At 33.4% G+C, this 72,089-nt stretch overlaps 3 protein-coding genes and 1 non-coding gene across 5 annotated transcripts in view; 3 read left to right on the top strand and 1 right to left on the bottom strand.

The window, feature by feature from the left end:
* Positions 1-16,543: 16,543 nt before the first annotated feature.
* LOC132057297 (cytokinin riboside 5'-monophosphate phosphoribohydrolase LOG3) lies at positions 16,544-21,435 on the top strand. Its single transcript, XM_059449835.1, has 7 exons — positions 16,544-16,884; positions 17,939-18,036; positions 18,178-18,208; positions 18,827-18,926; positions 20,227-20,297; positions 20,407-20,550; positions 21,085-21,435. The coding sequence occupies exons 1-7, from the start codon at positions 16,762-16,764 to the stop codon at positions 21,175-21,177; spliced, it is 660 nt and encodes a 219-aa protein (XP_059305818.1). The 5' UTR covers positions 16,544-16,761; the 3' UTR covers positions 21,178-21,435.
* Positions 21,436-33,381: 11,946 nt separating this feature from the next.
* On the bottom strand, positions 33,382-37,618 carry LOC132058526 (BTB/POZ domain-containing protein At5g03250-like). The gene is made up of 4 exons (XM_059450999.1): positions 37,193-37,618; positions 36,669-36,738; positions 34,761-35,972; positions 33,382-34,108 (listed from the first exon to the last, which is right to left on the bottom strand). The coding sequence occupies exons 1-4, from the start codon at positions 37,249-37,251 to the stop codon at positions 33,623-33,625; spliced, it is 1,827 nt and encodes a 608-aa protein (XP_059306982.1). The 5' UTR covers positions 37,252-37,618; the 3' UTR covers positions 33,382-33,622.
* Positions 37,619-61,943: 24,325 nt separating this feature from the next.
* On the top strand, positions 61,944-62,051 carry LOC132058659 (small nucleolar RNA R71). Its single transcript, XR_009415379.1, has one exon. It is a non-coding gene; the product is annotated as a small nucleolar RNA R71 (small nucleolar RNA).
* An 8,822-nt stretch (positions 62,052-70,873) lies between these two features.
* LOC132057296 (auxin response factor 18-like) overlaps positions 70,874-72,089 on the top strand; it is a 4,293-nt gene continuing 3,077 nt past the window's right edge. Inside the window, exons 1-3 of one of the 2 annotated variants that reach the window (XR_009415123.1) lie at positions 70,874-71,383; positions 71,474-71,541; positions 71,674-72,089. The exon at positions 71,674-72,089 is cut by the window's right edge and continues 784 nt beyond it. Coding sequence is in view for 1 of the 2 variants with exons in the window: in XM_059449834.1 (XP_059305817.1) it covers positions 71,773-72,089 (317 nt within the window). In the remaining variant the exon portion in view is untranslated. The remainder of the gene's footprint in view (positions 71,384-71,473; positions 71,542-71,673) is intronic. The other variant, XM_059449834.1, reaches the window with a different exon arrangement.

Below are 72,089 nucleotides of genomic sequence, written 5' to 3'. Positions count from 1 at the left end.
TCATTTGTCATAGACTCGGGTTTCCTGGATTTCCCAAGAAGAGCCTTCTTTAATCCGTTCTGGGTAAGAACGGCTTGCATCTGAACTTTCCATATCTTCGAAGCTTATCTTTGCAAAACTTCTCGATATCAAACTTGGTTACGGAGACATCCTAGATCTTGAACGCTCTGACGCCACTTGTTAAGAATTAAATGAAGCGTCGCAATGGGACCGATTAGGATGCACCAACACAAGAACAATAATGCAAGAAAAGCAATAAACGTAATGAACACAAGATTTACGTGGAAACCCAAGACGGGAAAACCCACGGGGGGCGAAGCGCAGAGAAATCAACTATAAGATGAGGAGTACAAAACGATCTCAACAAGGTGTAGAAGCACAATGGGATCAAAGGAAACGAAAGATTACAATCTCTCAATGAAAAACTCTCTCTAACCTAAGTGTGGAATATAGTCTTATGTGTAGTCTTGATAGTTTTGATAGTTGTTCTCTTTTTCTTGATGTTCTGGCTGAACATCTCCTTTAAATGGGGGTTGAAAACATTCAAAATTCCAGTTGGAATGGGACAAGCCAGTCGAATCCCAGTTGGAATGGGACAATTATTGAATCCCAGCTGGAATGGGACAATTTCGATAAACCCTTTTAGGACATATTCTAACAAATAAATAGACGATTTATTAACCGTCCAAAGGTTATTCAAGCTGAAATATAGGTCAAAATAGGCTAAACAATATGAGTCATATCCAATTTATTTTTTGTTGTTGTTTTCTTATAATTTGTTTAGTCATCTAATAAAACTTTCATTTTCTTTATTATGATAACATATAACATATCAAATAATTAAAAAAAAAATGTCTTGAAAAGGTTTCTCATAGGTTAATTTGGAATACGTATCAGTACAACTTTTAAATAGATTGAATTAGTCTGATCAAACTATGCTAAGTCAATAAATAGATGGGTTAATTTTGAAACAGTTTAAGGGATCATATTTTCATCAGTCAATTTTGCTAATTAACCTAATAAGAGCTCAAACAAACAATTCGTTAATTATTTATTTATTTTTTTATTCTAAAACGGTCAAAAGAACAACCAGTCAGAAAATAGTCAAACTGGGGCCTCTTTGAGCTGACTAATGTAACAAAGCTTAACCACCGAAAGGGCACTTCTCTCTTTGCAACATGAACTCATTCCAAATTTTTTTTCTGTTCTTATTCTACATTTCCAAAATAAAATAAAAGGAAATATTAATATTAAGTAAAAGAAGAAGAAGAAGCAAAATAAAGTTGGTCTGACTAAATAAAGGGGTCCATAATTGTTTGCAACTTCACTAATGTTGTTCCCCTTTTATGTCTCAAAGCTTATGAGCTTGTCCAGTTATTTTCATCATGTTTCTCTTCTCTCTCTTGGATTTTATGAAAAATCTCACCTCCTTTTTCATGGGATTTTGTGCCATACTTAATACTTTATATTATAAAAACATTCAATTTTAAATAGTCTGTTTTGATCAATCAAAGCATGCATAAAGTTTTAAAGCAAGGTGCTTATGATCTCTTTTGCATGGCTGACCATCTCATTTTTCAAAAGCAAAAAGTTCATAACTAACTAATATGCCGCCTTGAGGTATAGATTTGAAGGATTATCTAAATTGTTTACTTTTTTAGAACTTATAAACCGCGCTTCTATGATGCCAAAACAATTTAAGAGACTAGTGAATGCACATGATTTAATAATTATTCACACAAATATTTATGATTTGTTTTAGACTACGGATGTATTTGGTATATATGGAGCAAAAATATTTTCAAATGTTTCCTGATTTTTCCATGTCGGTTGGTCAAAATTATTTTAGAAAATAAATTCCTCAAAATCAAGAAAATTACTTTCCTGGTAGAAGTATATAAGGAAAATAAATTTCATAAGTGACATTTCACACTAATTGTTTCCTCCCATCCCAACATTTCCCTCCCGACAAAACCGAGCACCAACCCCACCCCCATCCCCACCTCCACCTTGGCCCCGGCATCACACACCAATCCCTCTATTATGTTTGTCTAGATTATATATGTATAATATTGCGTTTGAGATAAAATATTTTGTTTACTTATCGAACAAAAAAAATTATTTTCCATGAAAAATATTTTCGTTCATACCAAACACATGCATTTTACATATTTCAATTTTTTTTTTTTTTTTTAATCTGTGCTGGTCAAAAACAGCGGAGGGAAGGAGTACTATGTTTTAAAGAACCTATCTAAACGCCTATGTACAGGCGAACATGCCTAGAACAAAAGAAAAGAATGAAAATGACACCTCAATGAGTATATCTGAAAAAGAAATAGCCATTCTAAAGAAAATTAAGAAAAAAAGGGACTCACATCACACACATCATGTTAGTAGTTAAGCTTTACTTTCACAGGACTATTTAATCCGTGGTTATTACAGCATAAAGCCTATACATATATCCAAAAAAGAAAAAGAAAAAACAGAAAAAAAGATAAAACTAACATTCAAATCAATCTTTTTATGGATGTATAATTAATTTGTCGGTGACAGAATATTCAACATCCCATTTCTTGACCAAACAATCACGCCAGTACTAACCTTCCAATAGGTTTATTAATTAATGTCATTAATTAATACACCTTTCACTGTTAATATGAGTAAGGCAACTCACTGTTTCCCCACTAGTTTGAATAAATATATCAGTCAAAACAAGAAAGTAACTTTAATTCCCAATAAACTAACTAAAAAAGCAGGAATTTTTATCAAGCATGATCATGATTGGTTATCTACCACCTTAAGTCATTACATCTTGCTTAAAATTTACCATATTTCTCCTTTTTTCTCTTCAAGTCAAAGATAATCAAAGGTTAAAAGTTGTAAGAGAAATCATTGTAGTCACATCTTAGACTTCTTTAACATAATTCAAACACTATAAGCTAGTTGAAGCCAAGGCCTTGTAATTAACCAGAAATTAAATAAAAAATTAACGTTAACCTATTTTGAAAGCAAACATGCTAGCCATGCACTCATACAAGTCTTACTGAATAATCATTACCCAATGAAAACACTCTAAATTTTGGGCTTTTTTTCCCTAAAAGTTGAACCTTCTAAAGTCAAAAAACTATTGCCTCACTTTAATTTGCACTTTATGGTCTCCATGACATGTTAAAGAAATGTTTCCACAAGTTTTGGATAATTTGTAGTCCAATCAAATATTCCCCTAACAACAAATAGTTCCAAAACTTTGCTTCTATTTCCAAGAAAATGGAACCACAAGTATCAAGAACCTACTAGTATTGTTCTAACATGCTTACTTATTGCACCAAAGGGTTCGGGGTTATCAATTAATGAAGTGAGTCGCGATCTGATAAGCAAATTTATTTAACACATGTGTTGATGAGAAGTAACAGTTACCAAATGAAAGATTATAAAGGAAATATATGGTTTGTAATATTACGAAAGAAACGTATTTAATGCTAAAAACATTAATTTGCCTCTTTTAAAACAAAGTAGCCAACTGCATGCACCTTATAACCTTCAAGGGGATATATAATTACATTAAACTCATTTTGTTACTGTTTTAAGTTATATTATAACCGTAGAGTAAAGACTTTTTTTTAATTATATCATCAGCTCACCTTTACTTGTTGTAGCAGGTATAACTATTCTGTTTAAGATTACAAATCCTAAATTTTAAAGAGACTTACCTATTAAATATTATTTTGGTGATCTGATAGTATAATTTTTTTTATGCTATCGACGTATATAATTCAAACACTAAAATTTATAAGTATCCACATTTCTTTATGTTCTTCTACTGTTGCTTTGAGACAAAGGAAAACAAAAAGTGGAAAGGTTAAAGGGCTTAAACCCAATATAGGAAACAACTTAACATTTTGGCTTCTCCTTTAATTTCACCATATTCAAATATGGACGATCTAAATTTTGACCTTATAGTACCCTCCTTTCTTGACATGCATGCTGGCAGCTGGTCCCATTCCCATGTTGTATGCCTTGAAAAGGAACAATTTAAGATTCTCCAAGTGACACAAGGAAATTAAGCAAAAGTATATGAGAATATATTAGTCAATTATGTGAATAAAGTAATTAGCCAAGTGAACCAGGCCATCCTAAAATTTACTATTTGGATCGGACCGGATTCAGAATTTAAACATTGTGAGTTTTGAGTTGAGATGGATCCTAAGACGTACTTAATTCTTTCTGACAAAGGATCAAATTAACCTAATGTCGAGTTACCTACGTATCCTACCCATGCATGCAATATGAAAAAGGAAACCAATTTTCTTTTTAAAAAGATAAGTCGAATTACACTTTTATTCTTTTTTTGGTTCTTTCTTCAAGAAACTTCTTAATATGCTTTTGATCATCAGTAATCTCCAAACTGTAAAGAACTTAAACATATGAACCATACTTGCATTTTTAAAAATTCTTTTTTCACTTTCTTCCAAAATCTTTTCATGGTTTCGGTGACCAATAATGGCAAATTACCAAAAGAAGTTTAGTTTAGAAGTGTAGATACTCTTTTCAAACTCTAGTTGTCACTAATTATAACAAACAGCTAAAGAACTTTCTTTTTTCTTTTCCTCGTTACAAATTCCGTTGTCTTTTCTTGTCTTCAAAACATTTTGAATTTCAAGAAATAGTAGTTAATTAGAGATGACTTTTGATGGAAAAATGTGTGTCTCATCATGTTAATTTGGGATCCAAAAAATGCGCAGGCAGTCATGTCAACGTGGAATATTCCAAAAGACTCATAAATGTTGTTTTACTAACTACTAAACAACTAGGGTCAAAATAGCTTTGGCATGTTCCTTCCCCAACCGATCGTCCTCAATCCCCTAAAGTTAGGCTTTAGAAAGAAAAAAGTCCTTTACAACCATCTACAAAGAATATTTGGAAACTCATATAAGTTTCTTTTTTCTCATTCTTTATTCAGTATTCATTTTGCGCTCCAGACTAATTCGAATTCGCGCCACGTAAGGCTCATTAAAGGGGAAACACTTCTTATAGTTTTTTTGTTTTTTCACGAGGCTCGAACCTAAATCATCTAATTAAGAGTGAGAGGATGAAGAAGTAGAGGAGGGAAGAGCCCTTGGTGTGATTGAACCCTGCACCTAAATGATATAGGATGAAGACATAAAGCCCATTTAAGGAAGAAGTGCTCGCTACGAAGTGTTTCTCCATTTCCAAAGACAACTCGATCAGGTTCGAGTCCAGAGAATGAAAAAAAAAAATCCTACTAGGAGTTGCTTCCCCCTTTAATAGGTCTTGCGCAATGCGAAACCGGATAAGAAGAGGTTCCAAGTAGGTATTGGACTAGATAAGAAACTAAAAAAAATTAGGTTACATCTTTTGACCCACAATTTTAAAAAATAAAGCTATTCATTGAGTACATATGCTGCCTTATTTCCCTCTTATTTTTGAAAGGACAAACCGCCTAACAATTTTGTGCAATTGCATGCAATCGTGAATCTTAAAGAAAAAGAATTACTCTCTCCGGATAAAAAAGAGTGTCCACTTAGTTTTTTTTTTTTTTAGTCAAAAAGAGTGTTAATGCTATGTGATCAATTCTAATGCCTATTTAATTAGAGGCAGTTTAATCAAATTACCTATCTTTTTCTAGGAGTTAGTATTTTCTTAAGGGGTGAGCAAATGGCTAAGTGGACACTCTTTTTTATGTGGAGGGGGTAATAATTAGTATCTTTTGAATTTAATTTTCTGTAAAACATATTACCTTGAATCAAGAGCTAGGCTAAAGTTGAAAATGAAACAACCTAGCTGAATCTACGAATAGGGGGAGATAAAACGTGACCTTTTATGTTCAAAATCTATCTGGAAATGCTTTAAATATTAGCCATAAGAATTTTTAACTTCATTTTTGTCACCAGAAATACCGTTTGACCAAAATATATACAGCTCCACTAATTGTGTTTTCGGAATCGGATAAACCAAAATTTTTAAGTATGATTAGACCGCGAGCTAAGTAAGTTAATGTTTTCAAATTGAAATAAGATATCAAGCATTTATACAAATATATTACACGTAACATATCCAATCTCGAAAAGTTGAATAATTCCATTTGATAATATTCTGCGTGAAGTTTGAACTAAAAGTTTATTTGACTCTTGAAAGATGAAATAAACAAATGTTTTTCAATTAGGAGTAAAAGGATAGAAAGAACTTTAAAAGGCAGAAAAAGAGTTTAAAGATGAAAAATGATAAATTTGGTTTGCAAACTAAACAAAACAAATCACGGGAATTTGTTGGTTACTTATCAGGAATAGTTGATAATTTGAAACTTGCCAAAAAGTTTCATGCATTTTAGTCAAGGAAAGTTCGAGTGTCATTATCAAGTATTTATAGGAAAATGGAGTTTGACTTCTAAAGAATACAGTGCAAAAGAATTTATATATTATTAAATTACTAGAAGAAATTAGCTATCAAAAAATAAGGCAGATCATCCGTTACTCTTCTATATTCTTTTTACAGTATCAGTATACATAAATTAAATTCTAGAGATATTAACTCAGCTAATATTTTGGAAAACATGTAAAAGTTGTGATCGAATGGTAATTATCCTCCATCTTTAATTAAAAATCAATCTTAGGTTCTATCTTGAGAATGAAATTGCTTTGAATATGAATTATTTTGTCCTATCGAAGCATAGTATATAGAGAGAAGAAATAGGAAGGATTTCTTTTCCCGGAGAGTGATTTATGATGTGATTTAAGTCACAGGTTAAGATTATAGGTATTATGTTGTCAAGTCTCTCTTCATAGGCACGTTTACTTGTATGGTCTATATGTACTTTACTCACTTCATCTATCACCACTTGTTTTTTGTTTTGGTACCTGATTAATCTAGTTTCGTGGTAGGAAATCTCATTTTAAGAGTAAAACTCTCCCCACTAAAAACAAATTCTATAAGACTATAATCAAATCTCGAACCCGAAATATTTAATTAAGAATAGGTAGTTACCGCCCCATCACACTCACTAGTAATTTTATTACCACTAGAGACATGCTCATGTTTTCGCTCTTCAATTTTATTAACATTGTTATATCCACTTTTGACTAATATTTTCACTCAAAAAACCCCTCGACTATTATATTGTCAAGTCTCTCTTCATAGGCACGTTTACTTGTATGGTCTATATGTACTTTACTCACTTCATCTATCACCACTTGTTTTTTGTTTTGGTACCTGATTAAACTAGTTTCGTGGTAGGAAATCCCATTTTAAGAGTAAAATTCTCCCTACTAAAGACAAAATCTATAAGACTATAATCAAGTCTCGAACCCAAAATCTGTAATTAAGAATAGGTAGTTACTGCCCCATCACAATCACTAGTAATTTTACTACCACTAGAGACATGCTCATGTCTTCGCTCTTCAATTTTATTAACATTGTTATATCCACTTATGACTAATATTTTCACTCAAAACCCTAGACTATATTGCGAATTATGGATGCCAATCTTCATCTTTAATGCTCACGTTAATTTCTTTCCAGGTTTTGATTTGAATATAATTTAAAAGTTATTTAATTAGAAATAACATAAAAAAAAAAGGAAATATCCATCGTCCAGTCAAATTTTGTAAAAATTCAGAACAAACTCATATAGAGGCACATAATGGTGTTTACGTACACTTCATTTTTATTGAAAAATAATTTGAACATATGTTAATTACAGACAAAGAATAAGGACAAAAATGGCAAAGTTTACATTAGTGATTTGGGATGTGATCTGAAAAAATTCTTGCTTTTGTTTTAGAGAGAGTAGGGGACGGTTAACGAGGAGACTAGAGTTAGAAGTAGTCTTCCAAATTTTCCAAATTTGTGAGACAAATTAAAGGGTTATAAAAAGATTAAAACTGAAAAGAATTTAATTTATAATACTGATCGTGTAATAAATGTTTTATATTATCATTGTAATTCAAATTATCGTAGCAAGCTATTTATTTTGGTTTATAGCTAATCAATTCTATTTATTTTAGGCAATTACTTGAAACTTTAAGTGATCTGATAATGTAATATTTTGCTTATATTCATCAATACATAGAAACTAATTAAACTGAAACAAAAAATCTGAAAATAAATGGGGACACCAAGTCAAATCACGTTGGGAGCAAGATTGCATGCAAGTAATATGATGAGTGAATTCATCCCACAAAACATAACATAGCCATGGGGCCAAGTGATTGGAGAGGGTCGTCTCTTCTATTTCTTTCTTTTTAGAGATACTGATTAATAATGATCAAAAACATATCCGAACTATCTAGCTTTTTTTGTGAGAACTTTTCATGACTATCGCCATTTTTTCAAAATGCATCTCAACTATTAGTTGTTTACTTTTCCTACCTGAAAGATATGGATAGAAAAAGTGAACAACTAATAGTTGATAGTATCTTATTTTGAATAATGGTTGATGATAATTTAAATCAAATCTACACTCTCACGAAAAAGTAATAATTCAGGTGTGTTTTTGACCAGTAACTCTTCTTTTTATTCACTCGGTATTTAATGTTTGCTTGGGTCCGATTAATTTGATTTCACACCAAAAAATCTTACTTTAAGAATAAAATGTTCTCCTACTAAATACAATTCAATTTAATATTTGAACTCGAAATTTTCTTATTAAAGCATGAAAAGTACTTATCACTTTATTATAACTTTTGGTGATTGGGTCTCTACTATATGACCTTACAGCCAAAGGCAACTCGACAACTAAAGGCCACAGAGAAAGTTTACTCAAAAGTCTTTTTCTTTCCTTTAAATAAAAAAATATATTTGTGAAGAGAAGACACAACCTTTACCATAATTTAGGTTCAATTTCAATATTTAAGAGAAGACACAACCTTTACCATAATTTAGGTTCAATTTCAATATTTTAGGGAAAACCTCAAACTTACCCGCCCCTATATGTTTGTTTTTAGATTTTGTAATTATGGATCTCCTTGATATAGGGTTAATTAGTTGCTTAATCATGTTACAATACTTTAGTTTGAGATTTAAGTCAATTCATGTCTGTAATAAACCCGCTCATCTTAACTAAGAAGCTCAAAAATTAGTTTAATTATGATTAAGCATCTTTCTGAATGAATGAGGTATATAGGGTCAATTAGTTGCTCAATCATGTACTATACTTTAGTTTGAAATGTAAGTCAATTCATGTATGTAATAAACCTGATTCATCTTATTTAAGAAGCTCACAATTAGTTTAATAAGATTAAGGATCTTTCTGAATGAATGAGAGGTATACAGGTTCATTACTTGCTCTATTTTTGGATCATAATCATTTTGTAATGTGGGCTTTTGTTTTGCAAGGGTTCAAAAGCCACGCTTTCTATATTTCCACTTAATTCACTAACGTTAATAATAGAAATGTATCAATTACTAAGTACTAACGTTAGTGAATTAGTATTTTCAAAGATGAAACAAATGATTCCAACCGTTTAGATACTTCTCCGGTAAATATTCTCTGTTCTTAATTGTCTGTTTTTTTTATAATTAAAAAAACATCTAGATAATTGTCTCTTTTCCTCTAATTTTTTCTTTTATTAATTAATGAATGAGAATTGAATTTATTTATGAAAAGCAAGACAATTGCATTGGGAAATAACGGTAATAAATGAATAGGTCATGGATTGGTCGGAGAAAAAGGGTGAAAACAGATTTAGATCCACATTTATAATTAATTAAATTAATATTTTCACCTCATATATTTTTATTTTTTTTTAATTTTGCAGAGCCAGCAGTCTGAAGCAGAAGTTTATCTATATGACATGATTTGGTTCATTCACTTTGCACCAAAATGGCCTCTATCACACATTTATTCCAATTATCCCAAATCTACTTTCTCCTTTATAATACCAGCTACCTCTTTTAGATGGATTTTAATTGCCTTCAATTTCCTTTTCTGGTTAGAAATAGGACATTTGAAATTTTTAAGATTTAAGAATAAAGAGAGAGATAAAAGAAGAATATGGTAGTAGTCTTCTGCACCTTAACTCGTGTTCATTGCATTACTATCGAGGATTGCGGGAGTTGATTTCTCATATGGTACTCACTGAGCTACTTTTTCCGACTAAAAATAAGTATTCATTTAGCTTTTAACACACTCTTTAAGAAATAACTAATTTATAGAGAAAAATAGGTATTTTCACTAAACTGTCCTTAATTAATAGGTAGTGGGATCCGATCACTTAGCATTTAATAAGAACAAATCTGAAAAAATAAAATTACTTCCTTCTTGATTTTGTAAGTCGACACTTATTTTTCACCAAAACAAAAAGGCTGAGTGTACACTTATTATGAACTGGAGAGAGTAATAGTTATTATTATTTCAGAAAGTCACATTTCTTCTTGATTCAATTTGTTTCAACAAAAAAAAAGTGATTTTATGCGATAATTAGTTAAGTGACCATATGAGAAATCTCCTTGGATTGTGGTGAGATGAATATAATTCTTTCACTCTTAATCTAAAGTTTCGAATTCAAGTCGTGATAATGAAAACATTTTTCCTGCAATGTACCTTACGCGAAACGAATACGGATTAATCGAAACTCAAAACCTTATTTGGGTGTCGGATCCTTAGAATATTAATCATTTTGGCAAACTATCAAAGTATTGGAGTCATTCCCCGATTTATCATAATTGATCTAATTAGTAAAAATTTAATTGAGTGAGATATAAAAGAAAGAGACAAGTAGTTTAGGCAAATATTTTTATGCATTATTAATGTTATTAAGCGTCTCTTTTTATTATTAGGGGCGTACAAATATTTAAAAGACAAATAATATTGATCATGTGGAGTATTAAAAAAGTGTTAGAAGCAATTGGACATTCTTTGATTGAATTTTAAAAAAAGAAATAGTTTTGAAGTTGAAATTGGAAAAAAATACTTAAAATTTATTTTGATTGGAGAAAATATTTTGGATAAGATTGTTACGATAAAAGGAAATATGTACATTTGTGCAGCATGCATAATATAAAAAACTTATAATTAAGGCAAAGCTTAATACCTTTTATAGGCTAAGCAATTTTTCTTATATTCATTAGAAATCTATTACCTACACAAAGAAAAAACACTACCAAATTATACTAAACATTTATATGAATTTACTAATTGGGCTATCAAAATAGTTGTCATTCCATTAATAATGAAACTCTGCCGACTTTCTTTCTTACTTTGTGTTTGCCTCTTTTCTTCTGATCTTTCTAGGAGAGCTAATGATGTAAATATTTTGGGGAATTCTTTAGTCTAAAGATTGTACACCACAAAATTGCAAATTGTGACAGTGCCAATTTATTTATATAAAAAATTAACCCCACATCAATTAAAAGTCATTTTCCAGTCCCACCAATTGACAGTTCGGTTTATTACCATTTTTGTCTTCTTACTTTTGTTTGCAAATGGCCATCCCTTTCCCCCCCAATAACCTCCCGCCACACCAACTAGCTTTTTCAAGATATTTTATTCGGTTTATAATAAGTGAATTTTTAGTCATTAGTAATTGTTTGGAAAAAAATGAAAGATATTAAATTCTTAAAAAAAAACTGTTCTTCTCTAATAAGATAATGGTCAAAAACACATCCGAACTATCGTTTTTTTGCAGATTTCACACCCCAACTATGACATAGGTAATTCTAACACCAAAAGTTGTGATAAAATGATAAATACTCTTTCATCCTTAATTAAAGGTCTCAAGTAGGAACTCCCTTTGGTAAGGAGCGGCTTACCCCCGAGTGGGACTTCCTGGTGCGAATGCGAATTAGGTGGTTCCCAAAGCGAAAATAGACACTGTGTGGAAACAAAAAATGATACTCCTTCCGCCCTAGTTTATGTGACACTTTTCGCTTATCGAGAATCAGTTTAACTAATATGAGAAGCTAAATTGAATTAGATTAACTCAATGTTTTAAAATAAAATACAAATAAACAAAAACTACACGAAATTCTGTAAGTTCTAATTCTTCTAATGTCAATTTAATTAAATAATATATTTTAAAATATTGATCAAATTTACATAGTCTAAATTTCGAAAACGAGAAATATCACACAATTAGAAGGGAAGGAGTAACTTGTTTAATTTAATATGAACTTGATGTGAGTAAATATTCTCTAACTACTATCCGCCTACTAAGGCCAACGTATATTGCACCAATAACAATACAAACACAGCCTACCATAATATACACATACTTGAGTGTAAAAAAACACACAAAAACATGCTAATTATAAACACCGGCGTGCAAGCATGCACTCATTTTTTATGTGTGTATATCCACACCCACTAAACGTAGCAGTAATTATAATTTGATAATCTCTATACTTTTTTTACAGTTTCAAAAGCGTGGGTTGTAAGTAATCAGACAGAAAAACAGAGATGAAAAAGAATTTAAAAAGAGACAGATAGGCCAACCTAGGGATTGAGAATGTATTTATTTTTTTATTTTATCAGTTATATATAAGGTCTTATAGACAGTAGCAGTTTTAACAGGCATGGTCTAAGTTACTCTCTGTTAACCTGCTATCCTGGCACCAACAGAAATAATTAATTTTTTTACATATATAGCTATCTTGTATTCGAAATTGTTAACTATAATATTTACTGGCCACTTTTTGACTATGTTTGATCGGACTTTTTACAAATACTACGCACCCATATCAAATTCTCCAAAAATGCACTAATTTTTTTTTTTTTTTTATGACATAGGAACCCGCAGCATGACTTTCTTGGGTGCGCACAGGGTAAACCCGGCTAAAAAAAAAATGTACTAAATTTTGGCGGATCCTACATGCATTTAGAAGCATTTTTGAGGAGTCTGAGCAGCTTAGCTTTTTGATCACATTTTTGAAAAATGGTCTCTATTATGAAATTCAATCGGTTTCATTTGTGAAATTTGAAACACCATGACAATAATTAATTTTCAATTACAGAGGCTGAAAAATAATTATTTCTAATTTTACCCATAAATTCAATGGCTCGACGTCAATATTCGCCGCTCTTCATTTTTAGAGCTTAAAACATAAAACTCTAATTAACATAAGGGAATCTCATCCATCTTTTCATACTCTTTGGTGGTATTAATATTTTTCCGTTAGATTATGCTATAGCCCATTACAAATTAAGAAATTAAAATATACTCCCTATTGGATTAAATCAATTAGGCATCACACAAGTATAGGAGTATTTGTACCACATAAGTGTATACTGTATCTATTATAATAAATATACAATTGGAATTTGTTTCATTTGAATATTTTCATTTCGTGTAATTAGAAAGTTTATGGTCAAATAACTTAATGATTGGAATGAATGGTTACTGCAATAATTATCTTTTAGAAAGACCTAACTACTTTTAAAAGAACTAATTTAGTTTTAATCTATCATCCAATAGCCATCGATTTAAATAAAAGGAGTTGAAACCAAACAACACCTCTAGTTTTAAGAAATTCTCATTTGCTACATAAGCACAACATTAAGTAGGAAATGGGTTAAAAGATTAGGGTCAAATTTCAGTAGAGACGAAACATGCTAGAAAATTTCTTTTTATCTATCTAAGATTGGAAGGCAAAGTTATCCTGTGCCAATGTTATTTGTATATATTATATGTTGAATCTTTTTAGTTTCTTTAACTGTTTATATTTTCAATCTTATGTGACAATCATGGCTTAATCTAGGTGCGCGCTAGTAGGGAGCGTATCCGGTGAACAATATGAACCCATAGGTTTTGGCTTGGCTATGTGTATGTGTTTCAAAATTCAAATTTCTTAACCGAATAAATTTGATGGGGTCGTAGAATTACCAATCTGAACTCATAAAATTCAAATCCTAGATTCGCCTCTGCGCACGAGCAGGTCGGACAATATATTTATTACTAGGAAAAAGGAGTAAGGGAATGGGGTTGGGAACAACATGGTAAGCCAAGTGACATGGGAGAAGGGAATGGTGTTTGGGAATTAAGAATTGAAATGTTTCCTATGAATATAGCAAGTGTGTCTGGTGAAAGAAGGTGGATGAGGGTACAAGCCTGATACACCAATACCCACCTGTTTTAATTTGTTTATTCAATCATAAATAATAATTTTTTAATTAATTTGCACATTGCTCCATGAGTAGTACTACTCCATCTGAATTTTTCCCATGTATTTGCCCATACAATGTGTTGTGTTAATTTATTTATAAATATAGTAACTTGTGAATTGCAGTGAGCATGCTAGTAATTGAATTTATCATTGTTTAGTCCAAGAGAAAAGAAAAGAAGAGAAAATATTTGTTTTGAAATGTCCATTTAGAACCTTTTTGCAGTTGAAAAGGTGCTAATCTTTTTCAAAGTTGCAGGGGAAAAAGGCAAAAACAAAACCAGATTAAGAAAAGTTTCCCTTATAGTACTGTTTATTTCAGAAAGGTAGAATATTCTATTTGTATATTGCTTATGGAGTTCATTTTGTTTATTTTCTAAGTGAAGTTCTGCTGATGACAAGTTCTTTTACTTTCTTTTTGTTTCTATATTTGAGGATGGAATCTCCAAGAATATAGGAAAATGAGTGGAAAAGAGTATTTAGAATTATTAGAGTTAAAAAAGACCATAATTTGAACCTACAATATCACGAGTTCAAATACTACGGCTTCATGATCACTATTTTTCACATTTCAGTCAGGTTTTCTCTACTTCAGAGCTAATTGTATTAAAAATGGTAAATGAAAGAATATTGGTACTTTGGATTTATGATTATAAAAAAATTGTAAAAGAAAAGGTGAAAGAGAGGAAAGATGAATTATTGATGAGTCAACCTGAGATTTATCACTACGTACTAGAAAATCAGAATATCCGTCGAAAATTCTAAATTTTCTTTTAACAAAACGTCTGTCGAAAATTCTGATTTTTTTAATAGTGTATATCTCTATAAGGAAAATGTAAAACTTATGCATTATCAATCCACTATTAGTCTATTCTGCCAATGGATAGACATTCTTAAAACTTATAGAGGAAAGGGAATGTTCTGATTTTTATAATAGTGTATATTTCCAATTTTATTTTATTTTTTTGTTAGGAAAACCTTATCCTTTGAATGTGTCATAATAGTAACAACTTCAAATATGAACCTTTAACATCATCGCGGCATGCGATGGGATAAATAAGATATGTACATTCTTAATTAGAGATCTCAATTTAAAATTCAAGAATTGAAAAGATTCTGATATCATTTTCTTCTTTAATAAATCTACTCCGATATGAATTCGAATTAATTGAAGTCCCAAAATGAATACTGAATACTAGTTCGGAAAGAAAAGTTGATGTGGAATGAACATCATGGCCGAGGAGAATAGGTATGGACCCTCTGCCCTACTAAAAGGAAGTAAGAAAACATCAAGTTGCAAACAGTTGCTTTCTTACCAATAATTCTACAAATGAAATTACTATTTGGTATTTTTAAATTTTTTCTTTTTACTCTGCCTTGACGTGTTATGCTTTTCATCTTTCTGTTGCCTTTTGGTTCAGAATTAACCTTTTGGTTCAGAATTAACTTTTTTCATTCAGAATTAAACCTTAAATAAAAGTGTCAAGTTCTAGATTTAAGAATGGAAAAAATCTTGATGAGAAGAGCTTCCCTTTTAAAAGGGTTTTACGCGATGCGAATTCGAATTAATCGGGCCAGTGGATACCGATAGTTACAGAGAAAAGATCTGCCTTAACGTTGGGTTGTGTCATCTTACAATTACATTTTTGGTTAAGTATAACTTATTCATTCGGAATTAAACCTTAAAGAAAAGTATCAGGTTCGAGGTTTTAGAATGGAAAGAGTTCTAGATAGAGAACGCTTTCCTTTTCAATGAGGTTGACGCAAATTCAAATTAATCATACCATTGGGTAACAATTACAGAATGGTCATGCGAAAAAACAACTTTGTCTTGACGTGTTTCATCTTATTATTACATTGTTGGTTCACTATTAACTTTTTCATTCAGAATTAAACCTTGAATGAAGGTGTTGGATTCAAGGTTATCTCTTTAACGGACTCTACACGACATGAATTCGAATTAATTGGGTCAGTGAGTTTCAGATATAGCATGGTCAGGGGCGGAGCCACATACTGTTAAGTCGGCAAAAAACTATACTATTTATACATGGTTAAAATTATTTTTATGTATAGATAGTAGATGTTGAATCCCTTGGACTTCTTCGTGTGTTTACTTTTTCATATTTTGAACCCCTTTATCACAAATCCTGACTTGGCCACTGAGCACGGTTATACCAATAGAGTAGCATTTTACCAACCATAGTCTCATTTTCCATTAAATTTGGAGGAAAATTGACCTTTATTTCTCTAATTAATGAAATTAAAAAAAAAATGTAAAAGAAATAAGGTGGTCCACACGTGCCTAGAGAGAGCACAAAACCCAAGCGTGCTAAGTGATAGTCACGTGCCATACCCCTCGCATATGTGGCATATGGTATTGAGCAATTTGGAAAGTGGTCAAGCTAATAAGGGTCTATAGGTATTATTCATTATTATTCTTCTGTGTCACACACGTATATGTGAAATAGCCTATAGCCCTATAGTCCCTTTTGGACCTCTATATATATTGCTCTCTCAGAGTTCATATGTAAGAAAGAGCTAAAAAGTTTGTTATTTTGAATTTTGTTCAAGGAAAAAAAAAAAAAAAAAAAAAGGGGGTCTTTTTGAAAGAACAAAGTTATTAAAGAAAGGTGAAAACTTTAAAAAAATATGGAGATGGAAAGTGATGTAGTGATGGTGTCAAAATTCAAAAGGATTTGTGTGTTTTGTGGTAGTAGTCAAGGGAAAAAAAGTAGCTATCAAGATGCTGCTATTGAGCTTGGCAAAGAATTGGTATAACTATTTTTTCTTCAGTACAATAATGGCACTACCCCCTTTTTTTTTTTTGGTTTTGTGAAGTTTTTTCTTATTTGGGTTTTTGGGAAAAATGGTTTGGTTCTGTTTTGGGAGGTCACTATTTTACATTCTTGGTATGTAAAAATGGAGTCTTTATTGAAGTTAATGCAAGTTTTGTGGAATGTATGTACATGGTGATTTGAATTTTAGGTTAATTCTCTCACTTTGGTTGAAATTTTTTCATTCTTGGTATGTAAAAATGGAGTCTTTGTTGAAGTTAATGCTAGTTTTGTGGAATGTATGTACATGATGTTTTGAATTTTAGGTTGATTTGAGCATTTGGGTTGAAAAATTTTCATTCTTGGTGTGTAAAAATGGAGTCTTTGTTGAAGTTAATGCAAGTTTTGTAGAATGTGTATACATGGTGATTTAAATTTTAGGTTGAGTCTCTCACTTTGGTCAATTTTTTTTCATTCTTGGTATGTAAAAATGGAGCTTTGTTGAAGTTAATGCAAGTTTTGTAAGAATGTATACACATGATGATTTGAATTTTAGGTTTATTAGAGCATTTGGGTTGAAATTTTTTCATGCAAATGTGATGTTACTTTGAGTCTTTTTCCAACAGAATGCCTGCATGCAATTCTTCTATCTGTGTGTTTTCTTGGTTATGTATGTGTGTAGGTTCATTCTATTCTTGAAGTTGCTTTCCTTTTTTAAAATAAAAAATGTTCTTTGTTTATGTGTTAGCTTTACATTTTTTTTGTGAAATCAATGTTTCCTGTTACTTTCATTTACAGGGGTTTTGCATCTATTTCATCCCAACCCACCCCCCCCCCCCCCCCCTCACCCACCCCACACCATATTGTACAATTTCTTGCATTTATGTCTCATCATCATCTTCATATATGCAAATTAGATGTACTAACAAGTACATTTGTTTTTTTGGGCATGTTGTTATTCATTTTTCATCTTTAAGCAATGTGAATGTACTAAAAGAAAACCCATTTTTTTTTTTTTTTTTTTTTTTATGTGAGTTTTCTTGATATTGAAGGTCTCAAGGAACATTGATTTGGTCTATGGAGGAGGTAGCATAGGCCTTATGGGTTTGGTTTCACAAGCAGTTCATGATGGTGGTAGGCATGTTATTGGGTGAGTAGAAAAAGATACCTTTCTATGCTAAAATATTAGTAGTTAAGTAATTAGTACTATTTTAACATGAAGAATTGAGTTAATCCTCTTAATTATTACATCAAAACTAATTTCTTTTGTCATGTTATTGTCTGCCTGCAGAGTCATTCCCAAGACACTCATGCCTAGAGAGGTATGTCTGCTGTTTTCTTGAAAAGTCTTAGGCCTTTCTTGATAATACTATATAACAAAATAAAGAAGACAAAATAAAGAAGCTTCAATAGTATATTCCCATTGTTTATGAGTTGAGACTTTGAGTTAGTTTCTTGTTAACTATGGTTCTGTCATAAATAACCATGTACAGTAATTTTTTTCTGGGGTTCTGTAGGAACTGTTTCTTTCTTGGTCCTTATTGGTCTTATCCATATCCCCCATAGTACTTTGGCAGCTGTCTTTTTTCACTGTTATTATGTATTCTAAGGTTCCTAATGTGTTTCTCTGAAATTTCCCTTTCTGAGTGGCATGCTTTATTCACTCTGTTGCTTCTGTTTAGCTCTTGTATTTTTCCTTCTTGGCTGTTAGTGAGTATTGGTACATGTATATACTGTATATTTTGTGTCTATGTTTGGTGACTTTCCTCTTCAAAATCAAGATTTTTGGTGGATTTATCATCATTGCTTCACTGCATTAATGCCACTATAGTCCAGCAAGAACTTGTTTTTCCTCTGACCCTTTAACCCCCACCACCCATTTTTGGCACATATTTCAAGAAGTTGGAAAAAAATTCATATTTTATCCTTTTTTTCCACAGTTAACTGGTGAAACAGTAGGGGAAGTGAAGGCAGTTTCAGGTATGCATCAAAGGAAAGCTGAGATGGCTAGGCACTCTGATGCTTTTATTGCCTTACCAGGTTGGTATACAATAAGCACAATTTTTCACTTCTTACACTCAAATTCCCAGGCAAAATGGTAATGAAAAAAGTACATCAGGTGCTTTTGGTTTGCTAATTTGGGCATAGGTTCACCATATCTCGTCTGTTTTATTCTACTGTGAGTTCAGATAGTCATTTTTCTTAGCTTAGTATGCCTCACATTTCCACAATAACTTTTAAGAGAAGTAACATCTAATATGATGGACTTCAAGATAGCATTTTTGAGATTTTCAAGATTTCTATGACCTAGATAATTGATAAAAGTACCAAGACAAGTTACTGCCTTGGAAGAATAATTTTGCTTCCTCACATGGAAATCCTCTTGGTTTGTCCAATTATCTACACTTGTTATATGCAGAGGCGGAGCTAGAATTTCGAGTTTATGGGTTCAAAATTCTAGAAAACACAGCTTACTAAGTTTTGAATAAATTATTTACACATACTAAGTGATTTTTTTTTAACACAAAAACAAGGTCTGGGCCAAAGTTATTAGGTTCCGCCGAATCCGCAAGCCCCCACTTATACGGGTAGGGGAGGGGAATTGTCTCTTCTTGACAACTGAGGGATTTTTTATACACAAAAGAGGATAAAGTGCATACAGAAAATGTGAATTCTTGAAAAATTCTCAAAAATATTGTATGAAACTTGAAGAATCAGATAATCAAAAGCTCTTTGGTCCTTTGAAGTCTCACACAATCCCCAAAGACTCATGATTAGAAAAGCCTATATTTCAAACTCTAGTTGTTGACCTATCAACATCTTGCACTGAAAATTAAGAGCTGTTTTTTCACTGCTTATAAAAAATAAAACTGGTTCTGTCATTTATTCTTTTCCTTAAATGTTCACTGCCCTCCTGCAAGAATCTTCCTCTAATCTTACTGAGAGAAAAAAAGAGGAAACTGTCACACTTTCACAAAATTGTAAATGCCAACTAGTTGCTGTACCTAACAAGGCATCATGCTCACTCTATTCAAGGAATTCTTTACTTCTCCAAAAATTCAACTAGTCATATATAGTACTGGTTCTGGCTGCAATTTCATAAAACTTCAAAACCAAAAAATAAAATAAAAATCAGAGACATTATAGCCTGAGAACTTAGCAGAGGATCAAGCCTTCCTATTTGCTGAAGGATGAGGCCAATAAATGCCAAATTCTTGTACTGGAATGACATATAAAAGATATTTATTTTCACTTTCTTTTCCATTTGACTTTCATCAATCAAAAGTTGCTTTACTTGAAATTAACTGGTTTCAGAATTTAAATTTTATATTGCATACAGGTGGTTATGGCACTCTTGAGGAGCTACTTGAAGTAATTACTTGGGCGCAACTTGGTATCCACGATAAGCCGGTACATAATGATACATGCAACTTTTCGATCATCACACGTATTTTATTTTTCTATTTTCTAGCTCGACAAATTCGGAATTAAAAGTCATATGCAATGTACAATTTTGCAGGTCGGATTGCTGAATGTGGATGGATATTACAATTCATTATTGTCATTTATTGACAAAGCTGTGGAGGAAGGCTTCATCAGTCCCAATGCTCGCCAAATCATTGTTTCTGCTCCAACAGCAATGGAGCTGGTCGAGAAACTGGAGGTAACTTCTTATAAGAAACAAACCACAAAGTTCATTCTTGGTGAAAATGTTCTATCTGCTGAACTGCTCTATCTAACCTTTTCTTTTGTTGGGATAATTACATTTTTGGACAGCTCTATAACATAATAGGCGGTAAATGTGTATTTTTTTGTATATTAAGTACAAAAGACATATAATATACATCCAATATACATATAATATACATAATCAGGGTATAGGTTTTGTATATTTTGGCTAACGCCCATAATTAATTTTGGCCGACAGGCCAAAAATTTAAAAGCCCTTTTTTGCCCTTTCTTGGAGTCATATGCGTAAATTACACGAATTATCTTTAAAAAGTTGACCTGAAAGCTACAAAAAATATGGAAATGTTTCTCCTAAGCCTCATTGACAGCCAAGAAACATTGATCTTTTCTGGCTGAGATAGGAGATAAACTTAATGATATTTGATATATGTACTCGTTCTTATTTCATGCTGCCGCGGATTGAAATGACAAGCTGTACTTATGAAGTGTATATTTTTTGCAATTGTAGGAATATGTTCCTTGCCACGAAAGAGTTGCTTCGAAGTTGAGCTGGGAGATGGAGCAGCTTGGCTACCCTCAAGCACAAGAAATTGCACGGTGAAAAAAATGGATTTGCAAGCATAGAAATGTGGATTAGGAATTGGAAATATCAAACTGGAAGAAGCTAACTTGAATGAAATTCTTAATTTTTGTTGTGTTGGGGGATACCCTTTTTGTAAATCAATCTAGAAATGACAAACAGCATATGTCTTGGTCCCTTCACAGGAAATGTCCTTATTTTACTGTAAGATGTAACTACTAAGATGCATATGAACTTCCCTTTTAATGTCAACTTACCAAGCTTTCCTTTTTGCTCCTGTATTTCTTATTCTTTATGAAACATTATATTGCTCCTCTGTCCAAATTTTGTCGATATTTTATATCAAAGTTTTGGTATATTCCTGGTTTCGAGCATTCTTCTTGTTGAGTTTATCGCCTGTTATGGAGAAACATTAACAATAGGAACAGGCTGTTGAATTCAAAATATTCACAAGTTAGGTAATCTTGAAATTCTAGAAGTTGCATCAACACTGGGAAAGATTTGTAACAGAGCAAGTACTGTGAGATTCTCTTTATTGTTTCTTTAGATGATCTGTAGTATGATATTCAGATTATCTTCCAACTTGATTTTAATATAACACCTACACCTACAACGTGAAAATTGATCATCCAATTGTTTAAAAAGGGGCCTATGACAACCCTGATTGAATCTTGGGGAGAACTATTAGAGCAACTGAAAAAATGGAAGGGAAGCCTGGGATCAATGGTAAAGTTATCTTCGTATGGTCTTTGGGTTACAAGTTCATGCTGGGGAATCAGTAGACTATACTTGCATCAGGAATTGGTTGTCTACACCATACCTCCTTTGGATGCGGCCCTTTTTCGAATAGTCTCTGTGTGGCCTATAGGTCATAGGAATTAGTCACTAGTATTTGCAACTCTTTCTTGGATTGTTTCCGTGTTACCTATAGGTTACAGGTTCGAGACATGAAATCAGTCACTGACATATATGTAAGGGTAGGTTGCCTACACCACACCTCCTCTGGGTGCGGCCCTTTTCCAGATCATCTCCATGTTACCTATAGGTCATAAGTTGGGGACGTGGAATAAGTTACTGTTACTTGTGTCAGGGTAGGCTTCCTATACCATGGGCCCCATTCCTAGATCCTGCTTGAACGCGCGATACTTCTTCACCAGACTATCCATTTAAACTGAAAAAGTTGTTAACAGCTTTTGTCTTTGCACTCTTTGGTGGCAATAGCATCATGTTCAAATGGTAAAATGTCATCTCTGTACTTTCCTTTTTGACTAGGGATGCTATGATACCATTTATTCCTTTGTGGACATTCACATTCTATGGTCAACAAGAGCACTAACAAGCTGTTACTAATAACAAGATGGTCACCAATCAAATGAATCCATTTTTCATGTCCTTTTCATTTTTCTTGGTCTAGTATCAATACTGCATTGACAAATGACAATGAAACAATTTGCTCTTGCTAGGACCAACTAATTATACTCTACTAAATACAAGATAATTAAACTGTCTAAAAAAGAAAAGTAACAAAGCTTTCATGAAGTATTATTATAAGTGGAGATGGAGGGACCAATGTACTCTTGACAAAAGCACATGTTTCTAACTGACAACAATATTGATGTTTGCTGTTAAGGTTTCAACTATAACACAACCAAAGACAGGTAACAGAAAGGGGCCGGCTGAAGCTAATTAGAGGGAGAAGGAAGGGTCCCCTATGCTTCTTGCTCGGGGAAACCATAAGGTGAGGTCGGGTCTGTCGCCAACGAATGAGAGATTGACATGTGTCACCCAGAAGCAAATTATACGAATGAGAGATTGACATGTGTCGCCTAGAAGGAAATCATGAATTTAAAGTACTTGGGCTCATAATAAGTGGAGTTATTACTCATGCACAAGTTCATTTTTTTTTTTTTTTCAGCATATGAACATAATTGAAAGAATGACAAAAGTGATCCCTTATGTTTGGTAGTAGATTCCAAATGGTCTTTCTAAATGTACTTCTAAGCAGTTTTTGTCCCTTTAAGTTTGCCGAAAGTGAGCACTTTTAATTTCTGCCAAACATTTAACAAATTCTAGCTGTTAGGTTTAACAAGAACTATTAAAAAAGATTTTACATAAACTCACAGGTCACATTCTTGAGTCGAGAGTCTTTTGGAAACAACCTCTCTACCTTCCAAGGTAGGGGTAAGGCTGCGTACACTCTACCCTCCCCAAAATTCACTTGTGGAATTTCACTGCGCATATTGTTGTTGTTGCTGTTGTTGTCACAAGTCACATTTGGAGGGTACAATGTTGTAGTTTCTATTGTTTTGCTTTGTTTCTCGAGTCTGGTATAGTTTTTGAAGTTGAAGTTTTAGTTTTTGTTATTTTTATTTACATATGCCATCTGGTGCAGTTTTAGGTGTTGTGATTTCTGAGATTTGAAGGGACTTTTCTGATATTTCTAGTTGAGTCTATTTTTTTTTTCACAGTTCCCACTAAAAAAAAATTTGACCAAAATCAAAAGTGATCGCATTTAACAAACTTAAAGAATTAAAACAGCTTGAGAGTACATTTAAGGGAAATTGACCATTTTGTGTCATTTTCTCGTGTATAATTCTGAGCCAAAAATATTGGGTTCAGATGAATTCAGTGAACCCGTTATAAATCCGACTCTCTCTCTCTCTCTCTATATATATATATATATATTGAAAGCTACGGCTAACTAGCAGCATAAGCAAGGCAAGGAGAGCATGTGGGCTATTTGATTATTATTATAGTCAAAATGATAGTCTCATGTTGGTCCCCAGTTTCACTTGATATCATGTACTAGTTAACCACACTGGGTAATGCTTAACTGGCTAATAGTTGGAGAATATGTACGAGGTGCCAAAACTCAAAAGGCAGTTGAAGAGTCAATTCCTATGTGTTTTTTTGGCTTGGGCTTAATTATGAAAATTCCACAAGGGAATGTACTCTGAAATGATGTTGAAACATAGGAAAGGTTGAAAAAAAAAAAAGTACCCACATTCAATATTAATGGGTAGTGTTAATCTCACAAATTTTTGGTCAGTTTTCTTTTTTTGAGATAATTGTTTAGTAAATAACTATCATTGAAACAGAAGACAAAGCTATATCAATCAAGAATGACCACGGCCTCTAGGTCAGCTTGCCTTTTGCCTTGTGGCTTGGATCAAAGGATAAGGTGCTGATTATTTTTGCAATATGGACCTTTTAGACCGCAATCTAAAGATTTCCTTTAAGCATTCTCAGGAATTATATTTGCACAACTTTTAAAAATAAGGACAAAATCTAAATGATGAACTAAAAAGGTACATTTGCATAAATCAGCGTGCTACTTCTAGGCTTTCTGGTTGATAAAAAATGTTTAAACTTCAAAGTTGCATGAACATAAATCTAATAATATAAAACCTCTTCCCAATTTTTTTAAAAAAGGGTAACACTATCTCCACCAATCTGAAATTTAGAGTAACATATTCTTCTTTGATGTTCCTACAACATGTGAACGTTTCTTGAAAAGAAGTAATTTCTTGAAAAGAAGTACGAGACAGGAAGTAGAATCGTAATTATAATAAGATAAATTAAATAAGAACATTGATTTAATAAGGTATCTCAAGGAAAAATTAAATGAAACTTAAATTTGATCATGTACGAGTCGAGTTGTGATAAGTAGGGGTGTCTAAAAGTAAACCGACAAACTACACCAAACCGATAAACCGAGTCAAACCGAGAAAAAACCCGACTAGTGGTTTGGTGTTGAAAAAAAAAAAACCGACCATAATTGGTTTGGTTTTAGCTAAAAAAAGTCAAACCGAACCAAACCAACCCGACATTACATGTATTCAATTTTAAAAATATTTTATACATAAAAATATTTATTTGTAACGTAATTTATAAATATTTCTTAAATTTTTTTCGTAGTTTTTAATCTATTATCATATTATTCAAGCTTGAACTTAGAATTTTGAATGTCAATAAGTTTTATATCCTATGGATGTTAGTAACTCATATAAAGTCCAAACCAAAACTAACCAACACTAATACTAACAAAAGAAATTCAATTTACCACTAGGAATGACAATAATGTTGGATATCTATTCTTTAGTTTTGCATAATTAGTTTAGCGAGTGAAAATACATAACTTAAGTTTTTTTTTTCTTGTCATGTAATTAATACTTATTAGCCGTACTTATTTTAGCATGACTTAGTATTTTTAGATTATGGTCATTTTCTTTATGGCTTATTAATTAGCAATATTTATTTTAACCCATTTTATTATCTTTTGTTGATATTTTAATACAATGTCATCACTCTTCTCACATTTTGTATTATTTTCTTATGAAACACCTTAATTATATAGTTGTATCTTACTAGGACTAAAGAAATATTTAAAGTAAAAGTTATATGTTTTGTATAAAGACTATTCCGAAAAAAAAAAACCCGAAAAACCTGAGGGTGAAAAACTCAAATTTTATTGGTTTGATTTGGTCTATAAATTTAAAAACCCGACACAATTGGTTTGGTTTGGTGTTTAAAAAATCTGAACCAACCCGGTCCATGTACACCCCTAGTTGTGATAATAGATTGATATCGCTTATGCAAATTTTATGTACGCCACTGAGAGATAGGTGAGTTTTCTTTATTATCACCTGATATCCTGAACCGACTAGCGCATAGGTTCGTGTCACGTAAAGCCCATCAAAAGGAGAAGCGTTTTCTAACAGGGTTTCTCCTCAAGGCTCGAATCTGAGACATGTAAAATTCACAGATACTCACTTTTCAGCCTATATAATTGAAAATAGCCATTGTTATGACTATATTTCAAAGAAAGGGTCAAAAAGTGACCAGTGCGCGTTATCCTACGGTCGAGGCCTCTGGGTAAGGATGGAATATGTATCTCACTACACGGTAAGTGAGTTTGTTACACGCGTTCCTATTAATTTGAACCAATGATTTGTCTCAAAAACTTCAACATAATTAAGCATAATAACCCTGCATTCTATAGTACTCAACAGTCGACAAATGTGCATTGTGCACCAAAAGTGGATGTTATTCGTTTATGAGGTTAAGCATGCTAATTTTGCCAAACTGGTTAAAATTGGGCAAGGAATAATTATTATAAATAGAACAACTGAAATTGACAGCCTTGGTTTTAAGCACATGAATGTAAACAGTAGAAAAATGTACTTCCATAATCTTTTTGTAGGCAAACATTAAAATTTTCATAGGAACACAATCATTTGAAAATATACTTTTGATAAGTTAGTGAGCTGAACAACTATTTTTGGTGCAGCACAAAACTACTCAAAGGCAGATCACAGATGGCGCCTATTATTTGCCATGGGATTTGACTGACCATTATTTTCAACGCGAAATACAGATATTTATATGAAAAATCACTAAAATATCAACATATATATTATATTTTGAAATCATTAATTTTAAAAGTGGGATGAGTTTGATGCTTAAAATCTTAAGACCGTTTGGTTGGGGAATAAGTTATCTCGCGATTATAATGACGGGATTATAATATGTGACAAATAATGACGGATTTAGTTAGTGGATATATTTTTATTAGTAGATGTTTGGTTGAGTCCATTGCGATTTGCACACCTAACGTATGTCCTCTTTTGAGATTTGCACCCTGTCTTTTTTTTATTTTTAATAATTCGCACCCAAACCTCTTTATTTCTTTGCAAAACAATAAAACGCTCCCTTTTTTCTTTTTCTTTTTTTTAAATTTTCACAAGGGAAAAATTGGAAAATACATATAATAAAGAAAGAAATTCCACAAAATTAAGAAAAAGCTAAATAAGAAATGACAACCTTAACTGGTTACATTCTTTCTTAAATTGCTTGGGCATATCCATAATTCCCAACTTCTGTGGTCTGAATGATTGAAACTTGTTTTGTTTACAAATTTATCTGTTGTTGGAATGAAGGTGAATTTAATGTGAAACTTTGTCGGATCCTATCAGGTCAGGGTGAAGAACTATTAAACATCTATGTTCGCCGTTATGAGCTTAGAAGCTTCAATAGTATCAAATCTGGAGTCAAATTAAAACCATTAAAAGTTTGCTAAAGGGCAGATGAATATGAATTAGAGTTCAGAACAATTAAAATCCAACTGGAATTTGGGTACCCCCCCACATAAATGACTATATTCTCACCTATATTACTAATTTCTTAGGAAGACATGTTATACATTATACATGCTGGTCTAAAACTTGTCATCTGCGTTGTCTCGAAGGCCAAGCCTAGAAATAACGAGGCAGTAGGAGTCCCAATCTGTCTTTTGAAGATACTTCATTAAATTCTTCCTCTTTTGCACCATTTCTGGTTGACAAGTTAAGGTTGTGTAATTTCTTTCTTTATGATTTGTATTTCCAATTTTGTCCTTGTGAAATTTTTAATAAAAGAGTGTTTTCCTTGTGTTGCAAAAAAAATAAAGAGGCTAGGGTGCGAATCGTTAAAAAAAAAATAGGACAGGGTGCAAATCACAAAAGAAGTCGTACGTTAGGGGTGCAAAACGCAACGGATATAATATAACATGTACAATTTGGTTTAAACTGAAAAAATTGAGAAAATCTTTTATTTAATTTCAAATATAAACTTATCTTTCTACAAAAATTTAGGAGAAAAGCTTTGGAGAAACAAAAACATGCCATTTTGTTGTTTTATCCCCCAGATCATTATCAATTGTAGTATAAATAATCTCGAATTGCTCATGCCGAAATAAAAATTATACCAAACATGGGATATATAAAATAATCTCACAATTTATCTCATAATTATAATCTCTTATTCATTAACTTAAAAAATTAAATCCATTAAATTTAAATCTTAAACCCACTTCTCACTTTATTTCATGCAAAGTGCTAATAGAAAGCCAAAGATAAGATGTTCTAAGTAGGTTATTGTTTTGTTAGTGGGAAGCAAAATGGCAGCTAATAGATACTAAAAAAGGAATAAAGAAAATAATAGATGGATGAATTTTGCCTGCCATAACAATGATAATAATTCCTCAAGAGAGCACACTTCAACAGCTGGCATATTACTTGTGTTCCCCATTTAGCTCTATACACTATAAGTGATTTTGAAATAATCAAAATGCGTATAATGTTTGGTTGAATCTTTTGGAAGGTCCATCTTGTAATTGAATTTTACATGTAATTAATTATAATTATGCAATTCTCGGAGGAGGGGAAAATAATTGGTGGTATGACTATTCAAATTCTTATTATTTTTTTATTTTTAATATTTTCTTATATATACATATGTTTGTCATACAATAACACGCATTTACATCTTCTTTTGAAAAAGTTTATTTGATCTTTTGTTTTGTAGTTAGCTAAGTTACAAAAATAAGTTACAAAAATAAGGAACCATGTTATTATATTTGTGCGACCAAACATGATACCAAGAATTACATTGTAATTTACGTTATGGCGAACAAACAAATCTTAACTTCAGACCTTATGGCCTGTATTTGAACTTCGGCTTTTCAAACTTCAGACCTTCGTTTATGAAGTTAGGCTTTGGCAGAACGCAACTTCAGACCTTCAAGAAGAAATAGTAGTAGTAATAGAGAAGCAGCGGCAGGTTCAGGCCGAAATTTGTCAAAACTGGCTAAACTATACATTATCATTTTTAAACAACAAATATGTTTTAGATACTGGCTACCTAGTGTCAATTTCTACGCCTAGCTAAGTAATGTGGCCACTGGCACCTAAAGCCCAATTCAACAAGGCCGAAAATGAGTCCACAAAGATATTGGGCCCCCTAATGTTAAAGACGGGTCATTTGCACTTTTGTCCCTATTTTGTGTGCAACATAATATCCACAAGTTATGTCAGCTTCCTCAAAGAACTTATGCCCCGTCTAGGCATAAGTTCGATTTTGAAGGTCAAAAAATTAAAAACCAGCCCATTTGTAGGGAAATATTTGCGAAAAGTAAATGGTGTGACCATCAGGGGAAAAAAAAAGACCCAAAAAGGCCCCATTTTGAACAAATGTCCCGAGTTGGCCATGCGTTGGCCCCCAAAAAAAAAAAGGATCAGACTTTTAAGTCGCCACTAAAAGTTCGCTGCAACAAAAGGATCAGACTTTTTGTGGCGACTAAAAGTCGCCACTAAAGGTTTGCTGCAAACTTCCGTTTATTTTTCTACCTTCTACTAGGGATTAAAAAAGAAGAACTAAATAAATAAACTAAAGTAACCATCATCGAAAACTTAACAAACTAAAATATATCAACTACAAACTAATAAAATTAGTAAGTATACATTAATAATACATTTATTAAACATAAATTACACGTTAATTATACATTCATTATACATAAATTATACATTAATTATATATTTATTATACAATAATGATACAGTTTCTATACGTATGATACATTTCTATACATATACAGTAGTGATACATATTCTATATAAAAATGATACAGTTTCTATAATATATGTATGATATATTTTTTTATACGTATGATAAGAATGATACAGTTTATATATTGTATATGTATGATATATTGTCTAGGCGTATGATACACTTTCTATACAAGAATGATACAGTTTATACATAAATTATATAACAATGATACATTTTGCTATACTTATGTATGGAATATGTATAATATGTAAATCATTAGTGTATAATCAATGTATAACTAATGTATAATATATGTATGATTAGGGAGTATACGTTGATGATAGATTTATTATACACAAATTACACAATAATGATACAAACATATGATACATTTTCTATAGATATACGGTAGGGATACATTCTATACAACAATGATACTTTTTTATACGTATGATACATTTTTGATACATTTTCTATACATAGTTGATCTTTAGTGGCGACTAAAGTCGCCACAAATAGTCCCTTTTTTGCAACGCCTTTTAGTGACGACTTTTAGTGGCGACTAAGTAGCCACAAAGGTTTTTGTTTACTCACGGGCTAGAAAATGGGTTTGGAGAAACTTGGGCCATCCGGTGGGATTAGTTTGGGCCGGATGGCCATTTATGTCTTTCCCCCAAAAATAGAAGACCAGTGTAACACCTCGTATCTTAGAACTCATGTTAGACTCGTAACGTTAGAGTTTTAGCGGAAAAATTGAAGGTTTGAATGTTTTGCGAAAATGGTTGATAGGCCTACTTCAAAGCGGTGATAACTCTTTGATTAGTTGGGAATTTGGGAAAGTACCCTCAATGAAAGTTGTAGTACATAACAATATCTTTCTAACGATATAAGGACCAGGCCAATCGAGAGATCGGAGCAAGGAGATATGATCGTCTCAATATGGCTAATAGTAAGGCGTTTAAAAGTCTTATAGAATCGGCTAAGTTTTGATACGTACGCCTTGGTCGAATTTCGTGAAAATCCGTTGGGAATTTGAGGAAACTTAAAACATGAAAGTTGTAGCCCTTTGAAATAGCTTTCCAACGGTATATTATGGGCCTTGAACAGAGCTATGTACAAAAAGTTATGCCCGTTTTACTAAAATAGTGTTCTGCCGATATACGGTGGAATATACGGGCCGTAAAAATTATACGGGCCGTATATTCAGACCGTAAAATTGGCCCAGAAAGCCCAAATCACTGGAACGAATTTACGGTAAGACATACGATCCGTAAAACTTTTACTTTCGGACGTAAATATGGCGTAAAATGGTCCGAAAATGAGCTATAAAACTTCGTTTTAAGGCTTTTTCACTTCATTCTTCACACCCCCGAAGCCCTAGAACGACCTTCTATTCTCTCCCATCATCAAGAACACTAAGGTAAGCCTACTCTAATCATTCCAAGTCAATTCTAATATATATCCTTGTAATCTAAATAAGAAATCATCATTCCTAACCTAGGATTTTCAAGAAAACCCATCTCAAGGTTCAAGAATTCAAGATTTTGGAAATCCTCTTCAAAGCTCAAGTCTTTAATTCAAGTTTTGGAGCGACTAAGGTATGTAGAGTTACTATCTACGTGTGGGAATATCATTGTTCTTCCCCACGCCTCATAATCCATAAATTATGATTCTCTACTTAAAACTAGGGTTTCTGCATACGCCCTACGATAACCTTAGGTTCATGTCCATGATTATACTATGTATGAATTGTTATAATTTCATCATTGAGTTCTTAATATTTCTTTATGATTATTGAGAATCCGTCCGTAATCCATGAAAACCCATATATCTCATTCCATGGGTTCATGCGTATTTTATGATATATTATCTTGTTTTCAAGAAAAATACTATACATGTTTTACAAGTTCATTTAAGCAAGCTATAATTTAGGATATCCGTGTACAAGCAAGTTATGATTCATGAAAACCATGTATAAGCAAGTTATGATTCATGAAAACCATGTATAAGCAAGTTATGATTCATGAAAACCATGTACAAGTTATGTTTCATGAAAACCATGGGCGGCGACAAGTGCCACTTATTTTACATGTTCGATCTTGGGAGTTGCTTTAATTACCGAGGAAAGGCTTCGGACGCCTCGAAACTACATTACAATGGATGAGGATCGCTCCATCCATGTCCCGACGATCTCTCGCCAATGAAATTTGGATCCTTTCATATTTTATTAAATCTCGTGTTCCACGGGGGCCGTAGTGTTACTCGGGCGGGGCCTTGAAGCACCGACCATGGATCGGTTATAAGTTATTGCTACTCCTACTTATGATATTTTTACCATGTTATATATATATGTATCCATGCTCGTACTCGTATTCGTATCCCGGGTTTAGGTTTCGATTCTTACCGTATTTATTCCGTATCTCGTATTATTTCTTTCATTGCTTTAGATACCGGTACATTATATCGCGTCCCTTTTTTTGCCGGGGGCACTGCATTTCACGATGCGGTCTTGATATACGGACGACACACTACGCTCGGTGGGACGATTCGTATCGGCTTATTGGTGAGCCCATCTCGTTCGGGGTTTAGTCAACTTTTGTTTTATGATTAGTTATGCATCTAAGGTATCTTTGGGCCTTATCCCGGTAAGTATATTTGCCGGTCGGACTCATGATAGAGGTTTCATAGACTAGACAAGTCGGTTATGTTATGTCGGACATTCGGAGTCGTATAACCATTTTAGCTCGTTCATATTATTCCGCACTTTTCATGTTTAAACAAGTATTTTTATTAAGTATTATGACTTCTACTACGTTTTATAAAGGCTCGTCATGCATTCACGTTAAATTTCGCTCGTGTTATGCCTCGTGATGATTCGACAAGCCATGTGGTTCGCTCGGTCGCATGCGATGGGCACGAGTGCGTGTTTCGCCCAGGCCATGGTTCGGGGCGTGACAACCAGTCCATTTGAAGGACAAACCGTGCAATTACTTCAATAAAGACTGGCTAACATCATACAGGCTACTTTTATAAATCCATTGAGTTACCAATTCAACTTATAAATTGCCTTTATCCTCTCAATGAGTAATAGCCCACAAGGCTAATTCCTAGACATTCAGATGTGAAATTCCAATAGCAACAGCTTCAATTGCCAATTGCTTAGATGTAGAAAAGGTTAGGATGTTCATTTCATTGATTTGACTTCACTTAGTTTACGATCCAAGATAGAGGTCGGGAATGAAGGTTCATTTAGTAGACAATGAGCGAACTGCAAGAACTTTCTCATATCAAGATGACAAGAAATCTAGCAGAATTTGAACTTGAAGAAATGAGCCTCTATTACATAAAGTTATTGTGTGCTAACGCCTTCTAAAGGTTTTCAAACCTAATCGGAGTTTGCTGCTCTAACCATTATCAAACTAATACCTACTCCAGGAAACCCCCCAACTCTATTACATCACATAAATACATTGTAGAAGCCTACAACTATTATTTCCTTGCATTTCTTTAACACATAGTTGACCTCTGATACTACAAAACCCATGCAGGAGAATGTTACCTTTTATTTTGTATTTTTCACAAGCAAAACAAAGTTATGTGTATGCATTTCAAGCCATTGTGCTAGGATCATTCAACATTCGCAGTGTGCAATTTTATTAACTAACTTAAATAGCCGTTTGCCTGAAGAAATAGCTGATAAATGTATAATATATGTATAACTAGTGTATAACATATGTAAATTGGATAGTGGCTATAAATATTTTTGGGCGAGCGACCAAATGTGTAACTTCCCTTTTTATTATGATATAGCGATGTATATCATTTGCTTACCTGTATAATTTCATTGCTAAAGTTTTCTATTTCCTGTAACTTGATCTCATTAGTTACGATATTCAAGAAAACATAAAGAAATTTTCACTTCCCTCCCCTCATATTCACCTTATCTTTAGTGAAAGTAGTCATATGGGGTCAAAATTTCTTATAGGAGCACTGCCTTTGGACTAATATTAGAACAAAAAGATTCAAAACTGGCTATGTAATTGACCAAACAACTACATTTCATTCATTTTCAGAAACTCCATAACACTTACTAGTCTTAGTTAATTTTTGGAACAGTTTGACATGTTGCAATTTTTGAGACAGTTTGACATGTTGCACCTTCAATAGGCTTTCCCGATTTCGAGTTAGACTGAGATTTTCTCCTGCAAAATATATTCCACCTTCTCTTTGTTTTCACCATCTTTTGGAACTCCTCCTTCATGTTGTTACACTCCTTTTCAAGCTCGGAGACACGTTCCCTCATGTCCTCAACGCTCGATCCCCTGCCCCTTGCAACATTGTCCGTGTGTTGTCCAATTGCTCCGCTAAGATTTTGCGAGTTTTCAAGATTTTCCGACACAAAGAACCATCCGGAAATTGATGTACGTAGTCGAAGCTGTTCAAAAAACAAGACTTGAACAATGACCCTTAGGGGCAGCCTCTCGTTTTGAGCAGCATGTGTGCTCGCCTCTAACGACAGCTTCTGGCAATTCATTAGTCTGCAGATTTGCTCTCTTTCAATGTCTGTCAGCCAAGGATGTGCCTGAATTTGAAATGTGTAAAATTGTATCGAACTTGTGAAAAGTATGATTTAAGATATGCACGGACAAAAGTAGTTGCTTAGGTTGCATATATAAGAATACGAATCAAATCCACTGTTATCATGCTCTAATTGGTTAGGCCAGTATTCAAGTCATAGTGTTTGTCATAGTAAACTTCTAGCTAATGAGTTTCAAAATCTTATACTTAGATCATACTAGAAAAAAACAATATCATCATAAACTAATTGGATTATCACATTTTTTCAAAGTGAAGCCATTTTATTTTTTGAACCTATGTTGTTTGGACTCTTCAAAAAATGACACCAGGTGCATGCCGGATCCGCCTAGAGTAGTACATTTTCGGAAGATCCGACACGGGTGCAATAACGTTTTTGGAGAGTCCGACCAACATAGCTCTGAATCATCAACTTTTAACAACTAGTGCAAAAGACTAATGTATTATATGACCTATACTAGACTAATGTATTAAGATCAAGAAAATTTGAAACATGTACTAATTTCAAAGACATTGAAATTGTGTATATAGATAGTATACTATACTTACTAAAACAGAGAAAAATGGCTTATACACCATAAAAATTGAACAATTTATGCATGAAAAACATGAGTTGGGATAAAAGAACCAATTGTTACCTTCAAATATATATCGATTGCACGATAGATACCATCGGAAATTGGCCTAGCATATTCTGGGACTGCAGCAGCAAGAGACTGAAATTTCGGAAACTTGAAATTAACATCAGGCGCGACCTCAGCAAGATACGAATCCACGAGATTTGCCACTCTTGTTATTGAAGCCAAAGACTGACTACTTTCCATCAATTGACTCTCTTCCATAATACATGGCGATACTGCTGCTGAAGCCTGATCTATTAACAAGAAATGATCAAGAATACGCTGAAAACAGTCGATATCATATAAAGTTTCAACCGTGTAGCCAATATTCGGTATCAACAGATCATCAAGTGTCGCCTGGTCCAACTGCAACCCGACTCTTCCCTCCAAATTTACTCGACAGGCTGGACTAGCCTGCAACATCATGGCGGTACGTAGCAGCCTGAGGAGAAATCTAGTCTCGGTTACACCTTTTTGTTTTGGTAACAACTCGACGATCTCTTCTAAAAGCACCCTTTGATCTGCCTCAGACGGAGTTGAACCTGATTTAGCGTGAGTAACGTCCTTGAAACTCGATTGCCTATTCATTAAAGGAACATATTTCTTTGCATAAAACACGAGTGCACCCGATATATTCTCAGGCCTCATGCCTCCAGCTTCAACGGCCTGAATCAAACGTTTGTATAAAGGTAAGCTGAGGAACGACACATCTTCGTACCACCAATCATCAGTCATCGGTTGTGACTTATTCATTCCAGTGCTTATACCGTTCCATACATCAGCACCCGTTGTGTTATCATTACCATTCTCCATAACAGGCCAATTAAGTAATTTTGAATCGCTACAAGCTTTCATCGCTAATGACTTTATGCAACGCGACACAATGTGAAGCTCTTCAGCATATGACAATACTTCTTCACAAGTTTCTAATGCTTTTATTGTGTCTGTCCAATTCGCGAAAACTTCGTTGAGAAAAGCCTCGGTTTGGGATACCAGATTTCCTTCACCATATTCATTTGTCATTTGTAAATACTCAGATGCACATCTAAGGGTCACTACATTAAGAGGAGTAAGTTCAAATCTAACACCATAACAGAATTTGGCTACTAGTTCAAATGCTTTAGCTCCACCAGGTATGTCACTAAGCTGAAGAATGCATACTGATCCATCCTCTTTTGTTGATTCACTCATGAGCTTTTCTAGTAGTCCACTCCTTGAAAGCAAAGGAAACTGCACCACATTTAAATATCATCTTGTATGCAGTGTTTTTAAAAGCGAAAAGCGAAAAAAGAAAAACGACAAAGGTTGTTGGGGCTTGAAGTGAACACCGAGAAGTGAAGCGCGAGCTTCTTTGAAGCTATGTTGCTCGGACTTTTAAAAAACGTCGACATGTGCGTGTCAGATCCTCCAAAAGTAGTGCATTTTTTGAGGATCTGATACGGGTGCAACATAATTTTTGGAGAGTCTGAGCAACAGAACTTTGAAGTAAAGCTCACAATCATATAATTTTTTTTTAAAAACTACTATATTTGAATGAATTTTTAGTACTATAAGAATCAATTTACGATTAAAATAACTAATCTCAACATTCAATATACGATAATATTGATATTAATCCAACTTCTCAAAGTTGAGATTCAAAGAGCCGACTGTTTCTTGTTAGGATTTTTGCAAAGTTATTGTTTGAAGCACACGTTTCTCTTAAGAGCACATTTCTCTAAGTAATCACGTTACATGTTATGAGACGAAGTGATGGCTTTTAATAACATTGTTGGTGTGAACCATAAGATTAGGAAAAAGAAGAATTGAAACAAGTATATATATGCAGATTAGTGGAATGGCCTAAGGTGCATTAGCAAAAAAGATACTAACATAGCACCGTAAATACTAAATTGAACTTAAAAAATAAGCAGTGAAAAAGTGTACCTTGTGTAGATAAAAGGACATTTCTCCAATTTCAATTGTAATGTCACTTGGAAGTCCTGACTTACAACGCCTGAACAAAGATTATGCATAAGCTTAAAATAATTTCATTTTTGAAGTTAGATAAATCTACTGGAGGAAAAAAAAAAAAAGAAAAAAAAGGGCGTTTCCACAAATTATCAGAAACTATTTGATAGGGAGGTATTTGACAACTTATTTTTTACTAAGTAGTATCACATATTCAAAACCAACTGCCCCTAAGCTTTCATTCTTCAAATGAAATATATGAAAGTTAAATAATGTGTTGTGGGGTTAATGGATAGAGAGCTTCCATTATTACAATCTTTAAAACATTGAAAGGATTAATCAAACATCTAATCTTATATCTTTGTCCACTAATCAGCTAATACAAATGTGAGATCAATTTTTTTTTTTTTTCCAATGGATAGGGTAACATATTAGCTATAACCAAGAATGCAAAAGGTACCATACTAATACGTAAAAAATAAAAAAATAAAAAAAGTTACCATGCCTGGCCTTCACAGCAGAAGGCTTCGGACTTAGAACCCAGCTTTAGAAGAGCCATTAATTTATCTCTCTTAGGAAAGTAATTACACTAATGAAGTGACATGTAGACTACTTTAGTTGCATAAAACTAACATAAAAATATAGGAAAAATTATGTATAAATAAGGAGACGGGAATTAGAGTATTTGGTGTAGGTTTGCAAGTAGCAGTAGTGAAGTTTTATCCTCATTTTTTTTTTTTTTTTTTTTTTACCACAGTGAAGTTTTAAGTGAGTACCGAGTCTAAAGGGAAAAAAATCAGTTACAACTGTCCTCTCTTTCCCCGTATTACTCGATCGGTGTGGATTCAGTCTACACTAGTGGCGGCAAAATTAGTCATTTTTAGTAGGAAACTCACGTAAATATATCCTTCGGCCAATTAATATACCATGGCTAAAGTATATATTATTTATACACTTCGGTTATATATGTCGTAATAGGCATGTGTATTATATGTATAAATATGTATAGTATATGTTTATTTAGTGTAAACTATACACTGTGTACATATTTTATAAGTAAGATGACCGAATAGTATTCGACTGTAATTTTCCCATTTTAGTAATTATCCGATTCATCCAAGCTTAAATGGGTTAATTTATGGGGGAAATTAAGTGGGATGAGCCTGTATAATTTTTGCCTGAACTCGAACTTCAGTCATATCAAATTTCTGAAGTAAAGCTTTGTTAAGATCAATTTCATAAATGGACTGATATGTTAGGCCGAAGTACATATATCTAATTTTGGTATCATTATTTAAGTTATGTCCTAAATTCATAAAATTTTGCATGTTTACCTATGTTGGGACAACTTTAGAAATGCAGTTTATGAAATTGATCCAACATTTTTGAAGTTGTTCCCACATAGGTAAACGTGCAAAATTTTATAAATTTAGGACATAACTTAAATAATGACAGCCTAATATATCAGTCCATTTAGCTTCAAGGGAAAGGGCAATTCGCAGGAATGTCTTTATTTTGGGGTGGTCTTTAATTTTTGGCCTTCGCTAGAACCCTTTGGTTTTGGCTCGAACCCCCGCTTAGTCAAAAATTTTAAAAAAAAATTCTCAAGGTAGAGTTTGATTCGCATGGCAGAGTTTTCTCTACCTTTAGGCAGAATTTTGCTACCTTCAGGTAGAGTTTTGCCTTCAGGCATGCCAAAACTCTGGCTTGCGAAATTGTCTTTTTTTTTTTTTTTTTTTTTTATTTTTATTTTTATTGAGCTAGGTTCGAACCCCAAATCTCATGGTATTAGGCAAAATGGACAAAAATTAAATACCACTGCACTCCGCACAAAAAATCATTTTTTTGCGCGGATTGCCCTTCTTTTGGGGTGGTCTTTAAATTTTGCCCTCAATTTTGCCCTCATGGTCTTTAAGTTTTGCCCTTCGCTTGGAAAGGTGGGCGAATACATGAAGTTCTAGGTTCAAACCGCCCGCTCGAGCATAAAATAAAAAAATAATTTTGCAAGGGGGGCAGGACTGGGGATGTATGGGATCCGGCATACAATCTTTAAGGAAAAGTTAAAGTTATGCCGGATCCGGCATAACTAAAAGTCTGCCCATAAGGCGAAATTTTTCTAAGACATAGTTTAGTTATGCCTTATGGGGCGTAATTTTAGTTAAGACATAACAAAATTATGCCTCATAAAAAGAACTTTCCTTAAGGCATAGACTTTGCCTTATAAGGCAAAGTTTAAGTTATGCCTTAAGGAAAAGTTCCGCTTATGTGTAAAAGACACTTTTTAGTTAAGGCATAACTAAAAGTTTACCTAAAAAAATATATATATATATATATATAGCCTCGAAGGCAAAGTACCAGGGCATAGCAAAATTTAAACTTTACCTTATAAGACAAATTTTTAGTTATGCCTTAACTTTTAGTTGTTTACCTTGAAAAGTACGTTAAGGCATTAAAAAAAATATATATATATATATATATATATATATATATATATATATATATATATATATATATATATATGTCCTAATTTTATTTATTTAAGTCAATTTTTTGTTTTTTGTTTTTAAAGTCTACTTTTCAAAAGCTATTGAGGCGAGGACTTTTAGTCCTTAAACATAACTTTTTAATTAATTACTTTTAGTCCTAATCTTATTTATTTATGCCAATTTTTTTGTTTTTGTTTTTAAAGTCTACTTTTCAAAAGCTATCGAACCTCCTACCTATTTTTCAGGCAAATTTTCGATTGGTGCTATGCCTTTGAGCCCAAAAATTTCACACCTTATTCTTGGGAGCGTTTCTCCATACTTTTAGTTATGTTTTATGGGGCACACTTTTAGTTAAGTATTTGCATTAACTATGTATAGATTATTTATTTAGAATTAAATAACTTGAAGAAAATTAGGATACAAAGTTATAAAAAAAAAAAAAAAAAATGGAAAAATATATATATATATATATATATATATATATACTTCAACACAAATATATATATATATATATATATATATATATATATATATATATATATATATACTAAAAGTTTAGTTAAACTCTAATTTTTTTTTTTTTTAAAATTTTTGAGCGAGCGGGGGTTTGAACCGGAATTTATGAGTTTTAGCCGAAGGGCAAATTTAAAAACGAAATTTAAATACTGCACCCCCAAAGAAGGCAAAATTTGCAATTTTTTTTAAATTTTTGACTGTTGTTTTTAGTCAAGTTCCATAACTCGTTATTTGTTTTTTTTCTAACCCAGTAGGGCAAACTATGGGTTTTTAAATTTTTGCGAAGGGCAAAATTTAAAGACCACAAATATGAGGGCTTTGTTAATTTACACATTTATACGGGCCACCCCAAAGATAGACTTGGCAAAGTTAAATAACTTTGATAATTCCTTCACAGTTATGCGGTGGGGCAATTCTCGCAGAATTGCCCACAAAAATAAGTATGCCGGTCCCAGATGAAAAAATCGTAGGGGAAATGTCATTTGGGCTTCAAACAATTGGGGCGAGGCCTGTTGTTTTTAGTCAAGTTCCATAACTCGTTATTTGTTTTTTTTTCTACATGTACTAGTACTTCTTTTCAAACTAAAAATTTTAACATATTTTTCTAGGAAAAAAAAAGCAGTTTCAAGGGTATGATTTGCTGGAACTAACACAATGATCTGCAAAAAAAATTGTATCAAAAAGTAATTTGTTCACACAAATTGTCTCCAATATTTTTTGCTCAAACAGCTTTTCAAAATCTAAATTTCCAATAGTAAACCAAATCCAATTCCAGATCCCCCTAGGATTTGTATTAGTTTTAGTCTCTAACTTTGTAATCTAACAACGTTTTATGATTTTAACCAACGATAATCTAACAACGAAAAATATATATATATATATATATATATATATATATATATATATATATATATATATATATATATTTGTTTGTAGAATATAACCAAGTTGAGATATGCATAAAAAATCAGTGTGCTTACACCCTTAACATTCAGTCAAGTCATTGTAATGTGTTTTTTAAGAATGACATTAATTAATTTTGTTTTTATCTCTCACACTTCTTGAGCTCAAAGGTGGACCTATTCTTATATCAAAATAGGATCAAATGTTCAACTACCTATATTTTTTTAATACTTTTTGTTTTCTCTCTATGACCCATATCCTTTTTATAACTTTAAACTAAAATATATTATCTAATATTTAATTAGTTTGGAGATTTGATTAAAATTACAAGGAAATCATGCACCAGTTGACGAGGCCATAGCAATGATGTCACATACACACCAAAACTTAAAATTCTTGATGACAACATCATTAATTTAGGCCAACTAAGGATAACCAAAGTCTTTATTCTACTCATTTTCTTTAAATAATTTTGCAAAACATGGGTCCAATCCACGCATTCTATACGTGTATTTGCATTCTACGAAAAGAATTGGGTTTTTAGTTCTTTACAAAAATATTTTTTAACTTTATTTGTTTTATAAGATTTTTATTTTTCCACATAAGAATTTTAAAATAATATAAAATATATCTTTACATAAAAAAACTTATGTTCACGCATTTCCTCCCTTTTTGTCCCTCTTTACTTCTTCTTTCAATATGTTACTATTTTGGTTTTGTTTATACTTTATACTAATTCCTTTTCAACGAATTGGATGAGTACTAGCGCAAGTCTCTCTTAACATCAACATCTAACTATCAACGTCGATACTTAAAACTAAATTTAATAATTCAAATTGCTCTTCTTTCACATCATTTTTTTTTTCTATATTCTAAATTGCTCTTCTTTCACATCATTTTTTTTTTCTAAATTTTTACTTCTATACATTGATATTGCAAATAAATTTTTATACTATCGAATTAGGTAAAACTATATATTTATGTAATGTTCAAGATAAGTAAAATGAATAACATGAAAAATAAACCAGACAATCCTATACTACTATAATTTATTATATTATAATGATAGTGTAAAATTCTTTATATTATAAATGTATATAAATTTAAATCCTAAAATGAATACAAAACAAGTTTTTCCACACTTCCCTTCTACCGCCGAGGGGTATCATGGGCATGGATTGGTCTACCTTATATGTGCGTAAATATTTGATTATGAATTCAATTGATGTTGTATATATAATTGAAGGTCGCCATAAAAACTCATAAACTTTAAATATTGGCCCGTCTCTAATATAATCATGAAATTGATAAGATCTTTTCACCTTTAACGGGATATCTTGAATTCCCTCCCTTGAAACAAAGAACTTCTAATGGAAAATACCTCCTCTTTGAATGCAGTTTACGCAATCTGAATTTGGAATAGTCGGTGAGTGAATCCCTAATATAAAACTTAGGTTTTACTAACTTATAGTGTCTTTCTAATGGGAAAATGAGAGCGGAGACCGGGGGCGGGGGCGTGGGGAGTACCAAAACGACAGAGATTCTGAAAGACAGTCGTTGGATTTTTAACTAATATGAGTGGCCAAATTAAAGGGGTATACGTCAATATATACACCATCAACCTAACAATTCACGACAAGTGTTTCTTACTTTTGTCAAATAGTTTAGTACTAATAAATATGGGCCAGTGTACCCCTCTCTAATCAATTCTATGACAAGACTTTTTCCTTCAGGCTTGACACATAATTCTCACTATTGAAAATAATATCTTACGATTATTTCAAACAAGTATGGAGTATTTATTTATCAATCTAATTAGTATTACGATTTCAAATTTGTAACACAGAATTTAAAATTTTAAAATGCAAGTTTACAGAGTATTTTTAGTGAAGTAACAATTTTCACCTTTTTTTTTTTTTTCCTAGTGAAATACGTGATTGTAACAGTTTACTTTAAGTATCTTCTTTTAACTTGAAATTCAAATACTTTTATCTTCAAATTTTAGTCGAATCATGTCCAAACGCCTATCGATGTTATGGTACAACAGTACAAGTGGTTAGTGTAACAACTAATCTTTCGTTCCTGAAAATAATAATCAAGACAAGAAAAATAGCGACAAAGAGTAATATTTGATTTCAAGAATTTGTGCGGGGGTTACAATCTTTATGAAATCTTAAATAAAAAGATGTAATCCTGTTATTCTTATCCTCACGATACGACCGTCAATCAAGGGCTTTGCTTGTTCTTGAATGGACGAATTACTTGTTGTTGAGACTTCACTACGAGTGCGGAGCCGAGCTTTAATCATAAACGTAGAGGTATGGAAACTTGCGGCTCACCAGTTGGAGCGAAGACTTCTTAGTATGCGGAAGACTTGCGGCTGAGAGCTTCTCTATATATTTTTCTTCTTTTTGATGCCTTTTGGCCTTATGAAGACCCCTATTTATAGTTGTAGGGGAGAGTTAGGGTATGTATATGATTGGTTGAACCATCTCATTTGAACACGTTTGATTGGTTCTTCTATTGACTTGGCATCTTTGCGTCACTTATGCACGTGGCACGATTTATTGGTCCTTGATTGACTTGGCGTGCATTTTGATCTTGGACCTTGGGCTAATAGAGAAGTTCATGCGAAGTGAAGTCGAAGAGATATATTGAATGTGTCTTTCAATTAAATCCATACATGTTGGACTTAAGCAATAAATCCGATGATGTTAGCTCATAATATTTGTTTGGACCAACACATCTCAAATTTAGAATACGGTCCAAATTAATTTGTGGATTTAAGTCCGACTAAATTTCAGTGTCTACAGTTAGTATGTTGAATCCGTTTTTGATCCATTCACAATATATAGTAGTATGATATAAACATAGACACGTTTTAATTACCCATATAAGCTACTTCACTTTATAACTCAAAAGGATTTAAATTACACGATATTGAAAGGCATTTGAAGGACGTTTTCTAAATTTGCTCAATGTCCGACACGAACTTTATTAAGTTTTGATGTTTTATGCAATTAATTAATATATACCTAGTTATCCAGCTGACAAAAGTTTTTGCCTCTTTTCTTTCCAAGGGGCATTGATTTCTTTGATAGCAAATTCTGGAGGAATTTGATTCATAATTTGACCAGAGTACAAGGCCTTTTTCAGAGTAGAGATATTTGATTTTTTCAGAAAAGTGAATATATTATCACTCTTTTTCATCTTTAGCTAAAATTCCATGGACTTTAATAGGCTGGGTATACCACTAAATATCGTGGTGGGATGATAAATATTTTCGCCAATTAATCCTAAATCTCATATTCATTTTAAAAAATTATATATATATATATATATATATATATATATATATATATATATATATATATATATATATAACTTATTGTGTCTACTCAAAAGGCTAGTATCTAAACCCCATAAACTTCAACTTTCGATATGTTCTTGAGTACGGTTCGAGTCCAAATTAATTGATTCCACCCCTCAAAGTGGGCTATGTCAGTGAATCACAAATAATATAGTATATTAAATATGGATATCAAAAAAATTAATGGGCATGCGTATACTTTTCCAATATTTCAAAGAAAGCATTGACCATCTTCACGTTTATTTTCTTTTTCATACTAACACTCATTAATTATTTAAGACTTTCAAAAAGCAAAAGAAGAGAACATTTTTGACGTAACTCAGGGTTCCCTTTAGTTTCTTTTTCGTTACTTTTGAGGACAAGCCGTGGGTAATAACTTCATCTTTCGAATGATTCTGCTTTTTCTAGTACTGATTTATTTTCTTTTGTCGCATTATGTCTCACATGAAATTTCATCTAAAAAGTAATGATCACTGCCTTGTAATTTCGTGTTATTTAATTTTAAGCTCAGAATACATATGATTTACTTAAAAATGGAACAAAAACACAGTGTATTTGTGGGTTATTAATTAATATATACCTAGTTAAGATCGGAAGATTTGTTTTTGAATTGACTCTTTTCTTTCCAAAATAGGGCTTGATTTCTTGTGTAGGGATGGTTCTGAAATACATCTGTACATCCATTAGAAAAATGTCATCTTTATCTTAATCTATAATATATTATTCCAATCTAGTTATCCTCAACAAAATATCTAAGTGTTTTTTCTAGATATTTCCTAATACAATATATATCAAAGATATTACATTATAACTTTCTAGAAATTCTTCTAAATATCTATGATATTTATTCTTCCAAAAAATTAACTTTAATTTTTCACACTCCCCCTTAAAGTAATTTTTTGGAAGCTATCATATTGTCGCACTCGGACGAAGCTTTTGGACGTGCAAGATCTTAGCAATGTTTTCGTGACACTTCTTCCTTCTTCAAATGATGATGGTTTTCCACTGATAATTGGGCCTCCAAAGAAACATGAATACGTCTTGATAACATTTTCATCTCTCGTAGCGGGCAAACTTGCCTCTATTTCTTTTTGGCCTTTGCGAACCACGTGAATCATCTTCATGTCAAATTCTTGAGTTTCCGTTTTCTCTTACTCTTTTTGTGTTATCTTTAGAAACAAAATTCCGATGGACCATGAATTTCCTTCAAGCCTCAATACCAACACAAGATCCACCGCAGATTCCCTTTCGTATAAATTGTTTGGCTAAATATCCAAAAATCATACCATTTTTATCTCCATCTAAAATTAAGCATTCATTATATATATTTGCTTCTAGTATATAGTAATTGACCTTGATATGTCGAAATTGACCGGAGACTTCAACTTTCGTTATATCTCCCTCAATGCTTTGTCCGAAATCGTCGCCATTGATATATATATGTTCTATACATCCTTCACTATATATTATAATCTCGTTGATTTCCTCGCAGTTGCCACCACATCACCAAGATCAAACGTTTTCGAATTTTGTTGCTTCTTGTTGATGACACCTCGATCCTTCCTTCTCCACGTGATGGACCGTATTATCTGGTCACAATGACATCACAACCATTGTTTTCTTGGAAGTTGAAAAACTTGGATTCATCTTCGAGATGGTGCCACATCCCGAATCCACGATCCTTTTTCGAAATTAAGAGAAGCCAAGGCATCTACCTCGAGTCTCGGTATGAAGCACCTCCCGCCTTCTTCTTCAGGAGCTCTCTTAGTTTGATCCATGTTGCTTTCCTTGGCTCGGCAAAATCTTTTTATGTGTCCTACTTCACCACATCGATAACATTTAATAGTCTTCTTGCCATTATTAGAGGGCTATCTTCCTTCGTCTTGGCGAGCTTGGCCCTAGCAAATTGAGAATGTGTCATCTCTCTTGAGCTACTTTGCTTTGGTCTTCCTTTAAATTCTCTTGTAAGCTACAACCATTTCCTTCCTTCTTTGATAGACACACTGAAAGAAGTCACAAAAAAACTTAATGGTTGTTGAATGCGATGTATACTTTTCCAATATTTCAAGATAGCCTCATCCGTATTTAATAAAGAGATCTCTCGAACATTTCTTAATCCTCAAAAAGACCATCTTGTTCACGTTTATTTTCTTTTTCATCCTTCTAACACTCATTAATTATTTAAGACTTTCAAAAAGCAAAAAAGAGGACTTGTGTATTTTGACAACATAACTCAGGGTTCCATGTCTTTAGTTTCTTTTTCCATCCCAGTTAACACGACCGCTTTTAGAGAAACCACAAGCCGTCTTGAAATAAAATCCGAAGTAATAACTTCATCTTTCGAAAAGTGAGAAACCTTCTGCTTTTTTTAACTAAAGAAAGACTGAAAGGAAAAGTTTATTTTCTTTTGTAGTATTAGCTTACATTATGTCTCACATGAAATTTCATCCATTAAAAATCTAGTCATCTTTATCTCCTACTGCCTTGTAATTTCGTGTTATTTAATTTTAAGCTCAATATATATCAAAGATATTACATTATAACTTACTTAAAAATGATATTTATTCTTCCAAAAAATTAACTTTAATTTTTCACAGTATTTGGTCTTTTGATACAATGACAATTAAGATAATTTGGTGTTTGTTGATGCTTGGATGTGTAATTAAATAGAAAAAGAAGAACTAATAATTATTTACACTTTCAGTATATAAATTAAAATCTTTAGATGATATAAGGATTGTGAGATAAAATTAGATAATACCCATGTTTTAATTGCGAGGTCGGATCATCGTATTAAAATATGAGATTACAACTGATCAGCAAATTTTAAGGAGGCTTTCTTTTGTAATATTTTTTGGATAATCTAATAATATATAAAATTTCTTACACAAACAAATTGTATGTTAAACTCTGCTGCTAAATGTCAATGCATTGGAATGGTTAATATAGAGGGACAAATATGATCTCTAATACAACTTCTAAACCAAATGATAAATAACTTCTAAAAAGTTAAACTCTAATAAGAATAAGGAAAATGTTGGTCCCATCATCATAATAATGTTGTTGTTCTCCTAACAAATGTGTGTCTTTGCCTGCAAAAACCAACTAGTTAAATTAAAGTCTTTGAGAAATAATTAAGTAGGTTTAATAGAAAAGCTTTGCCATTAAACCTTGCATTAATGCAAGTGGATGCCTGTTTCTAACTTTTTTTGTACTACTTTTATCTAGTTACATGCTGATCAGTAAGAGTGGTATATATGTTTTTCAATCATGGATCGAGTTAGGAGTTATTTTGGGCGAGCTTAATTACCTATATACAAGCACATGATGCTAGATAGCTACTATATATATACATAGCGTTTAAAAACAAAAAACTAGCTTGTTTATTTAATTAAATTATGATGACACACAAATAACTTGTTGTATTCTTGAGTGCATATGAGCAGTAAAATTAACTAATTAACATGGCCCTTTTTTAATGCTTTAATGTTGCTGTTTATAGTTGCTTATAATTAAAATGTATAGACCCTACAATACAATATGAAAAGTGCGTAAAATTGTAGAAATTAAATGCAAATGCGAGTTGATTAAAGTGAGCATTTATATTAGACCCTACAATACAACTTGCATGCTAGATGCTGGGCTGTTCAGTGGGTTCATTATTGCTTTCGATTCGAACTATATGTATATGTATGAAAATAAAATTAAACATACACATATATAGATAATAAAATTATATTTTTTCTGGATCCACAGACTCTATTTACTAAATCTAACAGCCTTGCCCGACAAAAATCCTATAGTTTGGAGGATCAAAAGCCCTGATTGTTGTGTTCTCCACACAAGTAGCTTTTTTCTTGAGGGACTGCACTTAATTTAAAAAGAAAAAAGAGAAAAAAAGGAGAAAGGAAATGCAATGATTAGGGTGGTAAAATTAGCTCATGAAAATATACTTCGCCCAACCCGAAAGTTATTTTGGGCGGATTAATGACCCACTTATTTTACCCCATCCAATTCAGCTCATTTACGAGTTGGGTTGATATGTAGCCCAAATTAACCATGAGAAACCTTGTCAAAATATTTTTAAAAGATATTTTTGTTTGATATGTTATATATAGTCATACTAAAGAAAACAAAATTATTAGATAGCTAAATAAATTATAAGAAAACAAACAAAGAAATTAAAATTTAGTAAGAGTTGGGTAAGTTCAGTTATGACCCACTACTTGGCCCATTTCATCCCAATGACTATTTCTATCCAAGTAACATCTTGGCCGAATCCTCATCAATCTATTTTGACCCGCCCAAATTCAGTCCAACTTGCGCGTTTGAGACCCCTAACAATGATAGGTACAACGGTGGAGCTAGAGCAGGAGGGGGTTCATCACCTGAGTTCCCCTCACAGGAAAAATCACACTATATAGAAAGATAATTTCTTTATGTGTATATAGCAGATGATGAACCTTTGGTGAAAATTCTGTTTTTGTCACTATTTGAATTAGGTTTCATTTTTTTTTATTTTTTTTGAATTAGGTTTCATTTTTTTTCTTTTATTTTATTTTGGCGAAGCAATTAAAAGCTAGTATAGGCTATCAATAGAAACCATCATGTGGTGTCTTTCTTGGTGGCTAATGTAACACTTGAATTGTCTTTTAGGTACATATAATATGTGATGTGGAGTTGTTAGCTGTCTGTATGGCAAAGGCTGAGTGTAGACAAGTTAGTCGTGGGGTGTATCAAGCACTTGAAAGACAAAACCCACCAACATCTTGAAATGGACCATTTTTTTCTTTATTTTTGCATTAACTCAGAAATTACTACTACAACACAGTACAATGGGAAGTAGGCCTTGAGTTGTAAAGAGGTTAGGGGAAGAGCATGTCCCATGCATCTTTTTGCCTTTTTTTAACTTTTTTATTCGATGCAAGTGCGGAGTTACTGTATTAGATATGAGATTCGGGCGAATAGTTTTTACTTAGATCCTCTGTTTACAATAGAAAATCAATCGAATATGTATAAATATTTAATTGTGAAATCGCAGTAACTAAAACGAGTAATTGATTTTGTAGCATGTTTAGAACCTATAAACTTTAAATCCTGACTTCCCTTTTGATGGTACGGAATGTAGGTAGGAAAAGAGCTAAGAGTTTCAACTCAATCCCTGTTGTCGTAAAATTATATTGTACAAATAGAGTAAAAATCCATTTCTCGTATACATACAAAATGGTTGAGTTTCGTTGACATACGGTAAGTTCTATGGTGTACGATCCTATATTACAGTTTGCTTAACATATGTTTTAGGTTACAAATTCAAATCTTTGGAATGACATTCTTACTCGTTTTTAATCCTTTTATTAGAGTTTCTGATTCCGTCATTGATTGTAGCTTAGGGGTGGATTTAGGGGGTGCAAAGAGTTCATTTGAAACCTCTTCGCCGGGAAAATTACATGATATATATCAAGTCAAAAATTATTTTCTTATGTATATATAATAGATATTCAATCTCTTTGATTCTTTATGTGTGTATTTTCTTATATTTTGAATTTTGTAGTGAAAAATTATGGCTCCATCACGTATGGTAGGGTCAGTTTGCAGAGACATATATAATATGGATATGGTTCAAGTGTCTCATTCTGGGTGCTCCTTAGCTAGCTGCAGGAATACTCAGAAAGAAGGTGGACATAGTTTCATAGCATAATAATGTCTTGCAACCAGACTGTTGGCATGGTCTTTTACACTCCTCTCTAGTCAGGTCTTAATCATGACTTAGAATATTAGTCTGCTTCTTTGTTTCTCATTGAATATAATATGTACAGCTCTCTTTATATGTTTTTGTACATGTGAGTGTTGCCGACTTGTATATATGGAGTATATACATATATATTGACACGGTCCATAATCACATGAATCTAACCTTTGGTTTGAAAGCAACGAGTCACGTAACATCATGTTCTATAGGCACTACCACCTAGAATTGTGCTGGACGTATAGAATCCCTCCACTTTTAATAAGAGATTTATAAGTTCTATGAATGAAACAAATGCTAGTGATGAGCGCTTTTCCTTTAAAGTACATACACGACGTCAATTTAGATTAGTTAGAGGCCCAAATTAAGTGAGTACTTGATACCAGAAAAAAAAAAATCTATAAGAAGACTTAATTGTAGCTTAACCAATTAACTATTTTTTGGTCCCTAACAATTAAGCCCTTCTTTTATTATATGGGGACGACCGATCACTACGCAGCCTGCTTAGCTTGGATAATAGATAGGGAACATGACCAGTTAATTTGATGGTGTAATAAGAAGCTTTTGAACGAATTAATTCCTCATTAGTATGCAGATAGAAACACATGGGGTATGTTAATCAACATTATTATTAGACGTCGTTGGTTATGGTATTGGGGCAATTATAATCCTAGCATAAATCTCGCATAGGATTATAGCGTGTTTGGCTGGCCGCATAAGAAAAAAATAACTTTGCCACATAATTAATGTAACGTTTGGTTGGCGGAGGATCTTACTACTTAATTAGATGTTTTCAACAGTTATTTACTCCGAACGGACTATCCAACGTTTATCGTGGGCATAATAATTGTGGTATGCTAGTGGTGTGTCCTTCCTAGTCCGCTCATAATAGGGAAAGGTCCTCTCAATGTTCTAACGCCAACATCAAATATGGATTGAACTGTCTCATGATGTTTTGGACTCAACTCACGTACTGCTTATAATGAACAAACAACTCAACCCTTGGAACATACTACAGTGAGGTGGCAAAAAGCCCCGCGATATCGAAATTCTTAAACCTTCCCGATAATGTGAGTTCTTGGGAAGATCATTTTGTTCAAACAAATATGAAGCTTTTTTTTAATTTCGTGTTCTAGTCAAATCTTAAGAACAAAAATCAAAAATAAAAACAAAAACTAATATGCTTAATTGTGAATTAAGTTTTTGGATACCACTGAACTGCAAAAGGGCACTATTAAAAGTAAAGCAAGTTGAGATAAGGGTTACTCTTTTGGGGTTGTAAACATTGAAACAGTGGGCTAATTAATTATGCTTTGGAGTTGGTTATAGTTTGAGATTATGTGTCTAAAAGTTTACACCAACTAATTAAGCTTTCAATTATTTCCTTAGCTAAGACGGCTTTACTATATATGATCAAAATATATGGTCCCAATTAAACCAGATTTCCCCACTTTTTTTATGCTTTATTTTCTTTTTAACTATTCCTGCTGATGTGAGCTAGTGAGTAGATTTGAGAACCAGAAGATAGAAACGGAGTCCTCAATAATTAGTGTAACTCAAATAAACTCAAACCCCTATACCTTCCCCTATTATACAATTCTTTTATTTCCTTTAATTTTTTTTTATTTTTTGTTTTGTTCCTTCTTTTTTATTTATTTTTGATTGAATCATTAATATTCGAAGTTCACTAATTTGACTAATCTAAATTCGTGTTTTCACTTTACATGTGGTTGGACGGATTGAAGGGCGGAAAAAAAGAGCAAAGACAAAATCACCGAATAAACTTCCATTCTTTTGTAAAACACTAGTGTGCGATACCTCCATTAGGATCCTGATTAATATGGATTTGCATCGCATAAAGTCCATTAAAGAAAGAAACGCTCTCTACATTGTTCTTAAGTAAAAGTTAATTAAACCTTAATGTTTGATTCGAAGGTTTTAGATTATGAGGGGTTTTGCATCTAAGATAATAAGTCCTTTTGTTCATAAAAATATTCGAAATTTACTAATTCGCGTAACTCTAATTCACGTCTCGAAAGGCCAAAGAAAGCCTTCCTGCAGGATGATAGTGAGATAAAAGAGATCTAGTGATTCTTCAAACAGTTCTCTTTTCATTTTCTCTATTTTCGTTTCCTCATAGATTGGAAAAGTTGGCAAAAAAATAGTACAATATATGTTTGGCATAATACACAAGCTTTTTACGTAATGAAACTTTAGCCACATCTTTATAGTTGAGCTACAAGTCTTTCAAGTTATCTTTGCACTGTACGTCCCTTTGCATTATTGTGTTATCTTTTTGTCCTAACCACTTTAATCTTTAGTATGGACCATTTCTACTGTGGCTTTGGTCCTAAACAGTACCCAAATCCAAAGTTCAGAACTCACTAGATGTAACATGATATGATCTTGTTTTGTATAGGATTAAAATTATACGGTGCTACTATTTTTTGCACTATCATTTTAATATAATTTAGTGGCAGAGTCAAGAAGCTGAAGGGGATTTAACAATACGTAAGAATAATTTTGATTTCATACATATATACACATTGTAATTTTTTGGTAGATATAGGGACAGACACGACTAAAAAATCACTATTTTCCCACTGAAAAATGTCCAGTCGCTATTTCCTCCGATATTTTGATTGAATCAGTGAGAAAAGAAAAAATAGTAATGTTTTCACACGGAAAAATTAGGAAGTTTCCCAACGGTTCGATGGAAATCTGTTTCTCACCATGCGTTTTCTCAGTGAGCTGGGTTCGGTGGGAATGAGATAGAACAATCATGTTTTATAACACACATTTCTCACTGGTTGTCGGTGGAAAAAGCCTCTACTTTTAGTAGTGAGAGCTACTGTTCCGATTAAGCATTCGGTAGAACCCATAACTTTAATCCGGACCCAATATTTGTATAAAAAATTCATTTAGTGTGTATATATAAATGAATTCATTTATACTGTTCGCGTAGAGTTCTAAGTGTCGCGTGACCCTCTCGTCATCTCATTCAAGTCCCATTGTATCCAAAATTCGCCAAAATTGCTTGGCTTTCATCCATTTGTCCTCATTGTACCTAAACACACAAACATACCAACATAATCTCGAATACAACGATTTCATTATCAAGAAAGCAATTAAAGTACTAAGATTTAGAGGGAAAGTGACGCGAAATCTAGATATTTGTGCCAAATATGACCCCCCCCCCCCCCCCCACTTAGGCTTTGCTCGCCCTCGAGCAAACACTTACCAATACCAACCTACCATAATTTCACAACCTTACCATTCAAACAGGTCTGCTCGGGCTTTGGTTAATACGGCTCATTCAAAACATATTTCAAAACAAACATTAAGCCAATCCTCGCGAAAGTCATGCCAACCATCAATATTTTCAAATTCAAAACCAACAACCTTCTCAAAAACACTCTACTTTCAAAAACACATGACTCAATGACACCACTCAAAGAAAAACAATCATGCTACTTAAACAGGAATCCAACATTTCACTAATTTATTGTCAACTATGTGCCCTCACCGAAAGTGAGTTGTCCATATCACACGAGTCAAATATGTTTATTTCAATGGACATAAAATCAACAAAGACGCTCCCTCTCACAAAGAACATCGCATGCCAAATATGACGACCCATAAGCTTGCCCGTCGTGTAACCGCTTCACTAATATAAGTATTTTAAACCTAGGATCAAGTAGGACTTAAGGGGTCGTAACTTAGGCTAAGGAACGGGTAGGAAACATTTGGATAATAGTGACTATCTTCCCTAAGCACTTTAACACATACAACACTCACCATTTTTTTTTTTTCAAATTCCTTCACCAACCTCTAACAAACACCAACCAACACCAAATTTTCTCCCAAATAAAGCCCATTTGTTTCGTTACATTTAAGCACCACATTTATGACAAGATGAGTTAGAAGGGAACTTTTATTCGATAATAATCAACCATTTCTCTTTATTTATTTATTTTCAGTTTTCAGATTTCAGTCTTTTTTTCTTTTTCAATTCCCAACTAACAAGCGACTTTGTTTTTCTTTAGGTGCCCCAATAGACTTCACTAGCTTTCAACCAACAAACCCTCCCCTTTTGATCACATCCCAACTCCAAATATAACAATTCATCATTAAAGTGCTGAAGGAGTACGTCGGATCAACAATAGCCTAATACGAACAAAAATTAAAGTATGGCTTATTGACTGTTAGCAAAGAAAAAGGCAAAAGGCTCAACAGGGCTGACTAGGGTAATATGTACGGGTTGGTAAGGCAAGTTAGAATTTAGGCTAACAAAGAATGCCTCTATCACGTCTTAAATCAAAACACACTTCATTTTGCTTTACAAACACACGGGGCAAGTTTTAGACATCTATACGAGGCATGGATCATACAACAATTCCTTACAAACACATGGCACATATTCAACGCATGTCAATCACTCATGCCGAATGGGTCATACATGAGTCAAACGGAGCAAGATTCAAGTAATTCGAGTAAGGCTATCTATTTTCACGACATGCTTTCGAATCAAAATTAAGAATAGCTCGTATTGCCAATATTTCACCTAACCCGAGCACCTAGCATTTGAATGGTCTTTTCCTATGGACTAATTTTCCCTCAAGTCGGACGTCATCCAGCCTTCATCAGGAAAAGCCTCTTCTATGACGAAAGAAACAAAACAAAAAATAAAATAAAAATTACCTAGATGCCTTATGCCACTACTGAGGGTCTAATAAACTACAAAATAAAATCTTTTTGGTTTTTTTTTCCAAAGTTTTCCCTTTTTTTTCCCGTTAAAGTCATAAAAGAAACTACAAAAAACTACTCCTAAAAGAAAGAAATAAAATATTAAAAAAAAATCTAAGGTATAGGCATCCTATCTCGAGACATACCTCCAACACCACATTTAGTTTCATGCAATGCCCTCAATGCATATGAAAAAAAAATATAAGAACAAGGTAAGGTGAGAGATACTCCCTGGGCCCACTAGGGCCTAGTCCTCCTCCTCAACAAAGGTCATCATCAGCCTCGACATCAGACGGCTTGTCTTCTTTTTCTCCTTCCTCATCGTCGCCCTAAATGTATGACTCCACTTCTTTTCTTGCCTCTGCATCAGCTTGCATAAGATCCACCGAGTTCACATTCTCATTGGTCGCTAGTCGGGACTCCTCATCACCCAAAAGTGATCGCGAGTAGACAGTGTGTGGGGCCTCAGCATACACACTAGCGAAGTCCAAATTAAAATGCTCACCTGCAATCACTGCCATCTTGTGCTACTGAGTCAAAATAGTAGAGTGGGCTGACCTCTCCTCGGCGGGGGTGAGGTTCTACTTCACCATTTGCTCTGGAGGCATGTTAGAGATGTCAATCGGGATCTCGGGCGGTGGGAGCACTCTATCATAAGGCCTATGCAACTGCTCATTAATCCTCATCACATATGTTGTAAGTGTGTTGCCGAAACTCAATCGGCAGGACTTGCCGTCAATCACTCTCTTCATCTCCTGGATCATCTACTACCCAATGTTGACGGGCTTTCCCGTTATAAGGAAGTACACAATGCAAACCCGGTCTTTTTGTACATTTGTGTAGTGATCGAACGACATAATCCTATAATTCAACAGCCGCAACCAAACACAGGCCTCCCTCCGAAATTTGCTCATCGGCAATTGTGCCTCTTATATTTATAATTATATCGAGCCCATGTTACTTTAGAATCAGGTTCACACAATGTCTCTCTAATTGCTCGATAATATGGCCTATGGATGAACTCCTGTAGCAACTCAATGGGGTGATCTGGAATGCCAAGAACGGCGCACAAAGTGAATGGGGACAAAGACACTCACTCATAGAGAATGTAGGTTGATGGCTTCTCGAAGCGAGTGTTCTATAGATTGGTATATAGCTCAAGAATAAGGTCGATGTTTTCCTATTCCGGCAGATCAAAGACGAACTTCCACCCCATGGCAATGATTCAATTGTAAATATCCTTGAAATTCTTCTTCAATGGGGTGGGGTTGATAGCGCGTTAATGGATATACCTCTCCGAAAGATTAAAGTTGTCATAAACGTCATCCGTGTACCCACTATCATAGATCAAATCGGGCAGGCCTCGAGAAGGGAGCTCGAGGGATAGGTGTGGCTGGGTTCTTATTCGCTTCCGATTTTGACCCTTTCTTCTTTGGCGGAGGGTTATTAGATCACCCTCTCTTTGTGCCTTGGGAGGAGGAGGTGGCGTCTTTACCCTTTCTTTTTCGATTGATCATTGTTCCTGCCAAAACAAAGCATTCCAAAACGGTAAGTAGTATGTCAAGAATTCACAACCCCACACTTATTTCATGCTACATATACTCATGTTTGAAGTTCATGAACCCACACTTATTTCATGCTACATATACTCATGTTTGGAGTACTTGACTTTTTAAACTTGGTTATTTCATTCTTTAATGCTTATCCGGGGTGAACTGACCCCACACTTACTTCAAACTACGTTACAAAAATTCAAAACAAAGAAGTTAACTAATCTACTCTATGAGAAAAAAAAAAAACCTCATGTTTTAGGACTTGGGTTGGTGGTTCACAAATTTCCCACAATCAATTTTTCTTCCAAATTTCAAATTTATGGTTCAAGTTGATGTTAAAGGGTTCATATAGTTGTTAAATGTTACATTGCTACTCAAGACTTCACAATTTTCACAAAATACTTGGTTCAAGACTTTTATCGAACACCTTGTGGGCGTAGAATCTTCCCTTTAGTTTTAGCAACAATGGGGGTAGTAAACCCTTTCTTTTTCAATGGGGAATCATCATCATAGCCCAAGCAACACAAACAACAAGACAATATCAATTCTCCTCCCTAAATTCGCTCAAACCTAACAACCCTAACTTATCAACCATCACAATCCAAGAACAAGGGAAAATGGGATTTCATGAATTGAATGCTAAACCTACTTATCTTTTGATGTTTGATGGATGATGAAGGCAAGTTCTTGTGTTGCGATTAGGATTGAAAGGGAGTTGGGGAAGGGTTTTCGATTTTTTAGAGAGAGAGACGTTTTTTTTTGTGCTTTTGAGAAGTGAGAAATAAGAAAGGAGGTCGTGTCTTTGTTACTAAACAAAATTCGAATCGAGTCGACCCGCGCGTTGCACAAGCAGCGCATTTTGAACCACTCTCTGACACTCAAAGTACTCACGCGATGGGTGCGCGTCACGTGCCCATCGCGCAAATGCCCCATCTCTGAACTTTTTACTTAGTTTATTTTTGTGTGTACTCAGACCTCATGTGTGCTGCCTGTGCGACGCACATGCAGCGCACAACCAAACCTGGGGCATTTTTTTCTTCTGTTTTTTGCTCGTTTTACGTTCCCGCTCCTTATCTAGTCCTGCAACTTGAACACACGTGACATATATCATACAAAAGTTGGGCTGCCTCTAAACAAGCGCCTTAGTTAAGGTCGTGGCATGACATATTTTTGTAGTTTTCTTCTTTTTCTCATGTTTTTTTTTTCTTTATGCTAATTTTACAAACACGAGTTGCCTCCCGAGAAATACTTGATTTAACGTCGCGGCAAGACGCAGGCTCCTTTAAGCCTCTTCAAGTTCCACCAAAGTCTTCGCTGGATCGTTGAACTCTCCGAAATAGTGTTTCACTCGCTGCCCATTCACTAAGAAAGTCTGATCCATATCTAATGGTTTCAGCTCAACCGCTCTATGCGCAGTAACACGAACCACTTCAAGCGGCCTAGACCACTTACTCTTCAATTTCCCACCAAACACCTTGAGTCTCGATTTATATAACAATACTAATTGTCTGGGCTCAAATTCACGATGTTGAATGTGCTTGTCATGCATCCTCTTTGTCTGCTCCTTATAAATTTTCACGTTCTCATATGCATGAAGTGAAATTCATCAAGCTAATGCAGTTGCAACAACCGCTTCTCACTGGATGCTTCCATGTCTAAGTTCAGCTTCTTTATCGCCCAGTATGCCTATGTTCAAGCTCGACGGGAGATGACATGCCTTACCGAAAACTAACCTATATGGAGAGGTTCCAATAGGAGTTTTGTAAGCAGTTCGGTAGGCCCAAAGAGCATCATCAAGCTTTAGCGACTAATTTTTTCTATGGACGCTCACCATCTTCTCAAGAATTTGCTTGATCTTTGACCACTGGTCTAAGGGTAATATGTAGTTGCCACCTTGTGTTTCACCCCATACTTAGCCAACATTTTGTCAAATAACCTATCGCAAAAGTGCGACCTCGATCACTGATGATAGCCTCGGTGTCTCGAAATGTGTTAAAATGTTCTTTTTTAAGAATCAGCCACCACATTCGCATCATTAGTTGGGAGTGGAATTTCTTCCACCCACTTTGACACGTAATCAACCGCAACAAGAATGTACTTGTTCCCCTTTGATGAAATGAAGGGCCCCATGAAGTCTATACCCCAATAATCAAACACCTCAATCTCCAAGATGCTATTCAACCGTATTTCATGACACTTCGAGATGTTCCCAATTCTCTGAGAGTTGTCACACTCTCTCACGAAAGCATGAATATCTTTAAACAGTGTCGGCCAATAAAAACCCGACTGAAGTACCTTAGCTGCTGTTCTGTCACCACAGTGAAAGCCGCCATAAGGCGATGAATGATAGCTCTCAAGAATTTCATGCACTTCCTCTGCTGGAATACATCTCCTCACCAACTGATCTGGGCCGATTTGGTACAGATACGACTCATCCCAAATATAAAATCTGCTATCGTGCTAGAGCCTCTTCTTTCTTTCATGATTAGCATTGGGAAGATATACTTCACTTACCAGAAAATTCACCATGTCTGTGTACCATGGTAGTTTCACTGACTAAAGAGAAAAAACTTGCTCATCTGGGAAAGTCTCCTTAATCACCACATCTTCATCACCGTGTCACGATCCTCAAGTCTCGATAAGTGATCTGCTACTTGGTTCTTCGTGCTTTTCGATCAAGAATCTCAATACCGAACTCTTGTGGCAGCAACACCCAACGAATAAGTTTGGGCTTTGCATCCTTCTTTGCAAAAAAATAGCGAACAACAAAGGTGATCAGTATACAATATCACCTTCGTCCCCACCAAGTAAGATCGAAATTTGTCAAAGGCGTAGACCACCGCCAATAACTTCTTCTCCGTGACTGTATAGTTCATTTGGGCTACATCGAGTATCTTGTTGGCATAATAAATTTAATGAAAGATTTTGTCCCTTTTCTGACCGAGAGCAACCCCCACAATAAAATTACTTAGACATCACATCAATACGAATGGCAGAGTCCAATTTGGTGCGTTGATAATTGATGCAGTCATTAACCTCACTTTGAGCTCATCAAAAGCCTTCAGACAGGATTCATTGAACACGAACTTCATATCTTTTTCTAGTAGCTTGCACATCGGGTTTGCAATCTTGGAGAAGTCCTTGACAAATCGCTTATAGAAGCCTACATGTCCAAGAAAACTGTGGACCCCTCTAATAGATATAGGAGGTGGTAGTTTCTCAATCGCCTCTATTTTAGCCTTGTCAACTTCAATGCCCTTTTTTGACACCTTATGTCCGAGAACAATGCCCTCTCGAACCATAAAGTGGTTTTTTTCCCAATTAAGTACCAGATTCGTTTCTTCACATCGAGCCAACACCCGCATCAAGATACCCCAAGCAATCATCAAAAGAATCCCCAAAGACCGAGAAGTTGTCCATGAATACTTCCATATATTTTTCCACCATATCGATGAAAATAGCCATCATACATCTCGGAAATGTACCTGGGCATTACATAATCCAAAGGGCATCTTACGGAATGTGAAAGTGCCATAAGGACAAGTAAAAGTTGTCTTTTCTTGATCTTCAGGTGCTATCATAATCTTCTTCTAGCCCGAATAGCCATCCAAGTAGCAATAATAATCGTGCCCGACCAATCAATCCAACATCTAATCCAAGAAAGGCAAAGGGAAGTGATCTTTTCTGGCTACGTGTTCATCTTCCAGTAGTCAATACAAATACGCCAACTAGTGACAGTTCTCTGAGGTACTAGCTCATCCTTTTCTTTCTTCAAAACAGTCATACCCCTTTTTTTGGGGACACATTGAACAAGGCTCACCTACTTGCTGTCTGAAATGAGATAAATAATGTAGGTGTCAAGCCACTTAATCACTTCTTTCTTCACCACCTCTTTCATAATTAGGTTCAGCCTTATCTGATTTTCAACACTGGGCCTGCTATCTTCCTCCAATAATATCTTATGGATGCAAAATGAGCTATTGATCCCTTGAACGCCAGCTATAGTCCATCCGAGAGCTCGGATCCTAACTCTAAATACCCGTAACACACATTCAACCCGCATATCAGTCAAAAAGGCAGAGAGGATTAAGGGCAATGTGTTACCACTGCCTAAGAAAGCATACCAAAGTAAGAAGGTAAAGGTTTTAGATCAAGAGTCGGAGCCTCCTCAATGGAGGGCTTCAGTTTCTTCCAACATTCCGGGCTCTCCAAGTCTTCAAACGGCTTATTTCCTTGGACATAGGCACAAGAAGTGTCAAGAATGTGAAGACACTCCTCGACTTCCCCATCTTCCATTAAATCCTCACCATAAACCAGTGTCATCTCTAAGGGATCTCTAGAAGCTAGAAAGTCATTGAGCTCTGCATTTGTTAGCTCGGGTTCCACCACAATGATCATCTTTAGTTCCTCATAATGAGGCAGTAGCTTAGTTGCTTTAAATACATCATAAATAGCCTCTTGCCCATCTACTATCATGTACATCTTCCCATCTCTAACTTAGATAACAGCATCAACAGTGGCTAACAATCCCCTTCGCATGATGAGAGGGACATTCTTATCAACTTCATAATCAGGAATGATGAAATCAACTAGCAGAATGAATAGACCCACTTTCACAAAAACATCTTTAATTATGCCATCGGGATATGCTAGAGATCTATCCGCTAACTGCAAAGTGACTGTTGTTAGCCTTGGCTCACCCAACCCCAATGTTCGGAACATAGAGGTGGGCATCAGATTAATACTAGCACCTAAATCACATAATGCTAGTCCAACCTCAATGCTACCAATGGTGATTGAAATAGTGAAACTGCCTGGATCTTTCAGCTTTGGAGGAATTTGCTTTTCACTCTAGAACTGCGCTCCTCAGTAAGTGTAACTGTTTCAAACTCCGTCAAGCGCCTCTTATTTGCAACAACATCCTTGATGTACTTAGCATTTTTTGGAACTTCTTGCAAAAGCTCCACCAATGGAATACTGATGTGTCATTGTTTTAGAATCTCAAGAAATTTCTTATAAGCTGAATCTGCTTTCTACTTTTGAAGTCTTTGTGGAAATGGTGGTGGTGGCCTAGCCACTATGACTGTTGGTTGCTTTGCAACTTTATGGTCTGTCTCTATTCTCTTGGCTGGAACAAGTTCAACATCTGCTCTTTTGTTCTTTGGTGGCACCTTATCAAGTTCTCTACCATTCCTCAAAGTGACTGCTTACATGGCTCTCTAGGATTCTTTTCAGTAGCGCTTGGCAGAGCACCCTGAGGTCTGACATTCTGAGTTATCGCCATTTTCCCTACTTGATGTTTAAGCTCACTAATAGATGTATGCATCTCGCTCACGACCTTTTGATTCTGCTGCTGAACTACTTGCTGTTGAGCCAAAAACTGCTTCATCATGTCCTCCACAGAATTACCGTCTTGCTAAGCTTAAGGCTTTTGATCATTATTCTGCTTGTAGTAATCGTGCTTATTATAATAGTTATTATAGTTATTTTCAAAATTATTTCCTTAATTTCCACAGCCAGGATTTTGATGCCCCATGTAGTAGACTGATTCTGGATTAGCATGATTTGAAGGACAGTTGGCGAACAAATGATCTCTGCCATAATCATCACAATGTTCTTGTACCTGATTTACCTACTGCACTTGATTCCCGAATGGAGCATTGTTTAACCTGTTAACAGCATGAGACAGTTGACAAAGGTCTGCTCGAATAGTAGTAACATCATCTACTTGTAGTACATCGCAGTTTTTTGTGTAATTCCTGAACAACTTGGCTCTGAGTCTTCTTGAATACCTTCAGACATTAGCTCCAGAAGAGCCTCCATCTCTTCATATGTTTTAGACAAGATCTGGCCCCGGGCCGAAGCATTCAATAAAGCTCTTGAATCATGCCTTAGCCCTTTCACAAAATAGTGCTCAATGATCTCTTTCGGATGCATATGGTATGGACAATCTCGCAAATACCCTTTGTACCTCTTCCATGTTTGTGGTAGAGATTCAAAATCTTTCTGAGTAAAATTAGAAATTTTTCCTCTCAGCTCCTTCGTTTTCCTAGATGAGAAAAATTTCTCGATGAATTTGTTCGATAGTATTTGCCGTGAAATTATAGAGCCAGCAGGAATATTCTGCAACCAATCCTTTGCTTCACCAATGAATGAGAACGGAAACAAGGCCAGCTTCACATAATCGTCAAAGACATCTCGATATTGAAAATTTTCGCTCAACTCCATTAATGTCATCAAGTGCTTAGGCGGGTCTTCATGAGGCTTACTTATATACTAGCACATATTCTGCACCCGCCGCAATATTCCTTCTTTCTGCTCAAAGTTTCCATTAATATCAGGCTTGACAATAGCCTTAGAAATGTTTGCTAGACCTAGTCTAGCAAAAGTCGACACTGGAACTCGATCTTGTTGTGCCATTTCAACAGCTCTTTCAAAGAACTCTTTTAACTTTCTTATTCCCCACTTCGGTGTTGTCAATCAAATCGAGAGCACGCTCGTTATTTGCCAACTTTTTCTGCTTGTGTAGAGAGAGTTCTTTCAATTTCTGGATCAAAGACATCTAAAGTTTTTCCTTGACTTCGAGTATGTGGCATAAACGAGCGAATTCGCTTGAGGAGCACAAGTCAACCAACGAACCAGAGTTAAAACTTGAATAGAAATTAAAAATCCAAATAAGAAAAATAGTAATTCTTCTAAGTCCCCGGCAACGGCGCCAAAAACTTGTTAATCTCAAACGCACATTCAAGTATACATGGTCATACAAGTAAATAGGATTTAAAGTTCAGATATCGTACCCACAGAGACTTAAATGTTATATTGTTCAACTAATTCAAATTCTATCATAACTATGCAAGAGAATAAAAATCAAGGTATTTTGTTGTAACTAAACTATTGACTGAAAGTAATTTAATAAACGAAACTTTGACTGGGGATAAGACTGTAAGGTTTATGGATGAGAAAGAGTTCTAGGGTCATGGCTTTCGACAATTCAGTTAAGTCTTCTGACAATTCTACCTATCTTATTTCCTGGGTTACTAGTTGACGGGTTAATTATAACTTTATGAGTATCTTCCGAATTGCTCACAATCCTATAGATACTACTCTAACGCCTATATTTCTATCGTCACCAGAAAATAATAAGAATGCATTTACTTCTCCGTATTCAACTAAGCAAGGCTAAAGGATATATTCCTATCCTCATTAGCGAAATAATTATATCAAACAAGCTCTATTTATTCTTATTACACATGTAAATTCCCTATTCGTAGTTCAACTCACATGCCACAGGTAGTGTCTAATTAGTGATCGAGTAATTAAACAATTAAGCACAAGAATAAATAAGCAACCCAAAAGATGAAAATTTAATTGATAGAAATTGTCATCAAACCAACTATCATGTCTTTTGCCACAACCCTATGATAAGAGAACTTAGCTACTCATGATTTGAGATGAAGCACAAGAATTCATGAATAATCTAGGGTTGAATGAAGAAAATAAAGTAGAAAACCAAGAGAGAATAAGAACGACGAATTACAAGTCTTAAGAAAATATCCCAAAGACGCCATTTACAATGTTCAAAACGTCTATTCATAGTCTAGGTTAAAAGCTAAAATAAGTTGGCCAAATCCCGATCAAATTGGAAGAATTGGACGCAGACCCGCGATGGCTATGCGACGCACGCCCATCACGGGTGCATCAGTTTGTCTGCACTAGATATTGGTCAGAGAAGCATCAACTGGGCGCTAGGTGAGCGATGCACGCTGAATGCGCGAATGCCTTTAGTTGCCTGATTTTTCTCTAAGTATCGCATGACCCTCTCGTCATCTCGTTCAAGTTCCATTCTATCCATAATTCACCAAAATTGCTCGGTTTTCATCCATTTGTCCTCGTTGTACCTAAACACACAAACATACCAATATAAGCTCGAATACAATGATTTCATTATCAAGAAAGCAATTTAAGTACTAAGATTTAGAGGGAAAGTGACGCGAAATCTAGATATTTGAGCCAAATATCACCCATAATTCAAATTCCTAGCTCCACCTCTGCTGAGGGGCTTATATGTAAGTTGTTGGCTGTTACAATCAGAGGCGGAGGTAGGTTGGGCCAAGAGGGGTTACAAACTAATGTTGTTAAATAGAGTTGGATGCAATTATATCTAAATGACTTGATTGTGTAATTATATTTTAATATTACCAGCATATAGAGCTTAAACTCTTTTTATTATATACATAAATTTTCTTCACACACATGTTACATAATTCATGACAAAAAAAATATGTTCAGCCAAACCCGCAACATTCGCCCTAAATCCACCTTTATCGGATGGATTTTATATTTTTTTCATTCTGCATACGGTATTCGTTTTGAATTATTTTTCAACTAGTATGGTATGCCCGTGCTGCGCATAGGATCCAACATGAGAAAAATTTCAATTAGACAATTTGATTCTAGTATTTTCAGCAAGCTGGCGACTCTTAAAATAACAATAATATGCTTAAGCATAATAACTGAATGTCACGAATGTATAACAATATAAACAACATGATGCAGCTCGACAAAAGTAACGGATACAATTATTCTAGTTTTTATTTTACGTAAGATTGAGAGGTATAAAACTAAATAGATTCTTAAAAGGTTGATGCAGCCCATCTTCAAGTATTTCATATCATAATTCAGTCTTGACTGTCAAATCAATATGCCACTGGAAATCACTTAGGATAAAAAGAGTTGGAAAATGCATAGACGATAAATGAAAAATGCAAAGTAGTGTAGGATGCGGTAATCTAAGCCTTGCTTCTTCTATACTACTCCTATTAGCTCGTGCTTTTTCACATGTGAAGATATTCTAACATAAACTGTACAATTGTAACGTAAATATGTAATATAATGGGGAACTTAATTAGTATGTTGTTTTCTCATACTGTTAGTATTAAATTATCAAAATAACACGTATCTTTTCTATCTTTTGGAGTTCCTCATTATCAAATACTTCAGTTGGTTGGCCACCTGAATTTTCACCTTGTTGATGAGAATTCGAATCCCCACATTGTAATCCCCTCTTCATTTCCCTCTCCCCTATCCCCTATGTAATAAAAAAAAGTTTTTAAAAAAATTATTCAAACTCTTTGACAACACATATGCACATGCATATTGCAATCCCCTCATATTTATTCTTGTTATTTATATACATAATCATCATCAATATTCTTTCACTTGCTTAATAAATACATACACATGAATTTCTGTTTCATGCTTATATATAAAGTACATGACTATGTAGTCATGTTTTTTTCATCTATTTCATGCACATAATTTCTATTTCAAAATTAATGCAATATGTTGTAAAACAAAAAGAAATATTTTTTTCTCTTTTTTCACATTAATCGCTCCGGTTCAAAGAGAGTGTCCACTTAGCCATATGCACACCTTTGAGAAAATATTAATTCCTAGACAAAATAAGTAATCTGACTAACTTATTCCTAATTAAATAGGTATTGAGATTTGGTTACTTAACACTTAATAAGGGAAATTTAAAAAAAAATAAGATTTATTCTCTCTTGATTTGGTAAGTGGACACTCTTTTTTAACAAAAAAAAAAAATAAAGGCTAAGTGGACACCCTTTTTGAATCGGACGAAGTATTAATTTTCTTATAAGATACTTTCAAATAGTTTATTCTTTCTAGTATGGACTTTAAAGTTCATTTTATCATCATTCAATTATTATGGTAAGTATCATTGTTGAGTCTCTGATTATGTGAGAATGAAATAGTAAATTAGAATTATTGCGATCAAATTTTAATTTGCAAAGTCTTTCCACTAACTAAATATTTTAATCTGACTTTTATTCTAAATTTGAAATCAACTTTATTTTGAAGAATAATTATCATTAAACAAAGATTTTATTTTTAATTAAACTATTCTCTTTTTTAGATTCTTTTAATTTAAAAAGTAATTGACATATACAATTACATGTAAAATTTAATGATAAGAGTATATGCATACTATTTCCTAAAAATTGTATCACATAATTAGTCTTTTTTAAAAGATTAAAAAAAAAAGACTTAAAATCCTAAATAAAATAAAGTAAAAATAAGAAAGTATGTGTCGATCCCAAATTTTAATTTAGAACAAAGTAAAAAAAGAGAAAAAGGGCCAAAATTACCCACCGAACTTTGGAAAATCCACCTAACTAAATATTTTAATTTGGTTCCCATTTGTTTTATTCTAAATTTGAAATCAACTTTATTTTGAAGAATAATTATCATTAAACAACACACACTCTCTCTCTCTCTCTTAATTAAATTATTCTATATTCTTTTTTTATGATTCCATTTGCAGGCGTAGATGAAGTTAAAGATAGTCCAATTGACATATGGGCCTATACCCACAGATACATATAAAATTTATCTAGTGATTATCGTTCTGTAGTCCGAGTATGTTCCAATATTGATTATCATGTTGCTGGGGATGATACTTATTATTAGATTAAAAAACACGAGAAATAGGTGAATAGCATATGCATATTAGATCTTAGATGTTGTGGTCCTTAATTGGCCAATGAGTGCAACATGGAGTTTGATGTATTCTATGTATCAATTTCTTTTTCCTTTGTTATTTTTAAGTCACACTTGGAATTTGAAGAAGAGAAATTAGACAATTGACTTGAGAACCGGAGTTGAAGCTTTGCAGTGTATGTAGAGAGAGAGAGAGAGTGTGTTTGTGGGGAAATGGTTTTTAGGGTAAATGGGTCCCAAAATAAATTTGGAGAATTTTAATGGAAAAAATTATTTGAGGAAAAATAATTTTGTGTCATGCATTTACATATAAGGGTATAATTGATGTTCAAGATAAGTAGAAGATAATTACACTAACGAGGGTATGGATGATTTTTCAAAAGTTCGTATTTTAAAAAAGAAATGTAAAACAAAGAGTACAACATTGTTAAGCATGAGGAAATGCTTAATTCCACTTTTGCCCTTGTTTGTCCATGACAAACTCCACAAACTCCCATTTCTGAAAGTTGGTCCCACACTAAGAGGGATAAAACAGGAATTAAAAGAAATATAAAGCAAAAAGTACAACATTGTTAATCATGAGAAAATGCTTAATTTCACTTTTGCCCTTATTTATCCATGACAAACTCCACAAACTCTCATTTCTATATAAGAAAAAAAGAAAGAAGAAGAAAGATATCATCTCAATGTTTTAAAAAGAAGTAAATGAGGTACTTACATTAGGACAATCCTGATTTTGAACCAGTGTTATATCCTCAATTGGTTCATCGACAAACCTAACTGCCCCTTTTTTTACAATTTTGGAATTCACGCCATAGGTTAGTCCCATTGTACGTAAAGTAGCATAAACTTGATATATAGAAAGGTAATAATTGCAAAGATTTTTTTTCTTTTTTTTAAGAATTAGTTCATTTAGTTGTCGTTATTTATTGGATGTAACTTATTTGGGATTTTCTCTTATACCCCGGCACTTAGATATTTTAATTTTGGTTTCTCCCTAATATTCGGTATTTGCTTTAGGAGTCCGACTTTGGATTATATTGAATTTGAAGAATTTCTTAAAAATAATATTGGCCTCCTTAAAAGAGTTATTCCCCCCGGTCTTTAATAGAGGTTAATGTAGGATTTAAAGATTATGGGTTTCTATAGCAACCTCAAGTTAATATATAAGTAATTGGATTCGCATCAAATTGTGTATAGATATTTAGTGAATTTCTCATATATATATATATATATAGAGAGAGAGAGAGAGAGAATAGAGATAAAGACTAATGAATTCACATGAATCCGTAACTTATAACTAGCTCTGTTACCGATCTTTAAAAAAACTGTTGTTGCATAGTAGGAAGGTCAATACAGTTAAATTTTGAAGTGAATTCGGATACATATATCTAGTTGTTTTTTAAATAATATTTAAAAAAAATACATAATGACTACTACAAATTACGATTTCTTATATTTAAAACAACTTAAAAGAAACTAATTGACTCCTCATGTTGTCAATATTTTTTTGATGAATTTGTTTTAAAAAGGGTAAATTACGACAGCATAGGGTATACTATACTGGCTTTAATTAATCCCTTGATGTTGACATTATCAAGAGGACGTACACATTGAAAAGTCATTCAAAGAAGGAAACATTTTTGTTTAATCAAAGAGAAAAAAAAAACTACCAAAAATTTATGTAGTTGTCAAGATGACACGATTTGTACTTATGGAAACTCTCTTTACTATCTTTGTCGATATTGTGGTCATAACTCATCAGAACTTAGATAACTCCACGTATTTGAAATAAAGCCATTATTTAAGCATATGATAAAGGTGAAAAAAACATTTATGCCAATTGTGTACTTTTGAAACATATTGGCATTAACATATTCGTCGTATATTTTTCTACTTTATAATTTGGGAGGACAACACTTCTTGAATAGTTTCCTTATGTGCAATTCTACTATAAAATTGTTTTGTCGAGGTAAACTTTTTTTTTGGTGGAATTGTAGATGAACTTGTTCTTTAGGTTAGTTAATGTTTTGCCAAGTAAATACTATCTTGAAATTATATTGCTTCCGAGATTTATGAGTTACTATACTTAATAATTTATTTCCTTAACCTATGACATATTTCTAATAAAAAAGAAAGAACGATTTTTTTTCTTTTTTATTATCCAACAGCTTGTTCTTGAGGAGATTGATAATGGTTTTTGAGATAGTTTTTATGTCATTCAAACTCTAAAGTCACGAGGGCGGAGCTATAATTTTACTTATGGGTTCGATAAAACTCAATAATTTTGGTTCAGACTCTGCTTTGAACTAAAAGATCCACTTAATATGTATAAGTAATTTATTAGAAAATCAATAGTTGCATTTTCTATTAGACCCATAAATTCAAAATCTTAGCCCCGCCTCTACAAACTCCTGACTTATCGTGTAGAAATTAGAGCATTTAACTCTAGAGAAAGTAATTAGTACTAAGATGAATATCAATGTCTATATTATCTAAGAAAAGGGATTTAGGAAATGAATAGTTATAAATTTATGATTAATCTATAGGTAAATAGTCTAAAATTAACATAATTTTTTGATAATTCATCATTAAATTAACGATAGATATTATTTAGCGATATAAAATTATCTAGTACTCCCTGCGGCTCAAATTATTTGTTGCTTTTTCATTTTACACCCCCCTTAAGACATATTAATAAGAAGAGGTATTTGACTAACTTTACCCTTATTTATGTTATAAGATTTAATATCTCTCCATTAAATGTTTACTTTATATATTATATGTCCTCTCCATTAATGACAAATTTTTATTAAGGGTAAAACGGGATAAAAATTAATTGTGTCTTCAACTTCTAAAACACAAATAATTTAAGATAACTATTTTTAGTAACCACAACAAATAATTTGAGACGGTGGGAGTATAACTCTACAACCAACAAATGCATCTTCAAAGTGTCAAATTCATTCATTATTAAGATCATATAACATGTGATAAAAGCTAATCTTTATGACTCTTAGCTGACTACCAATTTCTCCAATACCATTGATTTACAACTAGCTACCAATTAACAAACAGACAAAGAATATATTCATTAAAACAATTGAAATTATTATTGTGTTACTAGGAATTCTTCATTGTTCAAAGTGATTAACTATCATATTTAGTTACCATTTATCATAAAAAGGACATCTAGTCTGAAGGTATTTTGTCATTTTAAAACACTTAATTGGATATTGTTAATACATGTATGTTTATTGCACATTCTCTCCTACATAGATTATGCATGCATAATTATTTCAATATTGAATATTGTATTAAGTATGCAAAAATATCATGTCGAAATTATTTTTATGGATCAACACCAACAATTAGCAGTATTATATAGTCGGTGCAACAAATTTAATAAACCAAACCTGGAGGTTAATTATGTCAAATATAGTTAGTTAACTTCACTCAAAATTAAATATGTGTACTACCATGGTTAGTCAATCTAAACCCGATATTTTAATATTCCTGCCTAATTAATAAATCACAGCGTTTGCCTTGCTTTTAGAGTACTATTGACTTCCCATATTCCAATTTTCCAACTATCACAATTATCACATTATATTAATCCAACCTCCCTTATCAAATTGATCAAGCAAATCCAACAGAATAAATAAATTAATTTTTTAATCACATTAAACAAATAATGAAAATGACACCTCCTAACATACTATTTTCTTACTCTCTCTGGTTCAGAATAAGTGTTCACTTGGCCTTTAACACGCCTAAAATACTAACCCCTAGAAAGTAATACTACCCTTAATTAAATGATGCATATTACTATTAAATTGACACACTGCTATCTGATCACTCAATACTTAATAAGGATAAATCTATAAAAACAAAGTTAATTCCTTCTTGATTACATAAGTCGGCAATTATTTTGAACCAACATAAAAAGTCTAAGTGAACACTTACTATAAACCGAAAGGAATATTATTTTATTATTTTACTAATACCATAATGGAAAATAACAAAAAGAAAATGGATAGCCGGCTTTAAGATCTTTGTTGTTTTGCTGGCTTCTGAAGATACAGCAGAGTTTCTTCAGATCCGAAGAAAAAGGTCAGAAAAATAAAATTTTAATCAACCAACCAAACCCCATAAAAATATACTTATCAATTATCAAGAAACCCAAAAAAATAAAAAATAATAATAATAATAAAAAAAAATCACAGGTAAATAGTGAAAATTAAAAAAAAGTCCAAGAGAGAGAAAAAGAGACAACTTTTACATGGACACACATCACACATGTATGTGTGTGGACATATATATAATACATATATATGCATACATCTTGTTATTTTGTATGCTATACAAATATAAAGCTCTCTTTCTCTTTGTGTGTGAATATATAGTTGTGTTTACTTTGAGACAAAAAGATGACAAAGAGTTTTTTTTGTTAGTGAAAAGTCATTGTAAACCAGTTTTCACTTTCCATCACTTTTGATAATTTGTTAGGGTTTTCTTGTTTTTCTTTCCTTTTTCTTTGTTGTTTGTTTCTGTCTAGTGAATTGTGAAGTGGGGTTCTGTTATTTTTTTGTGTGTGATTGAGAAACAATTTAAAGGTGGAATCTTTTGGTTTCTTGGAGCAAATTTTACAGAAGTTTCTTGAATTTTTAGAAGAAAAAGATTGGAATTTTGGCTTGATTTTGTACTCAAAGTGAGTCAAAGATTGGATTTTTTTGTTTTTGTTTTGGTGTAATGGATGATTAAGAGGGAATTTTCTGTTTTGAAGTTGTCAAATTGAAGAAAATGAGGACTTTTGGGTTGAATCTTGTCAAGTTGTTTATAATTTTGTGGTAATTCAATAATTTCTCTTGAGGAAGGTTTCAAGTTTTTATTTTTGTTTTACTTTCAACAAATTTGCTGATTTTGAGATGCTTTTGCAGAGAGAGTACTATGTACTTGTAATTGATGTTTCTGGATATAGATTTCATTGCTGAACAAATATAGAAAGGTATGGACTTTTGAAACTTTCTTTGAGTTGAATTTATTGTGATTTACTTTCTTTCCTTCTATTCTGGTTTTTGCTAATTGGTAGTACAATTAATATGCCTAAAGAATATTTGTTTCTTTTATTTGATGACAGCATTTTCACTTCCTAATGGGAAAATAAGTTTTTATGAGCTAAAGAGTTGGTTGGTTCTTGAATTGATTGTCATATTGGTAAAATTTTGTTGACATCAAGATGATTACTTTTATGGATCCAAAGGACAAAGTGAAAGAAATAGAAAAGTGTTTAGATTCTCAACTATGGCATGCTTGTGCTGGTAGTATGGTACAAATGCCTTCAATTAGTTCAAAGGTTTTCTATTTTCCTCAAGGTCACTCAGAGCATGCTAGTGGAAATGTCGATTTTAGGAGCTCCACTAGGATTCCGTCGTATATTCCTTGTAAAGTCTCGGTGATTAAATATATGGCTGATCCTGAAACTGATGAGGTTTATGCCAAGATTAGGTTGATTCCTATTAGTAGGAATGAAGTTGAATTTGATGAAGATGGGGT

Source organism: Lycium ferocissimum, chromosome 5 (genome assembly GCF_029784015.1).
Source record: "Lycium ferocissimum isolate CSIRO_LF1 chromosome 5, AGI_CSIRO_Lferr_CH_V1, whole genome shotgun sequence".
Lineage (NCBI taxonomy): Eukaryota > Viridiplantae > Streptophyta > Magnoliopsida > Solanales > Solanaceae > Lycium > Lycium ferocissimum.
This window is presented reverse-complemented; position numbering and strand designations above follow the sequence as displayed.

Bases quoted from the DNA above. Each gene is read 5' to 3' on its own strand.
- LOC132057297 (XM_059449835.1), top strand. From the start codon at position 16,762: ATGGAGATGGAAAGTGATGTAGTGATGGTGTCAAAATTCAAAAGGATT. The intron at 18,927-20,226 runs GTTGGTATACAA...TATTGCATACAG, and splicing joins TGCTTTTATTGCCTTACCAG to GTGGTTATGGCACTCTTGAG. The intron at 20,298-20,406 runs GTACATAATGAT...ACAATTTTGCAG, and splicing joins TTGGTATCCACGATAAGCCG to GTCGGATTGCTGAATGTGGA.
- LOC132058526 (XM_059450999.1), bottom strand. From the start codon at position 37,251: ATGGCTCTTCTAAAGCTGGGTTCTAAGTCCGAAGCCTTCTGCTGTGAA. The intron at 35,973-36,668 runs GTACACTTTTTC...AATGTGGTGCAG, and splicing joins TGTCCTTTTATCTACACAAG to TTTCCTTTGCTTTCAAGGAG. The intron at 34,109-34,760 runs GTAACAATTGGT...TTTCAAATTCAG, and splicing joins CAATCGATATATATTTGAAG to GCACATCCTTGGCTGACAGA.